Below are 72089 nucleotides of genomic sequence, written 5' to 3' on the forward strand. Positions count from 1 at the left end.
GACTGGGTGGACTCCTTTGTTCTTTGGTGGAGAGGCTGGAGGATCAGATGTGTCCCTAAAGTCAAGCATGGGATCTGGCAGACAAGGAAAAGGAATGAACCACATGGGACTACTGTTGGCTTCCAGGATCTTACACCCAGAAGGCTAAGATATCATCTGGAGCAACACACTACCCCTCCCCCGGTGCACAATTTAGAGGGTAGGAAGCAAGGGCCTGAGATGGCAAGGGCCTTGCGTTCTACTGCCCCATTAGGCTTCTCTTATGGGTAACCCTCAATCTGTAAATGGAAGTGTTCCCAGAGGAGGAGACAGAGGCAAAACTCTCCCCAGGCTCTGCACCCCGTCCGGGATCCACTTGAGGCAGTGTTTCCCTCTCCTCTCAGACCCTCACTCCCACCAAGAACCTCCCCTACTATGGTCTCAATGAGATTGTGGGTGGGGGTTGGGGGTGCCTGGTGGAGCCCCGGCAAGGCCAGGATGAAATCAGATGCTGAGCTCAGGGTAGAGCTATCTCTGGTGAGGGACCTAAGTGGGGCCAGCAGCCAGAGGCGTGACTGGGGAGCCCTCCCAAGTGCTGGAATTGGAGGGCAAAGCAAGGCCGAGGGCAGGGAAGCAAGCAGGGACCTTAGGAACAAGTCCTGACCCTCTGCCTTTCCTGGGAGCCATCCTAGCTGAGGGGGTACCCAGAGGCTGGGGCTGAATCATGGGTGCTCACCTGAGACCAAGAGTGAAGCCAGCACTGCAGAAGCAAGTTGAGTCAGAAACATGTGAGAGGCTGTGGTCTAAAAAGGGAAATCCGAAGGGTCACCAAAGTGAAGGGGCCAGAGGCAGCTATGGTAGCCGGGGTAGGGAGCCAGGAATCTGAGAACCAGAGAGGTGAGAACAAAAATAGTATGTCCAGAGTAAACAGGATTGGCCTAGAACAGGTGCTGCTGGTAGCTCACTACGGTGGGCCAGCTGGGCACGGTGGGAGCGTGGGCTGCTAAATTTAAAGGGCTGGAATGGACACCAGTGTCCAGGAGATCTTGAACCCATCTCAGCCTAGGAGCCTCTTATGATATTGATCTCAGCCTGGATCTGAGATGGTCTAGGCAATTTGCCCTGGCCCAGGAGCTGGTGGACTCGGATGAGGGTCTGAGGCAGAGGAAGGCAACCTGGAGATAAGGACTGATCTTGATACGTTGGGCCCTCAGCACCCTGGGGCCTGCATGCTTAGGCCTGCATGAGAATGTAGGGCTGCAAGAGAGTGTGATGAGTCACAAGTCCCAGACGTGGAGCAGATGCTGTGGCAGGCAGCTTGGGGCTGCTTGTCAGCAAATCTGACCATGCCTGGACCAGCTGCCGGGCTCAGGCCACTGGTCCCGTTCCTAGCACAGAAAGCCTAAGAACTTTCTCCTCTGTTAGCGTTCCCTCTTGGAAATGTCCTGAAGCCGCACAGAACCACGTTTGGGTGAGCAAGTGTATTCTCAGAGCTAGGCTTTACAAGTAGATTTTATGACGCATCCAGGCAGAAGGCGGAACGCCCCAGTCATTAACTCACTTCCCTTTGTGGGTGAATTCCGCAATGAGTTCATCTGAGCTGCGGAACGGGCTTCTCCAGTGCACACAGACCTGTCTGTCAGTGTGCATTTGGCTGCTCAGATAAATCCTTGGCACCTCACAGGGTGTCCCCGGTTCACCTCTGAGACCATGTGGTCTCTCTCGTAAGCAACTTCCCAGGCCGCTTTCTGGAACAGGCCAGGACACAGGGATGGTGTGCTGTGGATAAGGCTACGCCGTCTCAGGCCAGGCCCAGGCTCACATCTGGATGCTTAACCCTTAGCATACCATGGCAGCCAGATGGCTTAACCCATCCTCTGCTTGGGTCTGTCCCTTTGTTATTGTATTGTTGTTATTGTTTTTTAGTTCTTTCTTTTTAAAAACTGAAGTATAGTTGATTTCCCAGGTGGTTCAGTGATGAAGAATCTGCCTGCAATGCAGGAGACAAGGGTTACATGAGTTCAATCCTTAGGTCAGGAAGATTCCCCTGGAGAAGGAAACGGCAACCCACTCCAGTATTCTTGTTTGGGAAATCCTATGGACAGAGGAGGCTGGTGGGCTACAGTCCATGGGGTCACAAAAGAGTCGGACATGACCTAGTGACTAACCAGCAATGATGTAGTCAATTTACAATATTGTGTTAGTTTCAGGTGTACAACAAAATGATTTAGCTTACATATGTACAGATATATATTCAGATTCTTTTACATTATGTTATTACAAGATAATGCATACACTTCCCTGTGCTACAGAGTAAATCTTTGCTGTCCATCTATATCATATATAGTAGTGTGTATCTGTTAGTCTCGTACTTCTATTTTATCCCTCTTCCCCCACCCCTGTTTTCCCTTTGGTAACCATAAGTTTGTATTCTTTGTCTGTGAGTCTGCTTTTGTTTTGTAAATAAAAACATTTGTATTACTTTTTAGATTTCACATGTAGGTGATATATAATATTTGCCTTTCTCTGTCTGACACTTCACTCAATATTATACCCTCTAGGTCCATCCGTGTTGTTGCAAATGGCAATAATTCATGTCCTTTTAAATTCTAGCTGAAAGGCCACAGGTTTTAGGCTACTTCTGTTGTCTTAAAATAGGGCTCTGACCATGTCTCTGAAGGAGGGCCCCTGGAGCAAATGCGGTGGGCCAGCTGCCAAGGCTGGCAGAAGGAGAGGCAGAGCTGGAAATAAACGCAGGGTGTTTGCTTACAGATTCTTCTCCACCACATCATGGGTGAGTCAGATGACTTCTCACCCCAGATTCTGTTTTTACCCACTTTCTTACTCAGAGGCAGGGTGGGAGGATTGGATAAAGCTTAAAATATATCCCCCAATTATCTCCTTTTGTCTTTTGGTTTTAATGCAGAATCAGGATTCTTTCATTCTTTGATGCAGTCAGGAATTATTTTTGACTTTCTTACTGGCATTCTGTTTGAATTCATACTTGGTTGCAGAGAGAGCACTGTGGAGTGAGTCAGGAGGCTTCAGTCAAATGTCTGCTCTGAGTGCCCATCACTGGGATTTGGGGCAAGTCAGTCTGCCTCCCTGAGCTGCAGTTCCCTTGTTGGAAACATGAGGTGTCAGTTCCCCCAGGAAGCTGTGTGCATCCCTCAGGCAGGACCAGTTCCCCGTCTCTGTAGCCCTGGAGTCTGAACCCCACTCTTCACTCTTTACCTCCCAGCTTGTTATGACAGCAAGTTAGATCACTCCTGGAAGTGCTTGGAAAACTAAGATGCTACATTCCTGACAGCAATAATTATTACTTTACACCATGTTAAAAAAAAAAGAGAGAGAGTTTCTCTTCTCTTTAGTCCTCAGTATCTCAGGCAAATCACTTAACTTTGGTCTCTCGAGGCTGGACCAGCCTCTTCCCCTCCTTTATGATACTTTCGAATCATTTTTGTTTTAAGAGTGATCTATGAGTTCTTCTATTTGTATTGTGGTGAAATAGATGTAACATCAACCTACCATTCTTACCATTTTTAGCTGTAGAGTTCAGTGGCATTAAATATGTTCCTACTGTTGTGTCATCCTCTGCCTCCAGAACGTCTTTCACCTTCCCAAACTGAAACTCTGTTCTTGTTAAGCTGCTGCTGCTAAGTCGCTTCAGTCGTGTCCGACTCTGTGCGACCCCATAGATGGCAGCCCACCAGGCTCCCCCGTCCCTGGGATTCTCCAGGCAAGAACACTGGAGTGGGTTGCCATTTCCTTCTCCAATGCATGAAAGTGAAAAGTGAAAGTGAAGTCGCTCAGTTGTGTCCGACTCTTAGCGACCCCATGGACTGCAGCCCACCAGGCTCCTCCTTCCATGGGATTTTCCAGTTAAGAGTACTGGAGTGGGGTGCCATTGAAGCAACAGGTCCTATTTCCCCTCCCTAGCCCCTGGCAACCACCATTCAACTTTCTGTCTCGATGAGTCTGACTACTGTAGGGACTCACACAGTATTTGTCCTTTTGTGTCTGACTTCTTTCATTTAGCATAATGTCCTGCAGGTTCATCCACGTCTGTTTCTTTGTGTATAGAGAGATCAAATTTTAAGCAAGAGAAAAAAAAATTTTTTTCTCCCAGAAACCATTGTAAATTAGGGGGGAAAGGCTGAATGGACATATGCACTTATTTGTTTGTTTGTTTTGTAGCTGTGAAGTTACTTTCTTAAACAGGGAATAAAATACATTGTGTATGGGGGCTTCCCAGGTGGCTCAGTGGTAAAGAATCCACCTGCCAATGCAGGAAACTCAGGTTCAGTCCCTGGGGTGGGAACATGCCCTGGAGTAGGATATGGAAACCCACTCTAGTGTTCTTGCCTGGGAAATCCCATGGACAGAGGAGCATGGCGGGCTACAGTCCATGGGATGGCAAGAGAGTTGGATCCTACTGAGCAACTGAACACGCATCTATACCTGAGTCTCAACTAGGGTGGGGCTCAGTGAGAGGGCAACACTTGGTATGTGTTTCTGGGCAACGCCCTTCCTCCTGAGTGTTAATTTGTATTGGATGATTCATCTGGGAAGGGAAGAACTCCTGAGAAAGAACACTTAACCCATGCCCACTAAAGGATTTCAGGCATATGGTGTCACAGCTGATAGTTTGCAGGGTTCTGATTGAAGCCTTGTTTCAGAAAGGTTTCTCCCCTCCAGGGAGAATTCGCTGAAAGAGAAGAACACAGGCTGGCATGGTGAGCCAGATCCAACAGTGGGGCCTGAGCACCTGCGGGGAACGGCTTGGAGACTCCTGAGTACTCTGGGAGGTGCAGACATGTGAAAATTAGAAGGCCCATTTAACTAAACTCTGTAATGCTTTGGGACCTAAAGCAAACCTTCTGGGGGGAGTTATAGCAGCTTGAAGAGGGCCATTTTCTTCCTTATGGAAAACACAGAAGCACCTCATGGGCATCAGTGGTTCAGCAATCTGGGCTCAGAGATAGGGTCTCCATCCAGGTTGGCAGAGTCAGTGCAGTGACAGTAGTGGGCTAAATCTGTGACGACGGGATGGGGGCAGGAATCCTAGATGTCAGGTCTGGTGGAGGGCGCATTAGCAGCTGTCTTTTGCATGAACAGAGGCTGTAGCCTGGGAAGGCCAAGTTGTTTCATGTTTGTATGCCAGCCCCCTTAGAGACTCTGGAAAGTTCTGGAGAGAACTTTGTGCTGTGCTGTGCTTGTAGCTCAGTCATGTCCGACTTTTTGCGACACTATGGACTGTAGCCTGCCAGGCTCCTCTTCATGGGATTCTCCAGGCAAGAATACTGGAGTGGGTTGCCATGTCCCTTTCCAGGGGATCTTCCCAATCCAGGGATCGAACCCAGGTCTCCTACATTGCAGGCTGATTCTTTACCGGGTGAGTAAGACATTGCAATTCTTGACTGACTGGCTAGGGGTTTGGGCCACTGGGATTCAGATATTAACACAAGTGCAACCATAGCTGTACCTCCTGGCTGGTGAGACTTTGGGTTACATATGTTTTGATTTGTTAATAGCACAATGATGATGTGGTTTATTCCAACAGATTACGAATTTAACAATCTCATCTAATTTAAAATGTTTGTTTTAAATTATGGACAGATGAAAATATGGACGGACAATGCCTCTTAACTTTTGGCTCATTTATGAAACAGGGACTTTGAGAACAGATGAAATCATCATTATTATAAACTGATTTTGGAATTAGTTACATTTTCAGAAAACAAAAAGACACTGAGAAAGTAGGAGGCAAAAGAGTCTTGAAACCTATGGAATATAGATTTCTGTGTGGAAGTTTGTCAAATCTTTCTCTGCTTCTGAGTGGCTGTGCCATCAGCAGTTTCTGCTTCTTCCAAGGTCCCATTTATCATTTTCTTGGACTGCTGGGATCTGGAGGGTGTTTGCTCAGAAGTGACAAGGTTTTTTTTTTTTTTTTTTTTGAGCTAATATAGGTTAGTTTCCTTCAGGAATGTGTGGGGATTTCTTTATGTCATGTGAGTGGGTTTTTAACAACTCCTGATCCCAGAAGAAATCGAGAAATGGTTCTATTCAGTTCTACCCAAGCACAGGCACTGGAGGCCAGGATGTTTTAAATCCCCATCGTCCCCTCAGTGGGGTTTATAAGTGTCCTGAGCCACCAAAAATAGGATCTTTCTCATTAAATAGGTCTCTTGGGCTAAGAAAATACCAAGGCATGGGTGGGCATTGTCCCTGCTGGACCATGAAAGCCACACAAAGGCAACTCCTAGGGGGATGCCCTCCCTTGGGGACAATGAGTGCAGCAAAAGGGGCTGATTGGCATAGGCAACGAACGTTGGCTGAATTCTGGTCATTGGCTGAGCATGTGGCACATGTCGCTCGCCACTGACAGTGCTCACTTGGGCCCAGGTGATGTGACTCTTACCTTCAAGTGGCTCCTCCAGTCTTGGAGGCTCCACTGGCTTCCATTCTGGTGCTCCCCCGTACCCCAACAGCAACTCCAATTCCACCTCTTGGGGCTGGGTGGTCTAGGTCTTCATCTGTTCTCTTTTCAAGCTATTTTTTTCAACTGTCTGTTCCAGAAAATTTCAAGCATAAGGAAGAAGAACAGAACCATGACATTTGCATGTACGATATCTTGATTAAACTTTTGTTAACATTTTGCCATATTTACTTTAAATAGAAAGTTTTGGTGGCTGATAATGGCGCAGGGGCAGCGCACGTTCCAGGCGCAGAAGCCAGCGAAGAGCAAGGCGGCGGCGGCGGCGGCGGCGGCCTCGGCGCGGAACCGGGGCCCGAGGAAGGGCGGTCGTGTTATCGCACCCAAGAAGGCACGCATCGTGCAGCAGCAGCAGCTCAAGAAGAACCTGGAGGTTGGGATCCGGAAGAAGACTGAGCATGATGTGGTGATGAAAGCCAGCACCAGCCTGCCCAAAAAGCTGGCGCTTTTGAAGGCCAGCACCAAGAAGAAGGAGGCCTCCTCCTCCACCAAGATGCCTGCCTAAGGATGCGCCCCAGCAGTGACCACCACTGCAGCCCCCTCCTCTGTGCTCAGACCTGTGCAGGTAACCCCACGGGAAAGAGGAACTGTGCTCTCCAAAGACTTGAATTGCACCTCAAACTTGACTGGGCCCTGGCCCATGAGCCAGTGAGTAGCAGGTCAGAAGCACACTGACGGACTGGCTTCGTAGGTGCCGCGGTCTTCGCACAGGCCAAGGCCAGGGGGATCTTTTCACTGACTTCCTGTGTCCCCACTACCCCCTCCCACATCCTGTCTGGATAACTTGGAGCAAGACACTTGACTTTGTCATTCCTCCCATGGTCACATGCTCCTGTGAGCAGGCCGTGCTGGGGTCTCAGGCCAGGTGCCTGGACCGCCCAGCCAGCCCCAGTTTACACACAAGCCGCATTTCCAGGTAAAAAAAAAAAAAAAAAAAAGTTTTATATATGAAACACTTTAAGTGGTAAACTCTTCACTCCTAAATACCTCAGTATTCAATATGCATCTACTAAGTAGAATGTTATTCTTCTATATAATGATACCATTATCATACCTAAGAAAATAAATAATAATTTGCTAATATAATCTAATTTAAATTACATATTCAAATTCTCCCAATATGAATTTTTTAAATGGATACTTTAGAAACAGGATCTAATCAGAGTAAATGCATTGCATTACTTTTTGTTAAGGTTTTTAATCTTTTTCTAAAACAATCCCCTTACTTTTTTCTTTTATATTACATTGGTATTTGATTTGTCATGTAGAATGTCTCTGATTTGCCTAATCATTTCCTTGTGGTGTCATTAAACTTTTTTTTAATATACTTTTTTCCCTTATAAGCTGGAAATTAATTTTAAAGTCTTGATTACATTTGGTTAGCAATTTTAGTAGAAGGCTCACATTTTTTTCATTAACAGACAAACACCATGCCTTATTCCCTTAATAGTTTGCCCTTTGAATTTCAACAATTTCTCTTCTCTTTTTCTATCAAATAGCTTAGCTTTGGCAAAATGCTTTTTTTGTTATTTTTGTTCCTGCAGCTATGACTACCGAATGATTTCATCAACCCATTTTGGAGTCTTTCTTTTTGTATTTCAGTATAACAATCTTAATCTTCCCTGTGGGCAGTGAACAAGACTCTTGGGGAGAGATGGAGAACAAGGAAATGCAAATGAGAAAAGCATCCTGATGACAGTTTAAGGATGACTGTGCCATACCCTTAAGGACGCTGTGGAGGATGAAGCTTCTGGAGCAGGTGAGAAGTAAGAAGCAAGCAGAAGTCTTGCCCCCAAAGGTCTTGCTCCACAGAGCCGGAGGGGCACTCTGTATAGGATTCCAGGCTTCACTCTTGGATCTGTGTCATGTTGAAACATGGGACCTTTTTCAGCACCAGGTCCCAGGGATAAGGCTCCTCTAGTAGCCATTCACACTTTTTTCACAGCACCATCATCCTTAGCATTAAAAAAAATTATGTATTTATTTTGGCTGTGTTGGGTCTTTGCTGCTGCATGGGCTTCTCTCTAGCTGTGGTGCACAGGCTTCTTATGGCGAGGCCTCTCTTGTTGTGGAGCACAGGCTGCAAGGCACGTGGGCTTCAGCAGTTGTGCCTCCCAGCTTTGAGAGCACAGGCTCAATAATTGTGCAGGGGTTTAGTTTTGGGACTCTTCTCAGACCAAGGATCAAACTCTCTCCCTGGTTTGGCAGGTGGATTCTTTGCCACTGAGCTTCCAGGGAAGCCCCATCCTTAGCATTGTTTTTCCGTTGACTTTGATCTCAGAGATTCATGGAAGGATCAATTAACTGTGAAATTCATCTTGATTCTGAATAGAGTCTTATAAATAGTTTCTATCCTGATGTGACTTTTCCAATAGTTTTGTAAAATCAACAGGGAATAGACTATTTGTTTCCATTACAGAGAAAGAAGAATCTATCTTGAACTTTTCTTTTTCATTACAATAAATGTTTATTGAACCCTTACTGTAAACAGGAATTGTATTATACAAAGTTAGCTAGAGGTTACCTGTTGCTAATAGTGGGGAAGATGACACAATCAGATACCTTTCCTTTAAATGTCAGAGATAAGTACAAAGTGTCAAGGAGTCAAAAATGAAGGGCATATCTCAGCCTTCCTGGAGGAGCTGAGGCTGAGCTAAGCCTTGAAGGATGAGCAAAAGCCAGATCCAAGTGGTGAGAGGAGCCCTCTTGGCTTATTCGCTGTGGTATTTCTAGCACCTAGCACATGGTAGACATTCAATCCAGTGCATTTATAAAAGAATTCTCAGCAGAGGAAATGTTATAAGCACACACACACACACACAAAACATGGGAAACTATAAATAAATCAGAATTACCAGAAGATTAATCCTTACCCTTTATGGGGTCACAAACCCCTTTGAAAAACTAGTGTGAATCATGGATCTACTCTACAGTAAAATAAATAGACACTCAAAAATTTATGGATAATTTTAGAAGATACAGATATTAAGAATCTCGGTTGTAGAAAAAAGAAAAGGAACAAAAAAAGAATCTCTGTGGTAGGGAATTGGGAGCATTGAGATTTTTAACAACATGCATTTGTTTTATTTTGTTTTGTTTTAAACTAGGAAATTACATAACTGAAGATTTACTTTGGATGCATCATGAGGTGTTGGAGAATTCTATGGACAGAGGAGTCTGGCAGGCTCTAGTCCACAGGGTCTCAAAGTGTCGCACATGACTTGAGCGACTATCACTCACTCACTCATTCATCGTGAAACGTAGGGTAGGGCTTCCCAGGTGGCTCAGTGGTAAAGAATCCACCTGCAATGCAGGAGACAAGGGTCATGTGGGTTTGATCCCTGGGTCAGGAAGATCCCCTGGAGAAGGAAAGGGCAACCCACTGCAGTGTTCTTGCCAGGGAGATCCCATGGACAGAGGAGCCTGGCGGGTTACAGTCCATGGGGTTGTAAAGAGTCGGAGATGACTGAACACGCACCCACTACCACATCACGAGAGATTGGGTTAGGGAGCAAGGAATCTGAGACCCAGGGAGGTGAGATTAAAAAAATATGTCCAGGGTCACTTGGAGCAGTGCGTCTCAAGCTTTAATATGCATACGAAGCACTAGAGTGCAATGGACTGAATCTTAGAGTCCCCTTAAAATTCCTGTGTTGAAATCTTAACCCCTCAGATGATGCTATTAGGTGAACTTCAGAGTTGCTTAGGCCTTGAGTGTGAAGCTCTCATGAATGGCATTAGTGTTCCTTAGAAGAGGTTCTACAGAGCTCCCTAACCCCTTCTAGTGTGTCAGGATACAGCAAAAAGACAACTGTCTGCGAACCAGGAAGAAGGCTCCACCAGACAACAGATCTGCTAGGACCTCGATTTAGACTTCCCAGCCTCCAAATCTGTGATGATTTTCTGTTGTTTATAAGCCACTCAGTCTATGGCACTTTATTATAAACAGTCTGAATGGACTATGACACTATCATCTTTCTATTTAAAATTAAAAAAAATTTTTTTTCAAGTGGACCATTTTAAAAGTATTGAGTTTGTTACATCACTGCTTCTGTTTTCTGTTTTTGTTTTTTGAATGCAAGTTATGTGGGATCCTAGCTCCCTGATCAGGGATCAAACCTGTATCCCTGCATTGGAAGGTAAAGTCCTTAACCATTGGACTGCCAGGGAAGTCCCACTATGTACATTTTTAAAATGCAAATTCTGATTCAGTGGAGCTAGGATGGGACTTGAGATTCAGCACTTCTAACAACTTCCCAGGTGACATTGCTGCTGCTGGTCCAGAGACCAGCATGTAGGCGGAAGTGGCCTGTCCTCGGCTCTGCAAGCCAGGAGTAGTGTAGTCGGAACCTCTCATCAGCAGTTGTGAAATTCAGATGCTCTGAAAACCAAAAGCACTTTCGTAATTTCTTTGGAGGCAAACTTGAACTCACGTGAGACTATGTATAATCCTATTTTGTATGAATATTCATGTTTTCATTCTAAAAATATCAATGTGTTTGATTATGGGAAGCTGCTTTAGACTCTGTTGGGGGTGTGATATTATATGAGGTACATGACTGTACTAGAATATAAAAATTCCAAATTTCAGGGAATGTATTGGCACAGCCACTATGGAAAACAGGGTGGAGGTTCTTTAAAAAGCTAAAAATAGAATTGCCATATGATCCAGCAATCCCATTCCTGCGTATGTATCTGGAGAGAACTCTAATTTGAAAAGATACATGCACCCCAATGTTCATAGCAGTGCTATTCACAACAGCCAAGACACAGAAGCAAGTTAAATGTCCATTGACAGATGAATGGATAAAGAAGACATGGAATATATATACGGTGGAATACTACTCAGCCGTAAAAAGATGAGATAATGCCGTTTGTAGTAACATGAATGGACCTAGAGAGTATCATACTAAGTGAAGTGTCAGACAGAGAAAGACAAATATCATGTTAGCACCTATATGTAGAATCTAAAATGATATAAATGAACTTATTTATGAAATAGAAGCAGACTCATAGACATAGAAAACAAATTTATGGTTACTAAAGGGGAAAGGGGGGCAGGGATAAATTAGGAGTTTGGGATTAACAAATGCAAAATACTATATATAAAATAAACAACAACATCCTACTGTATAGCACAGGAAACTATATTCAACATGCTGTAACAAACCATAATGGAAAAGAATATGAAAAAGAATATATGTATGGATGTATAACTGATTTACTTTGCTATACACTGGAGGCTAACACTATACATAAACTATACTTCAATAAAAGCAAACCCCAGAAAGTTCCAAAAAGAAAAAAATATTCCAAATTCTGAAACATCTCTGACTTGGAGTTTGTGGCAATCTGAGGGATGCTTTCCCTACCCATTCACATAATCTTCCTTCTCCTGGGAATGGTTCTCCATTTCACAGAGCTGGGCCTAACCTGTCCTTCTTCTCCCAGCTCCCCCAACCAGTCACAGAGAATTTGATCAGGGTGGATACCTGACCCAGATTGGGCCAATTGGATTCGGTGTGTGGGAATTTAGAATTGGCACTCACCAGTGCTTGTCTCCTTTGGTTGCTGGCATTGAGGCAGGTGAGAGGTAGCCTTTTCCAGCTGCATGTCTGAGAAGCAGAAAAAGCTAACCTGTAGAGAGGAAAAAGTGAAGAAGGTGTGGGACAGGAATGAGGTCCGTGCTGCCTTGCAGCGTGAGAAAAAGGCGGGTAGCCTTGGGAATGTGAGATGCAGACGATGAGCAAGGGCGGCGGATTCGGTCCTCGGTGCTTTCTGGTTTCTGGTTCTAGTCCTAATTGCCCTTTCTGCCCTTGAGTTCTCTGACACCCCATTACCATCTTGTAGTAAATTCCTACTTGTGTTAATGCTACCTAAAGTGGGTTTCACTGAATTGCCTTAACTAAGACACTAACAGAATAATTTTTTAGTGCAGTAAAAAATTATTTTAGACTCTGAGAATGGACCTGCAAATCAAATTCCCAGGAGAAGTTTGATTAATTAATTTCCATACAGACTGATTGCCAATGGGACCAGAATCCTCCGACTTACAGGTCAGCCTGTTCTCTCCTGGTGGGAAAATCTACATGGAAAGCCACATTATAATGAGAAGGCAGCTTGATGAATGCAGACAGAGCCAGATAATTAGGGGATCTGAGCGGGCTGTTTGCACGCGAGGATGGTCGGAGGCACTTTCCCGGTAGGTCCAGGATGTGCTGAACCTGCCATGTGGTGTACATGAGTGTGTGTGCTAGGGCATGCTTGGAAAACAGACCAACTCACAGAAACCAGTTCACCCATAAGTCAGGTCAGCATATGAGCCATTAACCTAGAATGAGTATTTGTTAAAAAACATTTCATATGTGATGGAATGGTTTCCACAGCTTTCTGAGTATTTTCCCCCTAAGATGACTGGCAACTCTTTTATGTTGTACAGTTCTGTTCCATCTTTTTTCCTTTCCGTTTCCCTTTCTCTTCCCCTGCCTCCTTCCCTCCCTTCCTTTCTGCTTTTATCCCCATCTCTCCCTTCTTTCCTTTCTTTTCTACCCCTATTTAAGATCACCTCTATCCACTCCCTCCCACATCAACCTTGTCCCCATCATCTCCTAGAGCCTGAGACTGGAGATTGGGTCTTCAGGGGTGAGCTAGTGAAGACCAGGAATAATGTCCAATGGGGAAAATGGGTGGATGTTGAGAATGATGGGTGGGGATTTTGGAGGAGGAACTGAAGGTCAAGAATCAGACCCTCCAGGTGACTTGAAACACCAAGATCAAAGCAGCAGGTACAGGACCCGATAACAAGAAGTCAAGCCAGGAGTCGAGGATGGGACGAGACACTGAACTGAAGGGAGAACAGGCTGAAAGCAAGTGAGGAGATAATAACAGTTGTTCTGTATTTCCATTGCTCATGAACTATCTTAGAGTCCTCTGTTTCTTTAAAATCATATTACGTATCTTTTGGAAAATTTTGTGCAATGTTGACTTTGCATAAATCTGGAGTTGCTCAACTAAGGGAGTGTTTTACTTATGATTCATCGTCTTGGTCCCTTTTTAAAAACTTCTCCTGCATGCTGTTTGTTGCCTGTTTCTCAGACATTTGTGTACTAGATTTCAGTATTAAGGAAATTATCCCAAATTCAATGTTTATTGCTCTGTAGTGAGACATTTCTGTGTTGATAGGGGGAGTGGAAAGATGAGACAAATTCATCAGAAATGTATTAAGCTCTACTTCAGTTTCTGACATCTAAATGATGAAGTAATATTACTGGACTACAAATATTACCCCACACATTATTTTAAAAGCTTTACGAAAAAAACTGATTTTTAACCAAGACAGTTTGTTTTCACCATAAACACGGTATATACCTGTATCTGTTTCCTGTTGCTGCTGTAAGTTATTACCATCAGTTAGTGGCTTACTTTCACTTTTCACTTTCCTGCTTTGGAGAAGGAAATGGCAACCCACTCCAGTGTTCTTGCCTGGAGAATCCTAGGGATGGCGGAGCCTGGTGGGTTGCCATCTCTGGGATCGCACAGAGTCGGACATGACTGAAGTGACTTAGCAGCAGCAGTGGCTTAAGATAATGCATATTTATTATCTTATAGTTCTAGAGGTCAGAAGTCCTAAAATCAAGGTGTAAGAAACTTCCCTGGGGGTCCAGTGGTTAGGACTCCACGCTTCCACTTCATGGAGCATGGGTACGATCCCTGGTTGGGGAACTAAGATCCTGCATGTCACACAGCATGGCCAAAAAAAGAATAATACTTAGAAATAAGTTTAACAATGTGCAAAACATAAAAATAAAATATAATCAAGGTAGGACTGTGTTTCTCCTGGAGGCTCTCAGACAAAATCTATTTCCTACCTTTTCCAGCTTCCAGAGGTGGCCTGCATTCTTTGGCTCATAGTTCCTCCCTCTGTCTCCAATGTCAGCAGTGAAAAATCTTCAAATCTCTCTGGCCTCAGCTGCTGCTACTGTTATCATATCTTTCTTTCTCTAACACTCCCAACTTCCTCTTATGTGATTATATTGGACCAGATAATCCAAGATAATCTCTCTCTTGAGATCCTTAATTTAATCACATCTACATTGTCCTTTTTACTGGGTAAAGTAACATGTTCACTGGCTCTGTGGATAAGGATATGGATATCTTTGGGGAGTCTACAATAATACTCATTTATCCTATTTGGCCTACCATAATAATCACTCATAGGTATTAATAAAATACAGTCATAAAAATAGAAAGAAAAATATAAATCATGGTTCGACTACTGAAAGGTAGACATAATGAACATTTGTTCCATCTTTTTAAAATGAACAGTTTTACATAGTTATGATTATACAATGTATATGTATGTATACAATTTGGAACTGCTCTTTCACAAAATATTATATCATAGTACATTTTCCATGTTAGTGTACAGCCTGACCACATAGCTTTATTGACTACATGGTATTCCATTGAATGAATATACCATATTTCACTTAAGCCTTTTCTTTTTATCATTCATAGTGGCTCTTATTAAATGGCAGGAATTCAGTATTGCCAAATACTGCATATTTGATTTCATTTAAGAAAATTGGTTAGTGAATTAAGAGAATAGCATACTTTGCCCAATATTGAATTCAGTTCCCTAACAGAGATCACTTTTAATCAAGTACAAAGTCTCATACAAAACATGATGATTAGAATATCGGCAATTGTAGATCCTGGAGAAGAGTGATCTGGGAAAAATCAAGGGACAGTGGTAATTTAGCAGGACCTCACAATAAGCAGGAGGAGTCATGGGTCTCTTTCATTGAACAATACACACATTTTAGAGCTTTCCTTTTTTAAGATTGAATATTTCATGTTGATTAGGTTCCTCTAGCTAGAAAGCCAAAGTACTATTTTCATTTCCTTCTTCCTCTCCTTTACTTTCCTTCCTCCTCCAAAGAGGATGGATGAACACAAGTTCACCTCATGCTTATTAACCTCCCACATCTGGACACACCACCCCGTGTCCACACAAAGAGAAAACCCCCTGAATGATTCCTGAACAGCTTCACCAGTGTTCTAACAGCTACTCTGTGTCCCTCTAGACTTCACTGAGGACCTGCCAGTCAACCCACCATGTGACAACACAGAAGAGACTCAGTGTTTCTCCAAGGCAAGCTGTTTTTTTTTTTTTGGTATGAGATAGAAATATTGTTTCATTTCTCTTTCAGTAGAATTAAGTTGTGACTCTGATGGTTTTTGTTTCATTTAGAGACAGTTCCCTTTGTTGTGATAATGTAGATGAGAGTCTTATTACCAACTCATGATTCCTCAGTCCACAAGATACTAAAATTTTTAGCATCCATTACACTTTGTAGAGTACAGATTTCTCTCTCCTGCAGCAACATTTCTTCTAGGAAAAGAATTGTGGAATTTCCAGCCTAAATGGACTTGGAGTTCCATCCTCCAGGCACAGGTCTTGCCTTTCATCCTGAGTATGTGTGTGCTGATCTTGCTGGGTTCCCTGGACTCCACACTGCTCCTCATCAGGTTTTCTACTGTCACCAAATGAACCAAAGACTGTGCATCTATGTGATCTTACCCTCATAGCGTCTTCTCTTCTGTACTTGCAGGTGGCCCTTTCAGGATGTGAAAGTGGTATGTATTCTAGAATCATTCCCTTTGGAAGAAAAAACTTTGTAGATGAGAAAGTTGGGGCTTTCTCACTGGTTTTAGTGTAGAGGCCAAACTGATTCCAAATTCCTGCTGGGAATGAGTATAGGGGCCCTGGTGATAGAAAGTAATTTACAAGAGATCAATGTGGATGATTACTGTAGTTCCAGGAAGAAGCTGTATTATGGTTAATAGTGTAGGTTTGTGTCCATGGGACTGGGTGTGTTTTTATGTATAATGAATAGTGTGATTCTTTGTGTGTTTGAATTTTTGGGTTGTGTTTTCCAAAATATCTGTCACCCTAAACGTCACTGTTAGTGGTGTCAGCCCCAAAATATTTCCCATCACAATGTACCATGAATGTTTATGTGTATAAAAATAAAATTAATTTATTTGGAAATGACCCAGCTCTTCAGTACACTGTCGTCACTTAGTTTAGCACAGGATAGAAACTCGGGTAACCAAAACACCTGGAGAAACGATTGTAAGTTCAGTTCCGTTCAGTTGCTCAGTCGTGTCTGACTCTTTGGGACCCCGTGGCCTGCAGGACGCCGGGCTTCCGTGTCCATCACCAACTCCAGGGGCTTGCTCAAACTCATGTCCATCGAATCAGTGATGCCATCCAACCATCTTATCCTCTGTCGTCCCCTTCTCCTCACTGACTGGTGACTCGTTTCATACATGATATTATACATGTTTCAATGCCATTCTCCCAAATCTTCCCACCCTCTCCCTCTCCCACAGAATCCATAAGACTGATCTATACATCAGTGTCTCTTTTGCTGTCTCGTACACAGGGTTATTATTACCATCTTTCTAAATTCCATATATATGCATTAGTATACTGTATTGGTGTTTTTCTTTCTGGCTTAATTCACTCTGTATAATAGGCTCCAGTTAGCCTATGCCTTTTCTTATTGTTTTAATTTTAAGTTGTTTTTAATTTTTTAATATTATAAATATCTCTGTGACAAGTGTTTTTGCTTTAAAGATTTTTTGCTTATATTTTCCCTTAGGGATAGAGTCCAGACATGGACTTACTTTATCAAAGTCTTTTTACAGCAAATGTTTTTCCAAGAGTTTATATAAATTTTCAGAACCATCAAGATATATGTTAGTACCCATTTTACTACATTCTCACCAGCACCAAATAAAACAGCCATCACAAAAATAACTTTGCCAATCAGGTAGGTAGAATAGATAATTTCTTTTTGTTTTAATTTGCATTCATTTGTTTACAAGCGAAAGTGAACATTTTCTCATGGGATCATTTGCTAGTTATAGTTCTTTGATGAATTATTGATTCATGCCTTTTACATTTGGGAGTCAAAATAGTTTTTAACTTAATTTGTCTATCTAATAGCTATACATTTAAAAAGTTTATTTAGTATTTGTGATATTTGCTATAATATTTTATCTTGTCTCTCATTTATATCTTTTATGTCTAGAAGTTTAAAATGTGTACATTGTCTAATCTATCCATCTTTTCTCCCCTCTTTTTCTTTGCTACTTTAAAAATCCTCCTGTTCCTGCAGCAACATGGATGGACCCTAGAAATTACCAGACTAAGTGAAGTAAGTCAGACAGAGAAAGTCGAATATCATAGGCTATCACTTATATGTGGAATTTAAAAAGATACAAATGAACTTATTTACAAAATAGAAAGAGACTCACATACATAGAAAACAAACTTACGGTCATCAAAGGGGAAAGGTGGGGGAGGGTAAATTAGGAGTATAGGATTAACAGATACATACTACTAAATATAAAAGAGATAAAAAATAAGGACCTACTGTATAGCACAAAGAACTATACTCAATACTTTGTAACAACCTATAAGGGAAAAGAATCTGAAAAAGAATATTTAAATATGTGTAAACTGAATGTGCTATATAACAAACTGACATGATATTGTAAATCAAATATACTTCAATTAAAAAAAAAGAAAACTAGACTAGATTATTCTAAGAGACTGGCAAGGGCCAGTCAGGTCGACCTCTAATTTTTAAAATTAATTAATTAATTTTGCTCCTGCCTGGGCTTTTCTCTAGTCGAGGTGAGCTGGGGCTACTCTTAGTTGCAATGTGTGGGCTTCTCGTTGTGGTGGCTTCTCTTGTTGCAGAGCACTGGCTCCAGGCCTGCAGGCTTCAGTGATTGTGGACATGGGCTCAGTAGTTGCAGCTCCTGGGCTCTAGAGCACAGGCTCAATAGTTGTAGTACATGGGCTTAGTTGCTCTGCGGCATGTGGGATCCTTCTGATCAACTCTTGTCTCCTGCACTGACAGACAGATTCTTTACCACTGAGCCACCAAGGAAGCCCCAGGTCAACCTCTAATTTGAGCCTAAACGCCAATCTATAAATTGGTGGCCTGACTCTATACGTGAAGGAAGGAAAGTAAAATGTGTCCTGGGTTGAGCATCTGAAAACAGAGTCAAGCCTTCCTTTAAATATTGGGTTATTTTTTTGTAATTAAAAAAAAAATTCTATTGGAGTATTGTTTCTTTATGACGATATGTTAGTTTCTGCTGTACAGCAAAGTGAATCAGTTTCTATCTACACAAATCCCCTCTTTTTTTAGTAAATATTGTTATTTTTATATCAGTGAATTAAAATATACTTTTATTATGTTTAAAATCCTCCTGTCCCAATGGTTAACTGTGTAGTACATTTAATATTCTTCTTGTTTTTCTTATGGTTTTTAAAAGTGTTTCCTTAATCCATCTGGAATTTATGTTGGCATGAAATCTATGGAGAGGATCTCACTACTTGCTAAATGTTACCCACAGGAGGGGCCTGATTTGCACTTTCTGAGCTCTTTGCACTGAGCCATCTACCTTTTCTCTGTTCACTGAAAAGAAAGGAGAGTGGTAACGGAATTGGTGTGAAATTCTACATTGGTTTTCCTAGTGATAGGGAATAACCTCCCTGTTTTCTGAATGTGTTGAATTTTCTTCAAATATTCTCACCTTCTGATTAGTATTTAAGCTTAAAAATGAGACAAGAAGCTTTAGATAAACTATCTGAAATATATTGAAAGTACTCAAAAATGGGAAAATAGAAAAAAAAAGTCAGTCTTTTAAAAAAGCACTGGAAACCATTCTATCAGACATGAAATATTGTAAATTTAAATTCTAGATGAGTTAGTTTAGGTAATTTAACCAAGAACTGACACTCTTTCCTCTGGACAATAATTAGACCAGCACCATCCACTGGAAATAAAATGTGGGCCATGTGTGGAGTTTAAAGTTTTCTAGCCCAACAATATTAGAAAAGTAAAATGTAGCAGGTGAAATTAATCTAAATAATGTATTTTATTTAACCCAATATATCTGAAATGTCATTTCAACACATAGTCTATGTTAAAATTCTTGAGACAGCTTATGTTCTTTTTTCCCCATACTAAGTCTTTGAAGTCCAGTGAATATGTTTCACTTACAGCACATCTCATGAATGTGGATTAACCTCATTCCAGATACTCAATAGCTGTGGGACTAGTAGCTGTCTTATTGGATAGAGCAGCTCTGGACACAGTGACACATTTTGGCTACTGGACTTTTTCCCTACACTCCATGCTGAACAATCTTTAAAAAATGTCTTTTCTCAGGGCTGAATATAGCTGATTAGCTTTTGGTATCATTGGATTATCAGCTGCTCTGGAGGCTAGGTGGTAAAGCATCTGTCTGCCAATGCAGGAGACACTGGTTCTATCCCTGAGTTGGGAAGATCCCTTGAAGAAAGAAATGGCAATCCACTCCAGTGTTCTTGCCCGGAAAATCCTGTGGACAGAGGAGCTTGGTGAGCTACAGTCCATTGGGTTGGAAAAGAGCCAGATACGACGTAGTGACTAAACAACAATCCTTTGATTACACCCACTTGTTTAACTCTTCTCACATACAGATGACCAATAAGAACATGAAAAGATATTCATCATTGTTAACTATTAGAGAAATACAAATCAAAACTATGATGAGGTACCACCTCACACCAATCAGAACAGTCATCATGATAAAGTCTACGAATAACATGCTGGAGAATGTGTGGAGGAAAGAGAATCCTTCTATACTGTTGCTGCTGCTGCTGCTGCTAAGTCACTTCAGTCGTGTCCAACTCTGTGCGACCCCATAGATGGCAGCCCACCAGGCTCCCCCATCCCTGGGATTCTCCAGGCAAGAACACTGGAGTGGGTTGCCACTTCCTTCTCCAATGCGTGAAAGTGAAAAGCGAACTCGAAGTCTCTCAGTCGTGTCCGACTCTTAGCGACCCCATGGACTGCAGCCCACCAGGCTCTTCCGTCCATGGGATTTTCCGGGCAAGAGTACTGGAGTGGGGTGCCATTGCCTTCTCCACCTGTACTGTAGATGGAAATGTAAACTGATGTAGCAACTATGGAAAACAGTACAGAGGTGCCTCAAAAATTTAAAAATAGAGTTGCCATATGATTGAGCAATTCCACTCCTGGGCATATATCTGGAAAAAAAAAACATAATCCAAAAAGATATGTACACTCCTATGTTCTTGGAAGCACTATTTACAATAGCCAAGACTTGGAAACAGCCTAAATGTCCAGATTGACAAATGAATGTTAAAGAGCTGCAGATGGTGACTGTGGCCATGAAATTAAAAGACGCTTGCTCCTTGGAAGAAAAGCTGTGACAAACCTAGATAGCATATTAAAAAGCAGAGACATTACTTTGCCAACAAAGGTCTGTAGAGTCAAAAATATGGTTTTTCCTGTAGTCATGTATGGTTGTGAAATTTGGACCATAAAGAAGACTGAGCACCTAAGAATTGATGCTTTTTGAATTGTGGTGTTGGAGAAGATTCTTGAGAGTCCCTTGGACAGCAAGGAGATCAAACCAGTCAATCCTAAAGGAAATAAATCCTGAATATTCATTGGAAGGACTGATGCTGAAGCTGAAGCTCCAATACTTCGGCCACTTGAAGTGGAGAGCCAACTCATTAGAGAAGACCCTGATGCTGGGTTGAAGGCAGGAGGAGAAGGGGGCAAAAGAGGATGAGATGGTTGGATGGCATCACCGACTCAATGGACCTGAGTTTGAGCAAGCTCTAGGAGATGGTGAAGGGAAGGGAAGCCTGGTATGCTGCAGTCCATGGGGTTGCAAATTGTTAGACATGACCGAGCGACTGAACAACAACAATATATATGTGTGTATATATATTCACACACAACAGAATACCACTTAGCCATAAAAAGTATGAAATAATGCCCTTTGTAGCAACATGGATGGACGTAGAGATTATCATACTAAGTGAAGTAAGTCAGAGAGAAAGACAAATACCATATGATATCAGGCAATTCAGGCTGATAGAGATCCAATCTTGTGTCTAGAATCACCTCATCTGGTAGAAGCAGACCTAGGAAATCATGCTCTGGCTCTTGAAGCTTCCACCTCACTAGATACAAGGCACTTTGGGTCACATTTAATTTCCCAAAACAAACCACAAGAACACATCCAAGTTCCAAGGGGATAGAGAAGTACAAACCCATCATACACCGAGCAGGAGAACCGGGTTATCTGTGAGCTTCCCTAATGCCTGGCACATCTTGGAGAAAAGGAGCCACGACCAGTACATACTATTATTCTAATGTCACAGATAAAAAAAACCCCTGAGAGTTAAAGAAATAGCTCATGGTCACTAGCAAGTAAGTGGTGGTGCTGAGGTTGTGGTTTAGGTTCTTATGACTTAAAACACATGCTCTTTGTACCACATTAGTCTCCTAGGATCACCTGCAACATTTCCAAAAAGAATCCCAGGTTTTGGGGCATATCTCTCCTTGGAGTCATACCTGGAGCTGTTTTCATGCTCCTTGCTATCTGAATTGGAACATCAAACATGTCCCTGCTCCGAGTCCTTCATAGGCTTTCCTGCTTCACTTCTGACAAACTCTGCTCAGAGTCAGTTCTGTGCATCCACAGTTCTGCCAAAGTGCCCACTGTGGTGTCTTTTTCCTAAGGCATGCGCTTTGGCCCATCATTTGTATATATAGCAGTATCACTGCTTTATGGATGTTTTCTTGCAAATATCCTCTGGTCATATTTCAATTCAAAAGAAATTTGAAGAACATTGTTTTGCATGACCTTGGAGGTCTTGATAATTTACAAATAGCTTGTCTGTCTATTTTGTTTCTTGACAATAATGTTCTAGGGGAAGGAAACTAAAATTTCTTGGGAACTCATTGGGTGTCAGGAACTGTTCTAAGCATTTTCATAAACTTTTATTCTCATTTATTCTTCATAACAACATTCTGAGAAAGGGGTTATTATTCAGAAGTATAACTCCTGAATCAAAACTAAACTCTAATCAAAGAAGATGATTAATGTAAAAAAGAAAAAAACATTTGGTCTCGGATATCTGAATAGGAATAATAACACTTTCTTTATCCCTTAATTACTCTCATGGGGAGTTTTTCACCCTTTGCAGTATATTTATAATTTCTAAAGGGTGTGTTTGACCATCCCTGTAGAATTGGAAATGAATATTTGGAAATTGATTGAGAGTGTGTCATTTAGGACTCTCTTGGTTGCAAATAAAAAAAACTCAACTTATCCTTGCTTAAGCAATAAAAAGGGAATTTATTGGCTTATGCAACTAATAAGTTCAAGGATAGACAGATCTTTGGGTATAGTTTGATCCAGAGGCTTAATACTAGAACCAAATCTCACTCTATTTATTGGTACTGGTTGTCCCTATACTGGGTTTATCTTCAGACTCTAAGCAGTGGAAAAGAAGGTTTTGAGCAGCCTTTTGTCCTGCATTTAAGTTCAGTAGAAAATCCCATGGACGGAGGACCCTGGTAGGCTGCAGTCCATGGGGTTGCTAGGGTCGGACACGACTGAGCGACTTCACTTTCACTTTTCACTTTCATGCATTGGAGAAGGAAATGGCAACCCACTCCAGTGTTCTTGCCTGGAGAATCCCAGGGACGGGAGGCCTGGTGGGCTGCCGTCTATGGGGTCGCACAGAGTCAGACACGACTGAAGTGACACAGCAGCAGCAGCAGCAGAAAAGAGTATGTGTTTCTCTCTCAGAAGTCCCTCAAAAGGTTTGTTGCATTTCACTGACTGTGTTTAGGTCAAAGTTTATCCTGTAAGCAATTAGTATGGGCCAGGGACTGTGATGCTATAATTGATCAGGCCCGAGTTCATGCCCATCCCTGGAATTAGGGATTAGTCACCTTGCCCTTTGTACAGGGACTTCATGAGCATGAGGGTGGGTTCCAGAGAGGAAAATAGGGGCACAGAAAAGAAAGTTATACGCATGCTGCATAGTGAAAACAACTGATGCCCAGGACAAACAGTACTTTAAAATCATCCACTCCCTTTTTGACCCCTTAGAATAGTCTACAGTATAAAAAGCGTTTTGTGTTACATTGAGCTTAACTCACAAGTTTACTTCAAGGATAAAGACAAGTGTCCTTTAGAAGATAAACATTTATCCAATAATCACTATGAAACATGGAAACTATATTTTCTTTCAGCTGTCAGAAAGCTTAAAGCTTTATTAGTATTCAATGACAGAGACTTTCTTTTTCCAAATTCTTACTACAATTGTTTATCTTATCAATTTTATTTTTAATCCAACACCTTTCTCTTATACCATGCTAGGATGATTCAGTGCTGAAAGCACATACAAATCAAGTTCTCAACGCAGCAAATATCTTCTAATTCTTTCAACATTTTGTCTGCTTCTATCAAACTTAAAAAAGAAAAAGTAGTTTGGTATCCACTCTAAGTCCAGTTAACCCTTTGTCTGATTCTTTACACTTGAGTAGGACCCATCTTCCATTAGGGGCATTGTAGTCCAGAGGGATCAGGCCTGGGCTTGTCCTGAAGATCCCAGATGAGCCCTCAAGATGATACCTTATGGTGTACGATATCAGATTTGTGATCTCCAAAGATTTAGCTTCGGGACCAGAGATCAGGCTTGATCACTTCAGACCTTCGGTGAAGCAGAGTTTTATTAAAGTATAAAAAAGGACAGAGAAAGCTTCTGACATAGACATCAGCAGGGGGACCGAGAGTGCCCCCTATCTCATATTTTTAAAAAATAACTTCTCTCTTTACTTTAAAAATACATTCTTGCAGAAAAATTGAAGAATATAGGGAAAAAACCTGGATAATAATTTTTCTTTTTTTCCTTGTGTTTATGACATAAAGTTCTTTCATGTGCAAAATTGGGATAATACCATGCATACTATGTAAAAATTTTAATTTAGCAATATATTGTATTTTGTCGTATTTTTAGATGTTATTGTACATAATTTTTGGAGAAGGAAATGGTGATCCACTTTAGTATTCTTGCCTGGAAAATTCCATGGATAGAGGAGCTTGGTTGTCTACAGTGCATGGACTCACAAAGAGTTGGGCACAAGTTAGCATACATATATGATTTTAAATGATTGCTTAGTATTCCCCAATAGATGTATCACAATTTACTTACAAATGTGTCCCAGCATTTTTTCCATATTACATAAATATCAGTTCAGTTCAGTTCAGTGGCTCGGTTGTGTCCGACTCTGCGACCCCATGGACTGCAGCCTGCCAGGCTTCCCGACTCCCGGAACTTGCTCAAATTCATGTCCATCGAGTTGGTGATGCCATCCAACCATCTCATCCTCTGTCGTCCCCTTCTCCTGGCTTCAGTCTTTCCCAGTATCAGGGTCTTTTCCAGTAAGTCAGTTCTTTGCATCAGGTGGCCAAAGCATTGGAGCTTCAGCTTCATCATAAATATAGCAAAGGACACCTGCTGTGTACAGCTGCAGTTAATTCCTTAGGATAAATTTTAGAAGTGGATGTGTTCCCCAGGAAAGCTGTACCACCACATACATTTTCATAAGCAATTTTTTTCATAGCCGGCAGAAAAGTAAAAGAAATATCAGTATTTTGTTGCTACTTTGTACAAGAACCCTATTCTGTGCAGTTGTATACATTTAGTAATTTCCTGGGAAAGGTCTCCTGATTGACAGTTGAGTTGTCCTTGAAAAGTCATTTGGCAGTTTTGATTTTCCATCTGCTTTCTCATTCAGTGGGCAAAGGGCATGTTTTCCTTAGATGACTATTCCTTTCCTGATTTGGAATCATATGAGGCCATTAATGCTTTATGACCAACATTTAGAGGGAGCAACCTACAAAGACTGGGAAAATTCTCAGGATGCAAGTCGGAGCAGACTTCCTGGAGGCGGCAAGTCTTGAGTGGGGAACTGAATTTCGGTAGAATCAAGTAAGCCAAAGAGGAGTAGATTGTATCACTTTGTGGGGACAAAGGCCATCTGGAGCACTTTGCCATAAATCAGCATAATATAAAACCACAGGTACACAAAAGGAATAAAATGCAAAACTTAAGCTATTTTCCCATTAGTGAACATAATGCTTTTTTGACCAACAGTTTACCCTCCTAAGAGGCCTCTTTTCGGAGTGTGGCCAGTATCAGCAATGTACCTTCTATGGGCTAGGCTGACCTACATTCTTTTTATTAAGGAATGAGATGACTATTTTAGGACATCAAGAACTGGAGACTAGAGAAAGGAATATTCTTTGTTTACTTTATTCTCTATGAAAAGCATTGCCGAGCAGCATTCAGATGTGACCTGTGTTGGTTTGCATCTTTTTACCCAGAATGGGGTTGTTCCGGCAGTTTTTGTATTCTAGGACTTCCCTGGCTGGAATGGCCCACCTGGTCTTAGGGAGTGAAGACAGAAGTCATTTGCCGGCAGCTCTTGCCCGAGTCCTCTGAACACTATCAGGCTATTACGTGATGGTACTATTTACCACCCCTGGGGAACAAACTGGAGTGTTCCTCTGTTTGATGTAGGCAGCCTCAGAGGGGAGGCTTTCTCTACCTTTAAGAAGAATATTTAAAGGAGAAGTGAATATAATTTTTGGACACAGAGAAATTATTGCAGCAATCTTGTACCCATTTCAAGTTCCACTGGTTACAAGAAGCATAGTCTTCTGAAAGTATGCCCACTGACTTGGTGTGATGGTTTCCCATGAGAAGGAAGACATTATCATTAACTACATGAGGAGTGTTAGCAGGTGTTGGGTCCATCAAGCAGAACTTGTTCAGGACCTTCCAGCCCTCTTATGTCAGGTTAAGCTGGTAACTGAAGAAACACCAACTACTTTCACTTGAATTGGGAGCGCTCCAAAAATATTGCTCCTGGTGAGTCATGCAAGGGTGTAGTCAAAGAGCAATTCCAGACAGGTGGGAAGGAGAGGCTTTCGGTCACTGTGCGGTTTGAGGTTCCCCTGGGATAAATAGCTAGCCTGGGATCAACAGCAGTGGCACTTGGCCTTGCCCTCAGGACTCTGTGGGATCTGGGTCTCAAGAGTCAACAAGGTCCAGTTCTAAAGTTCCCCGTAAAGATGGCTCCTGGAGGGAAAAGTGGACACTCGTGGGCTGCAGACTGAGCAGTCTCCAAAATAAGTCCGTGTTTGTCTTTGAGGTCCTCTTGCTAAGGAGAGGACTGCTGTGCTCTTTATTCCTGCCACAGCACCTGGCCCACAGTAGTTACCAACATCTGCTGGAGGGATGAATGGATGCATGAGTGAGGCTAGGCTAGGGGCAGTCCTAGCCATCCTGCTTGTCTGGTCTTCACGCATATGTGTGCAGCGCTTTCCTTCAGCAATGAAGGATGAGGTGACAGAGGCTGCTATAGAGTACAGAGGCTATGAGCGTAGGATTTGGGTCCTAATCCTAACTCTGTCCCTGGTTTGCTATGTGACCTCAGACTAGTTACTTGATTGTTGACTTCCATTTCCTCACATAGAAAATTGATATAATAAAGTATTCCTCATTTGGCTCAGGAGAGTAAAATAAGATAATGCCCATCAAACAGTCAGCTAAGTCCCTGGTACACAAGAAGTGCTCAGTGGGCCCATCTGGAATTCTCTGCATTTGCAGATGCAATGCTTATAGACCTGGAGAGTTAGCCTGGCGGGTGGGGGAGATGGCACACGTCACTGTTTCTAGAGGGGATGACATGGTGGGTTCTGGACCCTGTGGTGTCAGCCAGTCTAGAGCAGGGCACTCAGGATTATCATCATGTGTGTAGACCACAAATCATGAGTGAAAGGCTCTGAGGCCATATGTATGGGGATGAGGCCAGGGTTAGACTTGATGGAGTCACACCGAGCCAGAAGCAGATCTGCTTGATTCCCTGGATAAGAGTTATAACTGATTTCATAGGAGATGAAGAGCAAAAGGGAGCTATAGCTGGATTTAGCTCGGGCCTCAGCTTTGGGCTTCCCTGATAGCTCAGTTGGTAAAGAGTCCACCTGCAATGCAGGAGACCCTGGTTTTATTCCTGGGTCGGGAAGATCCCCTGGAGAAAGGATAGGCTACCCACTCCAGTATTCTTGGGCTTCCCTGGTGGCTCAGCTGGTAAAGAAGCCGCCCGCAATGCAGGAGACTTGGATTCAATCCCTGAGTTGGGAAGATCCCCTAGAGAAGGGAAAGGCTACCCACTCCAGTGGAGAATTCCATGGACTGTATAGTCCCTGGGGTCACAAAGAGTCGGTCATGACTGAACAACTTTCACTTTCAGCTTTGATGGGGCTTCCTCATGAATCGAGACATGTGTCTGCTCATGGATGGCCCCTCCCTGTCCAGCATTTTTATAGGGCCATGATGACTGTTAAACTTGATTCCAGCAAGATGCACCACTGGGTAAATTTTATTGTGAGATCTCCACGCCAGGAACTTCTACAATCTGTCACTTGAGAGAGCCCCAGAACACTGATATAAGAGCCAAGCTCTGCCCTGTCAGGGTGATGTTTGTGTCTGTGAAATTTTAATTGCTTAGGCGTGAGTGATGGTGCTGTGAGTGATTGCTGAGTTACGCCATTGGTAATCAGTCATTCACTCAACAAACACCATTTTCCTTCCTTGCTTTCCTCCTCGGTGAAACTGTAGCAATGAAAGACCACTTATTTGGACTCACAATATGCCAGGAGCATGGCATGATTCTATGCAGACTTTTTCCTCCTGCTTGCGTCCATACACAGAAGTGACTCTACGTATGAATCCCAGGAGGGTTGGTGACTCTTTACTATTCCCAGACCTACCTTTTAAAGCAGTGAGGTTACTCAAAACTCCAGCATAGAGGCTGGATTTAAATGCCAAGCAGGAACACTTGAGAGAAGATGTGTATTATAGCAAGTGTTTAGCATCTTTGTGCATGAACGATTCTATCAGAAAATGGAATAATTAAAACCACCCACTGTAGCTTAGAGGAGCTCCACCCACTTAGTGGAGCTCATGCAAATAAATACACTCTGAGATCAAATCCCAATGTCCCTGTGTATGGGGTACAAGTCTCTTGGAGTTTCTCTTTCTCCAAGGAGTCAGAATGACATGGTGAATGCTGAGTTTTGAATTAGAGATTGGGATATTGGGGTTCAAAATTCTGGCTCTGTCACCTACCTGCCAAGGGACTCTGTGAGGAGTACTGTTTCCTTGTCTGTAGAATAAGGGGCAGTCCCTAGGATGACTCTAAGTTCTAACATTCTAGGAAATGGAGTTAGTTTGCAGAGTCTTAGGAAAAGGAGTACATCAAGACTGTATATTGTCACCCTGCTTATTTAACTTATATACAGAGTACATCATGAGAAACGCTGGGCTGGAAGAAGCACAAGCTGGAATCAAGATTGCCGGGAGAAATGTCAATAACCTCAGATATGCAGATGACACCACCCTTATGGCAGAAAGTGAAGAGGAACTAAAAAGCCTCTTGATGAAAGTGAAAGAGAAGAGTGAAAAAGTTGGCTTAAAGCTCAACATTCAGAAAACTAAGATCATGGCATCTGGTCCCATCACTTCATGGGAAATAGATGGGGAAACAGTGGAAACAGTGTCAGACTTTATTTTTTGGGGTTCCAAAATCACTGCAGATGGTGATTGCAGCCATAAAATTAAAAGACACTTACTCCTTGGAAGGAAAGTTATGACCAACCTAGATAGCATATTCAAAAGCAGAGACATGACTTTGCCAACAAAGGTCCATCTAGTCAAGGCTATGGTTTTTCCAGTGGTCATGTTTGGATGTTGACTGTCCAACCAGTCCATTCTAAAGGAGATCAGTCCTGTGTGTTCTTTGGAAGGAATGATGCTAAAGCTGAAACTCCAGTACTTTGGCCACCTCATGTGAAGAGTTGACTCATTGGAAAAGACTCTGATGCTGGGAGGGATTGGGGGCAGGAGAAGGGGATGACAGAGGATGAGATGGCTGGATGGCATCACTGACTCGATGGACGTGAGTCTGAGTGAACTCCGGGAGTTGGTAATGGACAGGGAGCCCTGGCATGCTGGGATTCATGGGGTCGCAAAGAGTCAGACACGACTGAGTGACTGAACTGAACTGAACTGCACAGTCTTTTAAAAATATGGAAACAATGTAACAACTGTTCAAATTAGAGTATTTTTGGTAACTCTGGGGGTGGTGGTCACAGACATTTGGCACTGGATAGTAAAATCTCACTTTTACTTCACTTTCATGCATTGGAGAAGGAAATGGCAACCCACTCCAGTGTTCTTGCCTGGAGAATCCCAGGGATGGGGGAGCCTGGTGGGTTGCCATCTATGGGGTCGCACAGAGTCGGACGCGACTAAAGCGACTTATAAGCAGCAGCAGCAGCAGTAAAATCTCAGAACTCAACTCAAGTGCAAAGTCCCTAAAACCACTCAGTTGTCAGGAGTTTTTAATGTGAAATTCTTTGATGGACAATTTCATGATATTGGTAGATAATGACTTTGATTAAACTAATGCTCTTTGGAATTTGTTTGCAAACTCTAGTCTTATTGTTATTTTTCATTACTATTAGTAGGAGAAAAGAATAGTGTCAACTATGCATTCAGTATTTACTGAATGCTGGTGATATACTAAGCACTTTGTATACTGTGTTAACCATTACCTCACTCAGTTCAGTTCAGTCGCTCAGTTGTATCCGACTCTTTGCGATCCCATGAATCGCAGCCAATACCTCTATTATTGCCCCCATTTTACAGATGAAAAAACTACAGCTCAGAGAGGTTTTAGAAGATTTTTCAAGGTCCTATCATTAGTAAATAGATATACTAAGGATTTGAATCTGGCTCATTCTGACTTCAAATTCACACTGTTTTTTTCTGGCTAGAAAGCTAGAGTTTTGTAACACATATGAACAGCATCATTATAATCCACACACATTTGCAAACTGTCAGCTGTGGGCAGAAGGCAGGGGAGGAGAAATCAGATTTAGTCCTTGCCTTTATAGTCGTCAAATTTAGAAGATGGAGCGTGTCTGTAAATGATACAACAGTATAAAGCAATAAGTGGTGTTGATTGTTAAAAGTGGAAGGGCTCAGAGGTAGGAAAAATCCCTGAGGGTTCTGAAAAAGCTTTATTGACAAACGGGGACTTCATTTGGATCCTAAAGAATGAAAAGATTTGGAGAAGGCAGGGAGAAGAAGAAAAATAATGGAGGCAGGGGGAAGGGTAAGAGCAAAGCCCTAGAGATGGGAGTGTGCTTGGTGTGTTCTAAGAACACTTGGAGGCATGGTTGCCTGACAGTAGCATAAGCTTTGGGGAGCAAGAAGGAAGCTGGGTCACCAGCTAAGGACTCAGTCTCCTCTGTGAAGAGAGTTCCCTTAAGCAGGTGCACATGTACTGGCTATGTCTTCTTTGTAAAACAAGAAATGAATAACTTCTACAGAGATAATAAATTGTTTCTTCTACACAAAAATGCTGACTCAGATAGTTTAAGAAACTCTGCTAATAAACAAGCAGCCACTTAGAGGATATTTGTAAATCTCATCAAAGACTCACATGTGCTTGGCCATACTAATGAAGAAAATTAATAAGCTGTCTTCCATACTGCTCATGTTAAATGGTTACACATTTATGAACAAGAATTGGAAGCAAACAGAATGACTGAAAAAGCTGTGTTAGGATGGTGGCTTTATGAGTGATTTTCTTTTCCTCTTTAAACTTGACTTTAAAATTACTGCTAAATGCTAATTGCTTTTTTTTTTTTTTAATGAGCTCAGTCATGTTAGGATCCTAAGGAAATTTCTGAATTGAAAATTACGTTTTTTGCAAATTTTAGTGGCCAGAAATTTAGATTTTAAAAGTTCATTAAATGGTCTGGAAGGATTAATATTGTTAAAATGGGCATACCACCCAAAGCAATATACAGATTTAATGCTACCCCTATCAAAATATCCATGACAATTTTCACAGAACTCAAACCAATAAATAATCCTAAAATTTGTATGGACCCACAGAAGACCCTGAATAGCCAAAAAAATCTTGAGAAAAAAGAACAAAGCTGGACATATCACACACTCCCTGACTTCAGATTATGCTAACAAAACTACAGTCATCAAAACATTATGGTACGGGCACAAAAAAGACACAGAGATCAACGGGACAGAACAGAGAGCCCATAGAGAAATCTACACGCTTAGGGTCAATTAATCTTTGACAAAAGAGGAGAGATTATACAAAGGAGAAAAGACTGTCTCTTAAATAAGTGGTGCTGGGAAATCTAGACAGCTATATGTAATGGAGTGAAATGAGAACATTTTCTCACACCATATACAAAAATAAATTCAAAATGAATTAAAGATGTAAACATAAGAATGGACATCATAAAATTCCTGTAAGACAATATGGGGCAGAACACTCTCTGACATAAATTGTAGCAACAACTCTTTTGGATCTGTTTCCTAAGGCAAAGGAAGCAAAAATAAAAATAAACAAGTGTGACTTGATTAAACTTAAAAGCTTTAGCACAGCAGAGCAAATCATCAACAAAATAAAGACAACCTACTGCTTGGGAGAAAACATTTGCAAATAAAGTAACTGATAAGGAGTTAATTTCCAAAATATAGAAACAGTTTATACAACTCAATATCAAAAAACCAAACAACCCAATTTAAAAATGAGCAGAAGACCTGATAGACATTTTTTGAAAGAAGATATACAGATGGCCAATAGCCACATGAAAAGATGCTCAATGCCACTAATCCCCAGAGAAATATAACTCAAAACCAGAATTAGATATCACTTCACATTGGTCAGAAGGAGCTATCATGAAAAAAGTATACAAATACCAAGTGTTAGCAAGGTTGTAGAGAAAAAGGAACATTTGTATACTGTTGGTGGAAATGTAAATTGCTACAGCCACTACAGAAAACATTACGGAAAACATATGAACTGTCGTATGATCCAGCAATTCACTGCTGGGTATTTATCTGAAGAAAACAAAAATACTAATTTGAAAAGACACATGCACCCTAATGTTCATAGCAGCATGATATACAGCAGCAAAAATGCGAAAGCAACCTAAGTGTCCATCAACAGATGAACGAATAAAGATGTGCTGTACATATACAATGGAATACTACTCAGCCATAAAAAGAAATTCTGCCCATAGGGGATTATGCTGAAAGACATACTGGATGTTATCACTTACATGTGGAGTCTAAAAAACAGAGAATGAATATAACATAACAAAAACAGACTCACAGAAAATAAACTGGTGGCTATCAATAGGGAGGGGAAGAGGAGAGGGGTTAGGTAAGGGTAGGGGATTAAAAGGTGCAAACTACTGTATATACAATAAATAAGCTACCAGGATATATTGTACTACTCAGGGAAAACAATCACTATTTTATAATAACTTTAAATAGAGTATAATTTACAAAAATACGAAACCACTGTGTTGTACACCTGAAACTAATATAATATTGTAAATCAACTATACTTAAATTTTTAAAAGTGCTTGCTACATTTATAGGTACTTAGTAAACAAATGTTGTTGGAGTTTGAATAGCTTGGGAAAAAATTCATTACAGAAAAAATTTGCAAGAAATCAAAGGAGATTGGACACAGCATTTGTTGGTCTGCGTTGCCCTTGTGTTCTTTGGCTGCCAGGGGAGCTCCTATTCACCTTTCAAACACCCAGCTGGCTTCACCTTCTCTGTGAAGCCTTCGTACCCACTCTGTCCACTTATACCCCAACCCCCCTCACCTCTCTATTTGTCCTTAGTGTTTTATATCAGAAGGGAGCAGTACTTTGGGGTCAGTTAGGCAGCTTTGCTATTTGTTGGCTGTGCAGTTAAGTTATCTAACTGAGCCTCAGTTTCCTCATCTGCAAAATGGAGATGAAACCTTTTGTGCAGATGAGGATTGAAATAAGATACCATAAAATGCTTTTGCCAATTTACAGCATTTGGTCATTGCTCATAACGTGCTCAATGTTTCCTTTCCTAATTATCCATTTTTATGAGTTCATTTATCACATTGTATTTGCCGTTTAGTTGTTTTTCTCTCTCACCAGCCCATATAGGGCAGGGACAACCGTTCTGCTTATCTCTGGCACCCAGTACCTGGCACACACTGGGCTCTAAATTAAATGTTTACTGAAGACGGGAATGGAGGGAGCTGCCTGGAGATCTGGGGTAGGGGCTCCTTGAGCTCTCCTCTTCCCCTGCAGCCCTAGCTTTATGCTTACTGGCTAAGCCCCAGAGGACCCCACTATCACCCATGAGCCTGTTTGGAGTCTTCTGACAGCTTCTGCCCTGGAAACAAAGGCTTCTGCAGGCATCTGGTGAGGGCAGAACAGTCCTGAACTCCCTGCAGCTCCTGGCCTTCTCGGATGGCCCAGCCCCTGTGGAGCCAGTTAGGCCCTATAGGCCCGGGGAGGGCCTAAGGCTGTGGCTCAAAGTACTGGAGTTGACGGCAGAGCTTGTAGGGTGGCTGCACTCCATATGGAGGCCCCTTGGCTTCTCAGTTGGGTGGCCTCCAAGCAGGGACCGGCCCCTTTGGCTCTGCTCCAGGATTTCTGCAGTTTGTCTGAAGGCAGCAGAGGGGGCCAGTGGAGGCGCCCGGGCCTACACTGGCAGGACCTGAGGCCCAGCCTGAGGAATAAGATCCTCCTACCACTGCAGGGAGCTGGGGAGACAGAGCTGCTGGGCAGGTCGGGGAGAACAGTCCCCAGCAACCTGAGGAGGCAGCCCTCAGGAGGGAGGTGGGGCAGGATTTGGCGGGAGAAGCCTTTAATGAGGACTCAGAGGAGAAAGAAGCCTAAGGGATACAAGCGGGGAGGCTGGCGGGAAGGGCCCAGAGGCCCCTAGGCCTTGAGGCTCTGATGCAGAGAGGAGGGAACCAGGGCAGCCAACTGACCTCCTTCCGGGAGTTGGGGAGAGGCCAGAGAGGAAGTGATGCTGGGTTCCGGGAGGGAGAGCGACAGTGAAGGCTGGGGAGAAGAAGAAGAAGGGAAGAAGTGGGGAGAAGAGAGGAGAGAGAGAAAGGCAGAGAGACAGAGACAGAGAGAGAAACAGAAAGACAGGGAAACAGAGAGAGACCAGCAGACACACACATGCACGCACGCACGCACAGCACACACAAATCAACAGAAAGAGAGCTAGCTGCAGAGAGGGAGTGAGGTGGGGAAGGGAGAGAAGGAAAGAGGCAGGAAAACCTAGAGAGAAGTCGGAGGAGGATAAAGGGGGAAGGGAGAGGGAAGAATGCTGGGAGGGGAGCAGAAAGGCAGGTGGGGTGAAGAGACCGAGCCAGAGCGGGAGGGGAGGCAGCTGCGAGGCAGAGGCTTGGCAGGCAGCCCTGAGGAGGAGGAGGAGGAGACTTTGAGGAGGCCTGTCTGCAGTTGAGACAGAGAGCACTCCCTCTCTGCTAAGTCACTTTAGTCGTGTCCGACTCTGTGCGACCCCATAGACAGCAGCCCACCAGGCTCCCCCGTCCCTGGGATTCTCCAGGCAAGAACACTAGAGTGGGTTGCCATTGCCTTCTCCAATGCATGAAAGAAAAAAGTGAAAGTGAAGTCGCTCAGTCGTGCCTGACCCTCAGTGACCCCATGGACTGCAGCTTACCAGGCTTCTCGGTCCATGGGATTTTCCAGGCAAGAGTACTGGAGTGGGGGGCCATTGCCTTCTCTGCTCCCTCTCTGGTATCGCCAAATAAAAAGGCTCAGCAGTCCAGGAAGTCATGTTCCTTGGTTTGCGGAGTCACTTGGTCAACAACAGGGCGGATTATGCCCTGATTGCTGAGTACTTCCTGGAGGTGGCAGTGGGAGCGGGCAGATTCATTGCCTGGGTGCTGGCTGAGGGTCACAGATGGAAGGAGGCGGTGTTTGTTTATTCTTTTATTTGCTCGACAAACATTTACTGAGCAACTGTGCTGGGCACTGCCCCAGGCTCTAGGGCTTCAGAGACACAGCCTCAGCCACATCTTGTGAGCAGTCTAGTGGGGGATACAGATGAAGCACAAGCCCCAGCAGTACAACCAGGGTCCAGTTACTTAACTGCTCTGTGCCTCAGTTTCCTCATCTGGAAAATGGGGTTTATTAGGAGACCTATTCTATAGGGTTGTTTTGAGGATTGAATGAAATCATCTATGTAAAGAACTAACTTGGTGCCTGGCACAAGATTATACTCTGAAATCTGAAAGGGTTTACCTATCAGTATATATATATATTTTAAAATTTTATTTATTTATTTCATTTTTGGCTGTGCTGAGTCTTCATTGCCGCCCTTGGGCTTTCTCTAGTTGTGCTGGGTTGGGGGCTTTTCTCTGGTTGCAGTGTGGAGGCTTCTCATTGCAGTGGTTTCCTTTGTTACGGAGCTTGGGTTCTAGGCACGCAGACTTCAGTAGTTGTGGCTCACTGGCTTAGTTGCCCCACGGCATGTGAAATCTTCCTGGACTAGGGATCAAACTTGTGTCCCCTGCATTGGTAGGCAGATTCTTAATCACTGGACCATAGGGAAGTCCCCTTATCTGTGTTTTTGAGCTGTTGGGTCTTGAAAGAGAAGACAGTCAAGGGGGAGCAGAAGGGGAGGAACCTCCCAGGCAGAAGCCACAGAATCCATAAGAAGGAAGGGTGACCAGGATGTGACCCGGATGGCTGTGGGGCTAACGAGAGTGGTGGGAAAGTGACTCACCTGCAGTAGCGTTATCCTGGGGGAGGGGCTCGCTAAATATTCAGTCTTGGGCCCCTCTTTAAGCCTACTGGGTCTGGGTCTTCGGGGCAGGGCTTGGAAATCTATGTTTTAGCTTGCTCCCCACCTCCCTGCATCCTCGGCTAGTTCTGGTGCATCCCTTCCCTCCACACTAGCCCAAGGCCCTGTCCTAGTTCAGGGGTAATTGTGTGATTTACAATAAACAGCTTTCTAGTGGATCCAGCCCTGTTGGAGTCTCACCTGTAATCTGATCCTCCTTTAAAAGAAGTCTTCTGTGGGAGAAGGTGAGGGTGGATGATTTGGGAGAATGGCATTGAAACATGTATATTATCATATGTGAAACAGATTGCCAGTCCAGGTTCGATGCATGAGACAGGGTGCTCACGGCTGGTGCACTGGGATGACCCTGAGCGATGGGATGGGGAGAGAGGTGGGAGGGGGGTTCAGGATGGGGAACACATGTACACCCGTGGTGGATTCATGTCAATGTATGGCAAAAACTACTACAATATTGTAAAGTAATTAGCCTCCAATTAAAAAAAAAAAAAAAAAAAAGGTCTTCTTAGTGAAGCCTTCCCTGACTGCTCAGGGCAGAATTAATGGCTCACTTCTGTTTCCACTGCACCTTGAACAGCCCTGTGTTATAACTTATGAAACTATCAGAGTTGTTGCTCTATGTGTCTATGTCTCTCCCTAAGCCTGCCTCTGACAAAAAGTTGAGGCCTTGAGGACAGAGGAACGGCCCCATTTATCTTCTGTCCCCTGGCCTGACACAGCAGAGGGTCTCATGAAGACTCGTTCTGCAGGTGGGTGTCTGGCTCTCTGGAGGGTATCATTGAGGAAGAGTTCCCTTACATCCTCTTCTAGGGAGTCTCTGAGTTTTTCTTCCCTGTTTTCTTTTGTTCATTGGGCCTCACTTGGCAGCAAGACGGTTTCCTGTAGAGAAACTTCTGGCAGAGTACACGGCAGATTTTAGGCAGTTACAAGTCAAGCTGACCTTGACTGCATCTCAAGGACCTCGTGAGGTACTGTGTCCTGGAGAGAATCCTAAGTTTGTAGCCACATTTTTGAGCACGTTGTGTTTTAGAAGAAGGCAGTTGTAGCTAAGCTCCTTTTTTGGCTTGTAGGTGAGGAATCTGGGGCCTGCTGCAACTGGCAAGAGTGGGGACCAGGGACACACTGCTTGATAGTGATGCTGAGGAGTGGGGACAGGGGACCTGCCCCCGAATCCCATTTGCCTGTCCCAAGGTCCTAGTCTCTGAAATCTCAGCTGCCTCATTTTACGTTTTTCCAGCTATGAAACATGCTTAGACTTGCAGTTTCAGGGCTCCCATCCAAGAGAGGTCCTCAGTGGGCATCAGCTGTGTGTGATGGTTCCCATGAGGACGCATTTAGAAAGAATGATGCTCGTAGCGGGAGTATGGCCTGGTCTTGTGTTGAGAGTCTCCTCACATATTATTATTTCATTCTCATAGCAGCCCTATTCAGTAGGTCATAGTCTTCCCTCTTCCCATTTCACAGATGAGGAACGTGAGATACAGAAAAGTTAAGAAACATGCCCAGGATCACACAGCTAAGTAAGTAGCAGAGCTGGGTTTTGAAACCCTGCCCGTGTCATTCCCGAAATGGGGCACTTAGCCACACACCTGCCGAGCGGTCGAATGCCTTTTCGTTCCACTTCATTGCACTAACATGTTAGTGACTGTCACTGAAGAGAACAGTGGCTAAAACCTCAAATTAGCGTGGAAAATACTGATGATCAGAGAGCCATGTAAAAGAAAGGGATGCTTCATGGAGAGGGTGTTGTGGTTGTAACTGTCAGAAAATATTTAAGAGTAAGAACAAATAAAAATAATCCCATTAACATGATTGTGGGTTCAGTTTTTTTTTTTTTAACTTTCACCACATATCCTCAGGTCATTGTTTCGTAGTCTTTACAAAAAGATCACCTAAAGAACAGAAGCCTGGGAACCCCCTGCTAGTCCAGTGGACAGGCCTTCACGCTCTTACTGCTGAGGACCCAAGTTCATTAAGATCCCCAAGGCCCTGTGGCCCGGCCAAAAAAGAAGAAACAGAAGCCCCTGGCTTGGGGTGTCATACCAAGTATGGCCACATGGTGTCCCTCCAGCTCAGTCTAAACCTTTCAGACTTCAGACGCAGTTTCCACCTGGCTGAGAGGCAAGGGCTAGTTGGAGCTGAGAGGACTCTAAGCCATTAAGCCAGCTTCCAGCTGCTGGAGCAGGAAAGGCACTATGGCCTGAAGGGCAGAGGTGACAGAAGGCCAGGGGATGGCAGTTTGTTTGCTTCTGAGTATCTCAATGTACAGTTCTGATATTGACAGTTCATTAGCATTGTCTGAAGAAAGGGAACAGGAAGGTTTTAGATTTGCGTGCTAGAAGGGCTGTTTCCTGGGTCTTGTAATTGGAGGGAAGGCAGGAGGGGGTTGGAGTGGGGCCTGAGAAACAGGTGGGCCCAGGGTTTTTGTAGGAAGGTGAAGAGATGGCAGTGTGGTTGGAAGGAAGGGTCGAATTTGTTTCGAAGCTGTGTTTGCACAGCAAGCTCACTGTCACACATCAGTAGGAAAAAAATGTTGTCTAAAGAAAACCCTTACCCCAATATTTTATTTTTGTTTACCTGCCAGTTGGTTGCAAACTCTGGCTTTTCACCCATTAAAACTGGCCAACTGTTATTTTAACATGATGGCAGACATTCAACCTTTTAAGTAGCCTTCGGATTTTTTGTAGGGCAGTTGGGTGGAGGTGTATTACACTCAGACTGGTGTGTATTACTGTCACCTGGAGGGCTTGTTGAAACAGATTGTTGGGCCCCTCGGCCCAGAGTTTCCAATTTAGTAGATCTGGGGTGGGGCTTGAGAATGCAGTTTCTAAAAAATTCTCAGATGATGCTGATGTTGCTGGTCCGAGACCACCCTTGGAGAACCACCACCAGAAGTAAAACCACCACCAAAGAATGACTTTCCTCACATGGTCTGTCACTGTACTCTCTCATTTTAAAAGTCAAAGTCCAAAGAGCTTAATTTTTTCCCACGGAGTGCCTACCTTAAGCGTCGGTGGGTTGTGACCTTTGCTCAGCCTTCGGGGCTGATTTTTTTTCAGTGAGTCCCAGAGCAAATGTCTGGCAAGGCTAAGTTGGATTGGTGGGAGGTTGTTAGGGGCAACAGCAGCCTCCTGCTGATTGGGCCATCAGTATCACGTGTGTTGCCTAGGTTTTGGTGGCTTGGCTACCTTAGGTCCTAGCAAGTCTAGTCCAAGCCAGGTGTTCCAACATCCCCAGATTCTGATCCTGCAATCGGAGCAGTAAATTCCCTTCTGCTTAATTCAGCCAGAGTCCTTTCTGTTGCTTGGAGTCCCTTCTGTTGCTTGCAGCCAAGATCTCTGACTCAACCTCTCCTTTGTACTGTCACTCACTATACCAGCATGGACGGAGCTGAGTGAACCAGGTCACACTCAAGTTAGCTACAGAGCTGAGAACTGGAGTCCCAGATTTCTCTCTCCCTTTGGAGGGCTCTTCCCTCCACACCCACAGCCCCACCTCTGATCCACAAAACAGCCCTGCTTAGACAGGCATTTGCGATGTGAATATGTTAAACCTTTCTGAAATATGGTAGGGCCTCCAAATATAATATGTAAATAAAACCAAGCAGTAGGCACTCAAAGTTTGCAGCCTTAAAATGCTACAATTCCATGACTAATGTTTCTCTTAAATAAAAAAGACCCACCCCTTTTAGTAATTGCAGGCAGTTTATAAAATTCACACTCAGCTTTTTAAGTGTGTCCGTTTATCAACTGTTTTAAGATTTCAGAATTTGTTGCTATGGATAGTCATTTACTATAAAGACATTGGGACTTCTCTGGTGGCTCAGCGGTAAAGAATCTGCCTGCTGTGCAGGAGCTGCAGGTTTGATCCCTGGGTAGGGAGGATCCTCTGGAGGAGGGCATGGCAAGCCATTCCAGTATTCTTGCCTGGAGAATCCCTTGGACAGAGGAGTCTGGGGGGCTACAGTCCATGGGGTCGCAAAGAGTTAGACATGACTGAAGCAACTTAGCACACACACACACACACACACACACACACACACAGATGTTGGAGGCTGGGGAGCAGAGGCCACCTTGGAAAATGCTCTTATGTTCAAGTCGCTTCCCTGGATAGCACCCTGCAATCCCTAGGAAGAGGGCTGTGGAGGAAGGGAGACAGCTCAACAGCAGCACTGATCAAGACAAATGGATGGGGAACCTGTGAAAAGATTCCAGCCCCTGGGGAAAGCTGGGATGGGCTGATGGCAAAGACAAAGGTTTTAGTTAGGCATCTTCATTTAAGAAGAAAAGGCTGTTAATCTCTCCTTGCTTCTCTGCTCTCTTCCTAGCAGAGTTAGCAAAGTTATCTAGGGGGAAGCCAGTTGAGTGGTTCTGAGTTTATCAGGACAGTCATGAGGGTCTGCCTTATACCAACGGATGTTCTTTCGTCAGACCACAGTGAGGCCAGGCCATGCCTCTGAGCTGTCTGAGCTCTGTAAGGGGGACGCACACCCTTCAGCATCTTGTGTTTTCAATGAGTGAGGTGGGTGGTGGAGGGGGTGTGGGCAATCTTCCTGAGACATCCCCAGCCTCCCAGGGAGAGGAGGGGCAGCCATCAGTCACCCAGGGTAGCAGCCAGACTGTTTTTAAAAATATATTATTATTATTTTAAAGGCTAAATAATATTCCATTTTAATATACATATATATTTATGTATACATATATACACACATATATTTTTGTATACATATACATATATATTCCATGTTTATATATATCACATTTTAAAAATTAATTAATTTAAATTGGAGGCTAATTACTTTACAATATTTTAGTGGTTTTTGCCATACATTGACATGAATCAGCCATGGGTATACATGTGTTCCCCATCCTGAACCCCCCTCCCACCTCCCTTCCCATCCCATCCCTCAGGGTCATTCCAGTGCTCTGGCCCTGAACACCCTGTCTCATGCATCAGACCTGGACTGGTGATCTAGTTCACATATGGTAATATACATATGCATCACATTTTTAAAAAACCTTTTTTGTATTGGGGTATAGCCAATTAACAAACAATGTGATAGTTTCAGGTGAACCGCAAAGGAACTCAGACGTACATATACATGTATCATTTTCCCCTAAACCTCCCTCCAATCCAGGCTGCCACATAACATTAAGCAGAGTTCCATGTGCTATAAGGTAGATCCTTTTGGGTATTCATTTTACATATAGCAGTGTGTACATGTCCATCGCAAACTCCCTAACCATTGCTTCCCCTCATTCTTCCCCTTGGCAACCATAATAAATTTGTTTTCTGAGGGTCTCTGTTTTGTAAGTAAATTCATTTGTATTATTCAGCAGCCAGACTGTTAATTAGTTGGGGACATGTTTCGTGAGGCAGTAAGAGAGCACCTTTTCCAGAGCTACTAGTATGAGGATGAGCAGGCTCCTCTGAGCTGGAAAAAGAGGCCTCTGTTTGCTGTTTCATTTCTAGACACAAAGCAGTGCCTTCGGGGGCTCCAAGTGCTGTTGGTGCATGGAATCTGCCAGGTTGAGGGATTTCAAGACTGACTCTGGGTTCTGTCCTGCAGACCGTGTTCCCTTTATTCTCATTTTCTATAAGGGCTATGGGATATGTATCTATTAGGGCTTATTGTATGTCAGGTACCATGTCCACCCTTATGTTACTTACATGCATTATCTCACTTAGTCTTCCCAGCGGTTCTGGGAAGCAGATACTATTACTTTCCCATTTTACAGATGAAGATATAGCAACTTAGTCTGGTTAAATAATTTGCTCAGTATTATTTGCCCAGTAAAGGCTGAGCCCCGATCTTGTTCTCTGATGACACTGCCTTTTCACCAACAGATGGGGTAAGGGGAAGACGGGTGGGGCAGAGGAGAGCAGGGGACCCGTGCACACTGTGTCATATGCACAGTGTAGTCTATCTGCCCTCCAGCCCTGTGGGGTCCAGCCTGCTTGACCCAGGTGAGGAATGGCAGTGGGGGCGGGGTTGTAGTTGCTACTCAGGGGCCTGATGGTTCACCTGCCAGGGGGAACCCTGAGTCTCCAGAGCCCCCCAAGTCAAATACTGTCTCACCCATCACATGGCTTGTCCTTGGTCACTGAATTCCCACTTCTCTCACTTCCTGTCTGTCCTCCCGACCCTCTCATTCAGTCAACGTCTTCCCCATCAGATCCTTTGCAGGGTATGGGCTTCCAGGCTGGGCCGGGAGTCCTGCCCTAGCATGACTGAGCCGCGTGATTGGGTCCTGATTCTCTGCCTAGTCCTCTCGGGGTTGGGGCACATAATTCCTTGGAGAGTTTGGACTCATCCTCTCACCCCCCAGCCCCCAGCAGGGCCCTGCTGAACTGGCTCATGGCTGACTGCTCGATATGCTGTGGCCTGTGGCTGTGGTTCTTGGATGGCCCTGCTGACCCTCAAGGGCCCCTAACTGTGTGTTGTTCCCATCTCTGTCCTGCTGGGCTATAGATTCTTTCCCTTCCTTCTGTAGGGGAAGCTATTTAGCTTCTATGCAGTTGCCAGACTGAAGCCAAGAGGACACTGGTTGCTGAGTGATTCCACCTCTTCTGTAATTCAGACACTGTGCTGCATTTGGCTCTCACCCACCACGATTTCTCATGCGTATGTATGTTAGTGGTGTCTGCGTGGGTGTCCAGATATTCTGTGTGAATACAAAGCACGGGCTCCTGGGAGGAGAAGAGCAGGAGCTTCGTTATGATCTCAATTCAGAATCTGCATCCTGAGATACGCGCTGTCCCCAGGGAGGTGCTTCAGGCTCTCTAACGAGCCTTCCTGTAGATCTCAAGCGACACTTGCTGAATGGCTGTGTATTAATTGGGGATTCAGATGTGGAGTTGATGTGGGCCAGATGTACCCCCTTTATAGTCACCATCAGACACCAGGAGTCTCTTTAGACTTTACAGATGACGAAATCTGGGCTCTGAGGGGAGGGGGCTTATGTAACCAGGGCCTGACTGCAGCTTCCATAGGATTCCCTGGGTTGCGAAGCTGTCAGTCAGGGTGAGCACAGGACGATTTAACAGAGAAATTCCCAATCCCACAGCCACCGGTGAGTCAGCATGTTATTATATATTCTAGAAGGACCAGAAGACAGGGTATCCCCTTGCTTTGCCTTCCAGATTCACTGAGGGTGACTAGCTTGGGAATGACATGCTTATCTTTTCTGGGAAAGATGTGCAGTTGCTCCTTAGTTATTGCCACAAGCCCCGGAGGGGGAAGGAATAAAGGGGCAGCTACGGGTAGAACTGTGTCATCCTAAATGGTACGTTGAAGTCCACAGTGCTCTGGTACTTGGGAATGTGACCTTATTTGGAGATAGAGTCTTTGCAGATGTAATCAAGTTCAGATGAGATCATTAGGGTGGGCTCTCATCCAACGTGACTGGTGTCCTTATGACAAAAGGAGAATCCTGTGTGGAGCCAGAGTCTCAGGGAGAACACCACATGATGCCAGAGGCGGAGACTGCGGTGATGTGCTTGCAAGCCAAGTCATGCCAACGATGGCTGAGCACCACCAGAAGCTGGAAGAGGCGAGGAAGGATTCTGTCCAGAGTCTCAGAGGAAGTGTATCCCTACAGACATCTTCATTTTGGACTTCAAGCCTCCAGAGCTGTGACAGAATAATTTTCTGTTGTTTTAAGCCACCCTGTTTGTGATCCTTTGTTACAGCCTCTCTTGGGAACCAGCACAGGGTCCAAGATAATGAATCCCTGCTCTGCATGTCCCTGACACTGAGGCTTAGGGCCCTCATCAGTGGGGGCAGCCCGTCGTGGCTTTGATGCCATTAAAGAGGAAGGCTGTGTGTGGGGGCTGGGAGAAGAGGTGGTGAGATTGGCCTGTGTGAATGTCCTCCTTCCCTCCTCTTCTCTTTCCTTTCCTTTCTCCATCTCCCTCCCAATCTAAGTTCCAACCCTTGGAGCCTGAGCTCTTAGGATGGAAATGATGAAACTCAAGGTGGCTGATAGATTCACACTGTTTGCCTCCCAGGGGAAAAGTTTGTTGACCCAGCTGCATCTCCATGTAGTGGGCTGTTTGGGTCTCGAGTTAGGTGGGTGGGAGTGACAGTGGGGACTTCCAGTTTCTCTGAGGCTTCAGGGGGTTGAGCCCTGGCTATTAACTTGAGCTCTGCTCTTCTAGAACCAGCTCTTGGCCTTCTGGCCACCCTTTGCTTAGACCTTCTGTCATGAACACTGCATTATTCCCCAACCTCCACAACGCCCCTCACTCCTTGTGTGAACTTTGTGGTTTATGAAATATCACAGCTAGTGTTTCAACTTTTATTTTACTCTTTCTTCATTGTTAGGCTCCAGGACCCTTTCCTCAAGGAAGCCTTTCCTCATGCAGGGTCTAACTCCCTGTCACTTACTCGTATGTCTGTGGTTTACATGAGTGTTATTGTACTGAGATAATCTATTTCTGCATCTCCCCCTCACTGAGGGCCTCTGGAGGCAGCTGTTCAGACTGATTTATTTCTGTATCCTCAGTCCCTCATTTAAAATAGGTGCTCAGTAAATAGTTGATAACTGAGATATTACAGACCATAACTCTGTGATTCTGTTTAATATCTTTGGCAAATTTGTAGAGATTTTCCAATACTTAGAACCTAGGAAGAAAGGCCAGCATTTTTCTGGAACTCTCAGCTTTCAAAGGGTTTAGGAACTAAAGGGGCTGGCTTAGGAGGATTGGGTCTGACTTTCCAATATTTAGAGATCAAGATTATTTTAAACGTGTATGGAGGAGAATAACAATTCTCAGTTTTCATAATAACTGGGATGGATTTTGGATGATATTTCATCTTATGCATTAGCTCAAAGATGTTGGTTCTTTAGTACAACAAGGAAAATTAGAAATTGGTCCAGCCTTCCAAGGGCTGACCAGCTGTGGCCTTCTGTTTCCATTTAAGTATGGTTGCAGTCATTACTTAGTGATGGTTTCCTGCCCCTGCCTGGCCCAGGCTCGGGGGCACTCTGAGTGTGCTCCCCTTCACTCAGGTCTGAGCTGAGCTCCTGAACAATGGCCTGACTACATTCACACTGGTTATGGAGAAACTGGGGACATACCATCCAGGTATGAGCAGGGGCTGCAGACTGTGGCTTGGGTAGATGGCTTTCCTTAGGGCTCCTTTCGTGAGGGCTCTCTTCCTGCTCTTGGAGGCCTCTGGCTCTGAGATGCTGTGGCCCCAGAGATGCTCCCTGGGTCCTTTCTCCTCACCCTACTGCTTCAGCAAGTTGACGGGACTGCTGATGATCTCCAGGAAGATAATCACAACATTCTTTTTTCTCTTGCCCCCTTTTATGTTCCCTGAATCTATTTCTGCATTTCTAAGAGTCTAGTAGTGATTCTATTCTGGAAGTCAGGCCAGTATGGCCCCATGTTAGCCTGGCTCCTTCTACCTGGGCTCCAGATCCCAGTGGCACCTACCCCTTGCCTGCTGCAGTTCAGACATGCTCTCCCTGGCCTAGTCTGTTCAGTAAGCCCTCCTTTTAACAGCCCCCTTGTCTGCTTCACTAATAGGCTCCAACTGCTGACAGCAGTCACCAATCTTGGGTCTCAGCTGTGGGACTTGATTCATCCTCTCCAAACACATGCTTTTTGAGGGGGCAGACAATATTGTAGTTGTTGAAGAGCCATGTCGCATATGCTTACAAAATGTCCTCTAATTCCACATAGGAAATGGGCTCCATAAAACCTTTGTTCATTGAATGTGCTAGGGACCACAACCAAAAGACTTAGAATTAACCAGAATTGGACAATCCAATTCTTTGATTAAAAAATGCAGGGAAGGGACTTCCTGGCAGTCCCATGGTTAAGACTGTGCTTCCAATGTAGGGGGCTTGGTTTTGATCCCTGGCTGGGGAGCTAAGAGCTGGTTGTTTGGGCAGTCAGGGTGGCTCTAAAATGGGCAATGTTGTAATTTGAATAAACTGCTTGTCTGGAAATGAACACTGTCTGTGCAGAGACATAATAGGGGGGCATTACGAGCCTGTCTATGCTCTCCTTGGCCTGCCATTTTGGGAACCTATTGCAAAGGAGGAGGAGGCCCAGGGGTGGCGGTTTGACAGTTCCTGCAACTTTAAGGTTTAATTTTGCAAGACCCTCTGGTTATTTCTGGAGAAGGAAATGGCACCCCACTCCAGTACTCTTGCCTGGAAAATCCCATGGACGGAGGAGCCTGTTAGGCTACAGTCCATGGGGTCGCGAAGAGTCAGACATGACTGAGCAACTTCACTTTTACTTTTCACTTTCATGCATTGGAGAAGGAAATGGCAACCCACTCCAGTGTTCTTGCCTGGAGAATCCCAGGGACAGAGGAGCCTGGTGGGCTGCCATCTATGGGGTCACACAGAGTCAGACATGACTGAAGTGACTTGTCAGCAGCAGCAGCAGCAGCAGCAGCTGGTTATTTCCTCCAGGAATTCATATGCCATAAGGGCACATGCTACCAGGTGATTCAGTGCCTGAATTATGGTTATTGAATTAGATTATTCTTAGATGTTTTAACTGAGAGAGAACACTTGGGACATGATCCCGTATGGTGGTACCCCAATTTTTTTGCATGTTAGAATAACAATGGGAATGAAAAAAATTCCTATGACCATGCTGTACCCAGACCAGTTAAATCAGCATCTCTCAGGGTGAAACCCTCTCTGGTATTAGTACTTTTAAAAGCTTCCCAGGTGATTGAGAGGCACTGGTCTAGTCACTCTTGTCCCATCAAAATCCTGTGTTAAAATAATTGAATTGCTACTAAACATACATGAAATGATAATTCAGAAATAAATATAACTATGTTAAGTACAACATAGAGACTCTCATGCTAGGTTTCAATTGCTAGCGATGATTGCTCTCTGTAATTATGGTTTTCTTTATTATTCTTTAAGGAAGAAACTTGATCTTTCTCTCCCTCTTGGTGTTAAAATGTCCTAGGCCATTTATGAAAAATGGATCAAGTGCTTAAAGTTGGGAGGCAAGTTCTGCCTTTGTAGCAGAGGTCGAATTTGGAAAAGCACTCTTGGGATTTAAAGAAAATAGGAGTTGAAAGAAATGGAAAAGATGATAACAGGTGTGGGAACTGAGACACTAATAAGCAGATCAGAGACTGTTATGAAAATTACATGAAAAATGATTGACTAATTTTTAAAAATGCTGAAATTAAAGATTAACTGTCTTTGGGTCATGCAGTTCTTGGATGAAGTGAAGTGAAGTGAAACTTGCTTAGTCTTGTCCAGCTGTTTGGACCCCATGGACTATACAGTCCATGAAATTGTTTAGGCCAGAATACTGGAGTGGGTAGCCTTTCCCTTTTCCAGAGAATCTTCCCAACCCCAGCTGAGCCACAAGGGAAGCCCAATTCTTGAATAGTTTTACAGAATTGAAGTAAATAAAGCTAATCAATAAAACTGATCAACACCTAAGTGCTGGCAATCAAACTGGACAGAGATTGGTCTGGACATTAAAAGCCTTCAATGAATGACTAGCTGCTGCTGCTGCTAACTCGCTTCAGTCATGTCCAACTCTGTGCGACCCCAGAGACGGCAGCCCACCAGGCTCCCCCGTTCCTGGGATTCTCCAGACAAGAACAATGGAGTGGGTTGCCATCTCCTTCTCCAATGCATGAAAGTAAAAAGTGAAAGTGAAGTCACTCAGTCGTGTCCGACTCCCAGCGACCCCGTGGACAGCAGCCCACCAGGCTCCTCCATCCATGGGATTTGCCAGGCAAGAGTAATGAATGACTAGAGCTGCTCTCATTTATGTGAAGGGAGCCACATCCTGGATTTACATGCCTATTACTTAAAAAAATTATTTTTATTTTAAGAAAGCAATATGACTATATAGTTTAAAAAGGCAAAGAATACTATACAGATTTTAAAGAAAAACAACCACTTTTGCCTGCTCCCAGAAACTCAGGCCTGATTTCTGCTTCCCAGAGACACATTTAACTCTAGCTGTTTCTACAGGCACGTATATCCTTATTTTTAAATAACAGGCTTATTCTGTCATGTCTTTGTCACGCTTTCAACTTTAGACATTCCCTATTAACATCCCACAATGGAGATGAAGTAATCTTCCAGTTCTCGTACTCCTTTTCTCCCTCCCACCCAAACTTCTCTCCAAAGAGTTACCACACCATAATTCTTAGATCAACATTCAGTATTTACCAGCTTATGACCACATAATTATACCACAGGTACCCACTCCAGTGTTCTTGCCTGGAGAATCCCAGGGACAGGGGAGCCTGGTGGGCTGCCGTCTATGGGGTCGCACAGAGTCGGACACCACGGAAGCGACTTAGCAGCAGCAGCAGTCAATAGGTAATCTATGAGTACTTTCAAGGCATTTAGTTTTCCTTGGAGTTAATAATTTGTCTTATTTTTTCAGTTTCCAGGGATTTTTTGGTGAACATTTTCCCCTTTTGCCCCATCTCTTCCACAGAGCTATAAAGCTCTTCAGAGTAAGGTCAAGCAAGCACACTAGGGAATCTAGCAGTTTCCTTTCTTTCCCTTGGTACATCTTCTGTCCTCTTGACGTGGTTTGGACTAGTTGTTGTCTAGCTTCAGGACCAGCTGAATCTTTATTGAATTCCTCTTTCTCATTACCACGCTGGGTTTTTATTTCTAGAACTCATATTTTCCTCTATCTTGTTTTACTCTTGTTTTGCTGGAGTATATCTCCCAGTTTCTTTTTCAGAAAGGGTGCAGATAGCTAAATTCTTTGAGACCTTGTGTGTCTGCAAAGGTCTGAAGAAGAGCAGAGGTGGCAAGGGGGAAGCTGAGCAGGGCCAGGGCACCAGGCACCAGGCAAGGTGGAGGCCCAGAACCATCCCAAGGAGGCAGAGAGGCAGAGAGGGATGGAACTGTGCTGAGGATCCAAGTCCCCTACTGAGCGCGCCATTGGAATTCACTTACAAAACACAAACTGAAAGATCAAATTATTAAGAATTTCAAGGTCAGAGCATTAAACCAGACACATAGTGAGGCCCCATATGACTGCACAAGTAAAAAACACATCTGTGACACCAGCCCTGGTGAGAAGAAAAAGATTGGCTTGTGTATTATATCATGTTCTCCAACTGACCTTATCCATCCAAAAGAAAATGGAAGAGAACTCTACATATTAAAATAAATTTCAGATGGATCAAGTATTTAAATGTAAAATATGGACAAAATAATACAAGAGCAAAATTTAAGAGAGTGCATTTATGGCTTGGTGGCTTGGGAGATCTTTAAACCAAGACAATAAATGTAGATAGTATAATGGAAAGATAGTCATATCTACTTGACAAATGATAGACTGGGAAAAAGTTGCAACCTATAAAACAGATAAAGGATTAATGTTCAAAATATTTTAACACCTTTGCTGCTGCTGCTGCTAAGTCGCTTCAGTCGTGTCCGATTCTGTGCAACCCCATAGACCGCAGCCCACCAGGCTCCCCCGTCCCCAGGATTCTCCAGGCAAGAACACTGGAGTGGGTTGCCATTCCCCTCTCCAATGCATGAAAGTGAAAAGTGAAAGTGAAGTCGCTCAGTCGTGTCCGACTCTTAGCGACCCCATGGACTGCAGCCCACCAGGCTCCTCCATCCATGGGATTCTCCAGGCAAGAGCACTGAAGTGGGGTGCCATTGCCTTCTCTGTTAAACATCTCTACAAACTGATAAAGAAAAACATCCCAGTTGGAAAATAAACAAAGGATATGAATAGTCAATTCATCCAAGAGGAAATCCAGATACAATGTGAAAGATGTTAGGGAAGTGCAAATCAGCAGGACAATGAGATAAGACCTCTCACACACCCTGCTGGGAAAAATTAAATAGGGGTAATAATTCATAGAGGTTTTTGCTGGGGAAAGGACTTTCTCGTATTACTCGTAGAAATACTTGTTAAAGGCACTTACTGAAGGTGGGTGGGAAACATGCTCATGATGCAGCAGTTTCATTTCTAGGGGTTCATCCTGCAGAAATTAAAAGACCAAGAAATAAGGTTTTGTCTGCAATTGTATTTATTGCAACAAAAGTGAAGAGGTGGTAAAGAGGTGAGTCTGAACTCTGAGTAGAATGTAGATGATTGTATAGTGGAGAAACCTTCAGTGAAAGCTTACTCATTTGATCTGGGCTTTGGCTGTTGCTCTGATTTCTGGCACTTGGTTTCCAGGGTCACTAGAGTCATACTATAATTCAATTTCAAGGATGTAGGAGTCCCAGAAGCAAATAAGCTGAAAAACTAAGGATAATTTTAGAGGAATCTAACTAATGTTAGACTTCTTCTCTGAAATAATAAATCTGAGAAGTCAATTGTACAAATGCCTATAGAAATAGAGATCTCTTAACTAATGCTATAAATTGAATGTTTGTGCATCCCCTATATGCAGAGTACATCATGAGAAACGCTGGGCTGGAAGAAGCACAAGCTGGAATCAAGATTGCTGGGATAAATATCAATAACCTCAGATATGCAGATGACATCACCCTTATGGCAGAAAGTGAAGAGGACCTCAAAAGCCTCTTAATGAAAGTGAAAGAGGAGAGTGAAAAAGTTGGCTTAAAGCTCAACATTCAGAAAATGAAGATCATGGCATCCGGTCCCATCACTTCATGTGAAATAGATGGGGAAACAGTGGAAACAGTGTCAGACTTTATTTTTTTGGACTCCAGGATCACTTCAGATGGTGATTGCAGCCATGAAATTAAAAGACGCTTACTCCTTGGAAGGAAAGTTATGACCTAGATAGCGTATTGAAAAGCAGAGACATTACTTTGCCAACAAAGGTCCGTCTAGTCAAGGCTATGGTTTTTCCAGTGGTCATGTTCGGATGTGAGAGTTGGACTGTGAAGAAAGCTGAGCACTGAAGAATTGATGCTTTTGAATTGTGGTGTTGGGGAAGACTCTTGAGAGTCCTTTGGATTGCGAGGAGATCCAACCAGTCCATTCTACAGGAGTCCTGGGTGTTCTTTGGAAGGAATGATGCTAAAGCTGAAACTCCAGTACTTTGGCCACCTCATGCAAAGAGTTGACTCATTGGAAAAGACTCTGATGCTGGGAGGGATTGGGAGCAGGAGGAAAAGGGGACGACAGAGGATGAGATGGCCGGATGGCATCACAGATTTGACGGACGTGAGTTTGAGTGAACTCCGGGAGTTGGTGATGGACAGGGAGGCCTGGCGTGCTGCGATTCATGGGGTCGCAAGAGAGTCAGACACGACTGAGTGACTGAACTAACTAACTAACCCCCAATTCATATACTGAGATCTAATGCCCAATGTGGTGGTATTATTTGGAGGTGGGGCCTTTGGATGGTACTTAGGTCATGAGAATGAAGCTCTCAGGAATGAGATTAGTGCCCTTAAATCCCTGGTGGCTCAGATGATAAAGAATCTTCCTGCAATGCAGGAGACCTGGGTTTGATCCCTGGGTTGGGAAGATCCCCTGGAGAAGGAAATGGCAACCCACTCCAGTATTCTTGCCTGGGAAATCCCATGGACAGAGGAACTTGGTGGGTTACAGTCCATGGGGTCACAAAGAGTTGGACACAACTTAGCAAGTAACAATTTCAAGGAGACTCCAGAAAGTTCCCTCCTGCCGTGCACCATGTGAGGTTATGTGAACAAAGAAGTAAGCCCTCACCAGACATGGAATCTTGGACTCCCAGCCTCTAGAACTGTGAGAAATAAAGTTTCTGTTGTTTATAAGCCACCTAGTCTATGGTATTTTGTTGCAGCAGCCCGAATGAACCAAGACACCTAGCCACGTTGTCATCAATCGATGACAACATTCTCTCATCTCCAAAGGCTAAGAAAGGTATCGCCCAAGTACTTTTTCTACAAAATGACTCAATTTCGCCTCCAAATTATGTGAAAATGAATCAAAGGAAAAATGTAAGAATGGGAATTTAGGATTGGAAAGATGCTGCAGAAAGCACAAAAACCAGTTAAAGAAATGTAAAGCTAATAAAAGCTTCAAACCACTAACGAGAGAGGGTTTGATACAGGTATGTGTAAATAATTGCTACCACGGTGACAAAGTGGACTGTAAAAACCTACAACTTTAAATATTTACTTACTTTTTTATTTGCAACAGCATTTTCAGGTGGTAAAAGAAAGTAATCTCATTGTAATTAATTTTAAAATGCAGAAAAAATTATAAAGAATATTTATATCCCATCATCCAGAGGGAATGCGGTTGATGGTTTTGTGAGTTTTTCTTTCTCTGTGTGTCTATCTGTGTTTAGAAAATGGAATTTTATTACCTATTCAGTGTAATATTCTATTTGATTTACTTTATATTATACTACAAATATTTGCTCAGTTCATTAAGTATTCTTTGAAAAGTTGATTTTAAGGGCCTTTATGACATTTTATTGTAAGCAGTACTGTAAGCTATTTAACCATTTCTCATCGGACAACATTTAGTTGTTTCTAGTTTTCAGGAATAGTTAAGTAAAATTCTGCTACAAAGTGCCTTATTAATTATTCTTAACTGCAGAGCTAATGATTCTTTTCCATAATTTCTGAGAAGTGGATTTACTGGGACAAGAGATGTAGACTGTTTTTAAGCCTCTTGATGCCTGTTGCCAAATAATTTTTCAGAAAGTTAGTTCTAATTCATACTTCTACTGCCAGTGCCTGACAATGCTAATCTCTGTGTACCCTTTAGTGCTGGAGTAAGAAATGAAAGCTTTGCCGATTCGATAGGTAAAAGGTACCATTTCTTTAAAAGTTCTGTATAATCTTTCTTTTAAAATTAATATTGTAGATAATTTGGAAAACACTGAAAAATGTGGGGAAGAAATAAGGATAATTACACGTATATTACTTTTGAAAATAGAGCTTTTGAATACATTTTTGATTGAGTCCTCCAGATGAGTTCATGACGCATCGCCTTTAGTGTTGCCCAGCTTCGCAGTTATTCTTGATGCAGATCAAAAAGGTTATATGAGTTGCCTACATCACACAGCCGCTGAGAGGTGGTGCTGAGCACTAAATCAGGTCTTTTGATAGTTAATCTCATGCTTTCCCCAGGGGAAGTGCACCTAATATATTCCTGGTCACTCAGAGCATTGCCAGTCCCAGGAGACTTAATGCAGAGTCCAGAAGTGCTGGAAAGAGAAACTGGAACCAGGCTTCCCGGACAGCACAGCGGTAAAGAATCTGTCTGCCAGGGCAGGAGATGCAAAGACATGAGTTTGATCCCTGAGTCAGGAAGTTCCCTTGGAGTAGCAACCCACTCCAGTATTTCTTGCCGGGAAAATTCTGTGGATGGAGGAGCCTGGAGGGCTACAGTCCATGAGGCTGCAAAGAAATGGACATGATTGAGTGATTAAGCACACACACAGGAATCAGGAGCCTTGGGTCCGGGACTCCGCTTGCCCATGGATTTGATGTGTGTCAAGGAAATCACGGCTCCTTTCTTTCTTTTTAAAAAATTAACTTCTGACCCTCTTTTACAGGAGACAGAGGAAGGCTTTCCTTGTCTTCTTTTGAAAAAATTAATTTATTTTGTATTTTTTGGCCGCACTGTGTGGCATGGCGGAATCTTAATTCTCCAACCAGAGACTGAACTCGTACCCCACGCGTTGGAAGGAAGTGGAGACTGAACTTGTACCCCATGCGTTGGAAGGAAGTGGAGTTTTTACCACTGGACCACAAGGGAAGTCCCAGGCTCCTTTCTAAATCTCAGTTTCACAGTTTTATAAATAAAGATTTTCACTGGATGGTCTCACCGGTTGTGCCTCTAAGGGTCAAGGCCTGGGCTCTAAAGAGGTTGGCCAGAGAGATGGGCATAGATGCTAGGGAGCAGTTGGCTGCTGGGTCTTTGATATTTGGTGTAGCTTGATCCACGTCTGCTTTGGAACCCTGGTGGCAGGGTCTTCATTCTGCCTTCAGCAGGGAGAGGCTGCTTCCTGGACCACCTACGTACAAGGGAACCAAGCACTGGGAATGACAGAGAAAACTCCTATTAGTGACCCTTAGGAGAGGTTGGGGAGGGCCACCATCAGTCTGTGCAGGGACCCTGGCAGTCCTGCTAACTGATGTTTCGTTCTGGGATCCTCTCAACTTTGCTTCCAAAATATGAAAATTTGGAAGGACATGAGCTGGATCACAAGAGATTGGCCCTGGTGGGAACATATGCTTCCTCTGGATTCATAAAACTCTTCTGATTTATTGATGTAACAGAAGACCCAGAATGGGGAGATGAAGCCTGGGCCTTCCAAAGGTGCCTGTTTGGGAAGATCCTAAAATCTGCAGGAGGTAGCCTCTCACACTTTCCAGATCACATTGGCAATGAATCTGTTGTTACCCTCACTTGTGGCTTTCCCCTCTTCTTCCTACAAATGCATGGCTTAGATTCTCTGACCTCCTTTAAATTTCTGCTTTCTCGACCCCAGGTGCGGGCTGGCTCTGGCTCCAGCCCTGCCTCCTCTTCACAACCTGACAAGTTCTCTCTGCTTGGTTCGGACTTTCCTTTTCTCTTGCCCGCTAGACTCTTTGCTTTAGGACGGATCCGCTGGGTTAGAGACACAAGCTGAGAATGGTACACTGGTAACACCCTCCTTCCACTCTGGGTCTTGGGAATCTGGATTTCATTTTATTAGTTTCCCCCTTGTGTTCATACCTTTAATTTTAGCAAAGAGTTTGTGACTTAGGCTTTCCTGGTGGCTCAGACGGTAAAGAATCTGCCTGCAATGGAGGGCACTCGGGTTCAATCCCTGGGTCAGGAAGATTCCCTGGAGAAGGGCATGGCAACCCACTCCAGTATTCTTGCCTGGAGAATCCCATGGACAGAGGAGCCTGGTGGGCTACAGCCCACAGAATCACCAAGAGTCGGACACGACTGAGCGACCAACACCTTCACTCTCATTTGTGATCTGTATCCACATAGGACAGTCTTGGCAATGAAACGAACACTTAGGATAGTCTTAGATATTACATTTGGGGTTTTGGTTAGATCTGGCCATATACAAAGACAAGATATAGCAGCTGTTAGGGGTTGGTATGTTATAAAGATGCATAAAGTTAGGGATCCAGGAATTCCCATGTCCTAGCACTTGAAATTCCCAAGGGAACCCATATGCATAAGGCAGTAGTCTGCAAACATTTATCCAACAAATATTTATTGATCACCTATTACATGTCAAGCACTGTGTTGGCATATAGTAGTGAACAAAATATTGACAACAATTCTTGCTCTTATGGACCTTGTGTCATGGAGGGAGGGGGATGGGACACAAGGGGTAGGGGACAGCCAGGGGACCAAGCAGGAGGGTGAGGGGCCAGCCAAGTATAGACTGTCTGCAGTTCACAATCTCATGGGTATCCAGGCTGGCTGGCTCTGCGGCAGTATCGTTTGGAAAACTGGCTGCTGTTTCTTCATCTTAGATTATTTATAATCATAGCGGCCAACAGTGAATATGTACTAAATGCCAGGCCCTGTATGTTACCACTCCCATTTTACAGATGAAGAAACTGAGGGGCATCAACGTTAAATAATATTCCTAATGTCACATAGCTAGAGTGTCCATCTGACTCTAAAGATGTGCTTGAAACACATCCATGACTGCCTCTACCCATCTCTGAAAAGGCAAGCTCAGCCCTGGGAGGAATGACATTGGGCCTACACAGGAAAGTGGAGGCAAAACCAAGTAAAGGGGGTAGCATGGAACTGGCTTACATATCACTCCCGGTCTTACTTTAACTTACTCATTTCTGTACCAAGGCTACCAATAATGACTGCTTATAAAGCAATTAGAAGAACCCTCTTACAGAAGCTGCTGAGGGCAGCAGCCGGTTGCTAGGTGTTGCTAGGGCAGTTTAGCTGGGAGTCTGGTAGTGAAGTAATTAAGCAGGGAATTTAAATTACCTCAGCTGATGTTCCATGGAATAGGCAGTTGGCCTGCATGAAGGGAGGTGCCTAGGTTCCATCTTTCCTGCTGAAGACAAAACAGGAAATCTTTTAAAGATGTGTAGAAACACACTGTTGTCCAGGTGGTAAGCTCCTCTTTGTCCCCTGCCGACTAGCTGGGCTGGCCAGGGTGAGACAGGGTGTTCAAAGGTGTGTGTGGGCAGATACGAACAATAGCAGAAGATGACAGGAGCCTAGGGATGGGCTGGGGGTTAGTGGAGGAGCCATGACTAGGGCTGATAGAAACTGCAGAAGAATGAGGAAAATAGCAGGGGAAATTCCCCCAAACTAACCACCCACTTTGGATATGAGGAATCACCAGCATTTATGAGATGGAATGAAGTTACAGCAGAAGGCTAGGAGTGGATTCTAAGCTGTGATAACAACCCTTCCACTCCTGATCTTAACAGCAATATTTACTAAGCAAAGTGTCAGACCCTTTGCTAAGAGGTTATATAGATTTAATATAATCTTATTAAAGATAGGTAGTATTATGTTCTCATTTTATAGAGGAACCCAAGGATTACTGATCTTCTCCAAAATCAATCAGGTAGTCAAGAGTGGATTCTGGAATCAAACCCATTTCTGTCTAGCTCTGAAACAAAGACCATTAGCCTCTACTAGTTTTTAGTTACTCTATTTATGGGGATTTCTATATCCAGCTTGCTTTGACAGCACTGAAGGATCTCTGACACCATCTGTCCTGGCTGGGCTTGGCTCAGGACTTGCCATGGACTGGAGTCTGCAGGTGTGAGCACCAGTGTGGCCAGCTACAGGTTTCTGGGGGAAGACCAGTATACAGGGAGTTAGTTAGGGGCCAAAGTATACACACCACTGATGAAAAAGGCTGAAGAACACAGTGAGTTCTGTGAGAGGTGAGACAAGGCTTGGAGGATTCACAGAAGAAGGAGGAAGGGAGAGATTAGGGGCCCATGGCACGCCCTTGACATTTCCCTTTGTTCTCTCTTTTTCATTCTCCAGCAGTCTCTGTAGTTCCCAATGATTGGGCTTGACTAGTTTATAGAAGATCTGATCAAGCTTCTGATCCCCTCATGTTCACTCTGCAATGTCTTTAGGGTCTTGCTATGAAGGCTGTAGTCACTCTGGTCTTTGAATATTTGGGAGAAAATTTTTTCCGTAAATATGGTGATGACAGTCAAGAGAAGTCACAGTGTGTATTAGTTTGCTATTGCTACATGGAAGATCGCTCCCAAATTTAGCATCTTAAAGCAACAAACATTTAATATATCACATAGTTTTTTTGAGTCAGGAATTCAGGAGCAGCTTAGCAGTGTGGTTCTGGCTCAGGGTCTCTCATGGGGTTATAGTCGTGATGTCAGCTAGGGTTGTGGTCTCATCTGAAGGCTTTTCTGGGGCTGGGGATCCACTTCCAGACGTTTTGCTCCCATGAATATTGGCAGGAGGCCTTGGTTTCTCTCTATAGGATGGCATGCATCTTATATAGGACTGCCTCTCATAATGGCAACTGGTTTTCCCCAGAGCGAGGGTTTGGAGAGAAGAAGAGGGCAATGTGCTTTTTGATCTAGTCTTAGAAGTTCCATACCATCACTTCTGCCATATTCTGTTCATTTGGAAGCTAATCATTAAGTTCAAGGGGAGGAGAATTAATCTGAGTGGAGGAGTAGCAAAAAATCTAGGAAACATAGTTTTGAAAACTACCACACAGTGTAAACAAAGACCTGGGTGAAAACAATTATTTGGCCAACTGCAGAAACAGGGAGTGGGCAAAGATTCTGTAGAGATGGCTGCTGGTGCCAGGCAACATACTTGTATTCTGCACACATGGGAGAGAGGGCTTGTGTGCTAGTCTCTGATGACTGCTACCATCCAGATGACAGTGATTCATTCCATTTTCTCTTTGTCTGAAGAGAAATCTCATTCTATGCAAGCCAAGCTGTTATGGATCTTTCTATCTATTCACCCATTCATATGGGACCCAGGGCGTGATAACAGCTATTCAGACTGTGGAATGTTAATTAGATGGAAAAAAGTACACATCAGCTATCTCCATTTCAACTGAGAAATCTGGCCAAGGTACATAATTTGCTTCAATGTCATCTGTGTCAGGGTTTTGAAAGAGTGGCAATATATCACTGTGTGAGACAAAAGGCGGGGGATAAAAGGAGAAGGAACTATTCATGGCAACATGGGTTTCAGGATATTAATAAGTGCAAATATTTGCTTCTCTATGGAAGCATTAAGCTCCCTTCTTATTCTTGGTTCTCATGCCCTAAGTTATTTGCTTTCTGCTACTGACATTGAAGAAGAATATTAGCTCATCTTTTGGCTCTGAAATGTAGCTTTTACAACAGGCAAATGCAACAAATAATCTCAGTGTTGACTAGTCCCCCCTCTGTCTTGGCTGTGATTCGGGGAGTCTGTAATGAAAGGAGTGAGTGATAGTCAAGTGTGATATTAAACAGACTGTAGAGGGAAACTGCCTAAGCATCTTCACTTTGAACCTACCTCTCTCCCTCTTTTCCTCTCTTCCTCCATGGTAGAGTAGCTACCCTGATGAGTAGGCAAGTGCCTGGTGACTCTTCCTTACATGAGGAGTCATTGGTTTCGCCTTTGAGCACCTTGATCCTAAGGCAATCTCAGTCACAAAAAGCTCAGACACTTCTGTGGATGAGGACATTGCCAAGAAAGTCAAAATGGCTTGCCAATTAGAGGAGGCGATGCGGGCTCCCTGTGAATGGACAGGCTGTTGAGAATTTCTGGTGACTTACAGTGGGCAAAACATGCTCAAGGAGGGCATGTTTCATAGAACCAAACACTAGGCTATATAGATTCCTCTCTATTTATCAGGGAATGTGTTGAACTTTAACAACATCCCTTTTCTAGTTCACAAATAGTCCACAAACAGGAGAACAGACACCTATTTCCCCATCCCACACTGTTCTCTCATGCATCCCATTAATACAGCAAATATGAGTTTATGTTGTGAGCAAGCATTCGTTTGGGAGGAAACTGAGCCTTGGGTGGCGAGATGTCTCATTTTAGACACACCACAGGAGCTTCCACTGCAGCTCAGAGGAACTGACCTGCCTCTGCTTCTTTTACCCCCTGGCATCACTGGATCAGAACCCACCCTCTCCCTCCCAGGGGAGTTGGGGGCCTCTGTGTAAACTTGGTGAGAGAGGGAGTCATTAGCCACGCTACTTCCATCTAATTTCTAAAGCCAAATCATCAGAAGTAATGGATGTGAAATAGCTTTTGCACAGTGGGACCTTGGTCAATATTTGTTGAATAAATGAACGAATAAACTTTAAGGTGGTGCAAAAGTGCAGCAGTCTGATTATAGCTATTTATTTCATTGTCAAAGCATGAAAGGGCTCAGGTTCTTTCAGAGATCACCTTCCTGTTCTCTTCAGTTGCCACTCCAAATCCAGGGAAAACTTTATTTTTAAGTTTTAATTTTTGTTAGGATTATACCTGCACACACATTCAATGGCTGCTATAGCGTTTGTTAAGGCAAAGAACAGCCCCTAGTCACCTCCTCCATTTTCCCCTCCACAGAGGCGACTGTGTTCATCTTTTCTAGATGTCTGTTGGTCATTATCACCTTATATCCAACAATCTATGTGTATGGCTGTTTCTTGATTTGGGAGAGGGTTGGTTTTTGTTGTTCTTCAGTTGTGAGGTTGTGTTCAACTCTTTGCAGCCCCATGCAGTGCAGTGCCCCAGGCTTCCTTGTCTTTCATTATCCCCCATGGTTTGCTCAAAGTTATGTCCCTTGAGTTGATGATGTCATACAACTATCTTATCCTCTGTCACCCCCTCTCCTTCTGTCCTCAGTCTTTCCCAGCATCAGGGTCTTTTCCAATGAGTTGGCTCTTCTCATCAGGTGGACAAAATATTGGAGCTTCAGTTACAGCATCAGTACTTCCAATGAATATTTGGGGTTGATTTTCTTTAGGATTGACTGGTTTGATCTCCTTGCTGTCCAAGGGACTCTCCAGCACCACAGTTCGAAAGCATCTATTGATTTCTCACTCTAAAAAAAAAAAAAATGAAGATTTAGCTCCCTTTCTTTCTCTTGTGCCTCCAAACATATGCACCTTTCCATCTTCCCATGCTCCTAAACTCTTCAAAGGTTGTCCATATTCCTCTTCATTCACATCAGATATTCCATCAATTCATCTTCCTGAAGGCTCTTCCGTGGCCTCGGAACTGCTGGTGCAGGCTGCCCTGCCTGGCAGTGCACAGCTGTCATCCGGAGACCTCTCAGCAGCATCCATAGGAATTCCTTTGGCCTCTCTCTTGGGTCGGGTCTCCTGTTTCTGATATTATATTCTTTCAGTTTTGGGGTTTATACTCAAATTTGGGTGGAGACATTGTCAGCAGAGTCCTGAGAAATGGGGTATGGGATATAAATTTTTTGAGACCTTACCCAGCTTTATTATTTTCCCTCAGCATTTTGAAGGCATTATTCTACTGCCTTCTAGCTGCTGGAATTATTTTGAGAAGTCTGAAATCTCTAACTCCTAATTCTACATATGCAAACTGGTTCTTTATTCTGTGCCTCCCCTGCAATCTCCCTGAAAGTTGTAGCCTCTTCTCTTTGTTCCTTGCATTTTGAAATTTCACATTAATGAGCCTTTGTTTTGGGCATTTGTATCCATTTTTTTTCTGGGCACTCAGTGTTCGTTTCGATCTGGAGACCCAGCCCACAGATTTGGGTCTCTTGGTCTCTGTCCTTCATGTTGGGAACCTTCCTGAGCTTCCCGGTAAGCCCCTGATATCCACTCATGCTTAGGAGGAGGGGAACTAAAGTCCCTGTAGGTGGTGCTTGTTAACTGGGAACTTTCTGTAGGGTAACCCAGCTGTGCCATTTGTTGGGGGAAAACCTCAATGTCTATTTAAAAGTCCTTCCTCTTGAATCACCCAGATTCCTCTTATAGACTCTTCCACTCTCCAGACTGGAGGGCAAAGTCCTGCTTGCTGAATTCTGGGAGCCCAGGGCAGGAAGCGAGATGGGAGCCTGAACATTCTGTGTGTTCACTTCAGTCAATACAGTGTCTTGGCCTTCAGATGATTCTGTTGTCTCTTACCCAGATACCCTTTGCTTTGTCCTCTGCAGACAATAAGGCTCCAGTTTTCTCCAGACTGGGGCAGGGCAGCCACCTGGGGGGCTTAGAGTTGGGGAAGGAATCAAGGTTTCTGTTTCTTTTTTTTTTTAACTGATTAAAAAACTAATTAACTTATTTTTGGCTGTGCTGGGTCTTCATTGCTGCGTGCAGGCTTTCTCCAGTTGTGACAAGTGAGGGCTACTCTCTAGATGCAATTCTCTAGTTGTGCTGCATGGCTTCTCATTGTGGTGGCTTCTCTTGCTGCAGAGCACAGGGTCTAGGTTGCATGGGCTTCAGTAGTTGCTCAAGGGCTCTAGACACAGGCTCAGTAGTTGTGGTGTAAGGGCGTAGGTTCCCTGTGACATGTGGGATCCTCCCAGACCAGGGATTGAATGTCCCCACATTGGTAGGCAGACTCTTAACCACTGGACCACCAGGGAAGTCCTCTAACTGCTTCCAAAGTAATCTCAAGCGATCCAACTTGCTTTACTTCCTCCCTCCATATCCCAGATGCACCAGTGTCTGTGCCTCTTATTATTGTGCTAACTCTTAGTTTTCTCCACTGTCAATTTAGGGTTTAGCTCCCTCAGATCTGCCAAGTCAGTGACCACTTACCATTTCTCCACAGCTTGCTCTTGTGGTCTCTTGTCTATTTTTCACATTTCCATGGTTCTTGTTTTTCACAAGGCTTCTGCTCCTCGGCTGTAGACCATGCTCACCCATGGCTCCCTTCCCTGTTTTCACTGACCCTGTTCTCCAGGGTCGCAACAGTGAGGTCTCGGTCAGGCCACAGCACACCAAACTCCTCTGCACAGAAAATTGCTCTCAGTCACAACGGGAGTGATCAAGAGTGAGTTTGAGTGTAAAAGTCAGGGAAAAAACAACAAAAAACAACCCAGAGACAACAGAGGAAGAAAGATGACTTCTGCTGGGGATTGAGAGAGGCCATCTCAGAGGAGGTGGCATCTGAACCAGGTGTTGAGCAGATCATTCACACTTTAGGTCAAATGAATTCAAATCCACATGTTCTGTGAATTCACATGAGCAGGTGCTGGGTTAGGGTAGGAAGTTACTGCAGTCTAGGGGTTTAAATAGAGTGTTCCAGACAACATTTGGATTTGAGTTCTGGATCCTCAGGTACTGACTGTAATTTGCATGGATTTTATAATTCTCACCTTCCCAATTTGTATAATGGATTTAATAGTAGTACCTTCTTCCGGAGCTGTTGTGAAGATTAATTAAATAATCAAGGCATCAAAGCATGGTCTGTATAGACAATGGCTTGGCACACAGATGGTTCCAGAAACCCTGGATTTGAGTCCTGGCTCTGCTACTAGCACCTGTGTGGATGTGGGTAATTTACTGAAGTTTTCTGTGCTTCAGTCTAATACTCTGTCCACTGGTGGTAATGTCTTGTGGGGATTAAAAGACGTATATGTATAAAGAACTTCACATAGAGTCTGGGACACAGATACCAGTCATAGCTGTTAAGAGGAATATAGAACATTAGGAGCACAACTCCTGAACCAGACAGCTAGGGGTGAATCCCAAGTCTGCCTTTCACAGCTCGGTGCCCTTGGTTAAGTCCCTTAACCTTCCTTTGCCACAGATTCCTCAACTACAAAATAGACATAATAATAGCACTTACTATGTAGGGCTGTTGTGGAAATGAGTTCAGATCAGATCAGTCGCTCAGTCGTGTCCGACTCTTTGTGACCCCATGAATCACAGCACTCCAGGCCTCCCTGTCCATCACCAACTCCCGGAGTTCACTCAGACTCACATCCATCGAGTCAGTGATGCCATCCAGCCATCTCATCCTCTGTCGTCCCCTTCTCCTCTTGCCCCCAGTCCCTCCCAGCATCAGAGTCCTTTCCAATGAATCAACTCTTCACATGAGGTGGCCAAAGTACTGGAGTTTCAGCTTTAGCATCATTCCTTCCAAAGAAATCCCAGGGCTGATCTCCTTCAGAATGGACTGGCTGCATCTCCTTGCAGTCCAAGGGATGCTCAAGAGTCTTCTCCAACACCACAGTTCAAAAGCATCAGTTCTTCGGTGTTCAGCCTTCTTCACAGTCCAACTCTCACATCCATACATGACCACAGGAAAAACCATAGCCTTGACTAGACGGACTTTTGTTGGCAAAGTAATGTCTCTGCTTTTGAATATACTATCTAGGTTGGTCATAACTTTCCTTCCAAGGAGTAAGCATCTTTTAATTTCCTGGCTGCAGTCACCATCTGCAGTGATTTTGGAGCCCAGAAAAATAAAGTCTGACACTGTTTCCACTGTTTCCCCATCTATTTCCCATGAAGTGATGGGACCAGATGCCATGATCTTCGTTTTCTGAATGCTGAGCTTTAAGCCAATTTTTTCACTCTCCTCTTTCACTTTCATCAAGAGGCTTTTGAGTTCCTCTTCACTTTCTGCCATAAGGGTGGTGTCATCTGCATATCTGAGGTTATTGATATTTCTCCCAGCAATCTTGATGCCAGCTTGTGTTTCTTCCAGTCTAGCATTTCTCATGATGTACTCTGAATATAAGTTAAATAAGCAGGGTGACAATATACAGCCTTAACATATTCCTTTTCCTATTTGGAACCAGTCTGTTGTTCCATGTCCAGTTCTAACTGTTGCTTCCTGACCTGCATACACATTTCTCAAGAGGCAGATCAGGTGGTCTGATATTCCCATCTCTTGAAGAATTTTCCACAGTTTATTGTGATCCACACAGTCAAAGGCTTTGGCATAGTCAATAAAGCAGAAATAGATGTTTCTCTGGAACTCTCTTTCTTTTTTGATGATCCAGCAGATGTTGGCAATTTGATCTCTGGTTCCTCTGACTTTTCTAAAACCAGCTTGAACATCAGGAAGTTCACGGTTCACATATTGCTGAAGCCTGGCTTGGAGAATTTTGAGCATTACTTTACTAGCATGTGAGATGAGTGCAATTGTGCGGTAGTTGGAGCATTCTTTGGCATTGTCTTTCTTTGGGACTGGAATGAAAACTGACCTTTTCCAGTCCTGTGGCCACTGCTGAGTTTTCCAAATTTTCTGGCATACTGAGTGCAGCACTTTCACAGCATCATCTTTCAGGATTTGGAATAGCTCAACTGGAATTCTATCACCTCCACTAGCTTTGTTTGTAGTGATTCTTTCTAAGGCCCACTTCACATTCCAGGATGTCTGGCTCTAGGTCAGTGATCACACCATCGTGATTATCTTGGTCATGAAGATCTTTTTTGTACAGTTCTTCTGTGTATTCTTGCCATCTCTTTTTAATATCTTCTGCTTCTGTTAGATCCATACCATTTCTGTCCTTTATCGAGCCCATCTTTGCATGAAATATTCCTTTGGTATCTCTGATTTTCTTGAAGAGATCTCTAGTTTTTCCCATTCTGTTGTTTTCCTCTATTTCTTTGCATTGATCGCTGAGGAAGGCTTTCTTATCTCTTCTTGCTATTCTTTGGAACTCTGCATTCAGATGCTTATATGTTTCCTTTTCTCCTTTGCTTTTTGCTTCTCTTCTTTTCACAGCTATTTGTAAGGCCTCCCCAGATAGCCATTTTGCTTTTTTGCATTTCTTTTCCATGGGGATGGTCTTGATCCCTGTCTCCTGTACAATGTCACGAACCTCAGTCCATAGTTCATCAGGCACTCTATCTATCAGATCTAGGCCCTTAAATCTATTTCTCACTTCCACTGTGTAATCATAAGGGATTTGATTTAGGTCATACCTGAATGGTCTAGTGGTTTTCCCTACTTTCTTCAATTTAAGTCTGAATTTGGCAATAAGGAGTTCATGGTCTGAGCCACAGTCAGCTCCTGGTCTTGTTTTGGTTGACTGTATAGAGCTTCTCCATCTTTGGCTGCAATGAATATAATCAATCTGATTTCAGTGTTGCCCATCTGGTGGTGTCCATGTGTAGAGTCTTCTCTTGTGTTGTTGGAAGAGGGTGTTTGCTATGACTAGTGCATTCTCTTGGAAGAACTCTATTAGCCTTTGCCCTGCTTCATTCTGTATTCCAAGGCCAAATTTGCCTGTTACTCCAGGTGTTTCTTGACTTCCTACTTTTGCATTCCAGTCCCCTATAATGAAAAGGACATCTTTTTTGGGTGTTAGTTCTAAAAGGTCTTGTAGGTCTTCATAGAACCATTCAACTTCAGCTTCTTCAGCGTTACTTGTTGGAGCATAGACTTGGATTACTGTGATATTGAATGGTTTGCCTTGGAAACGAACAGAGATCATTCTGTCGTTTTTGAGATTGCATCCAAGTACTGCAGTTTGGACTCTTTTGTTGACCATGATGGCTACTCAATTTCTTCTGAGGGATTCCTGCCCGCTGTAGTAGATATAATGGTCATCTAAGTTAAATTCACCCATTCCAGTCCCTTTTAGTTTGCTGATTCCTAGAATGTTGACATCCACTCTTGCCATCTCTTGTTTGACCACTTCCAATTTGCCTTGATTCATGGACCTGACATTCCAGGTTCCTATGCAATATTGCTCTTTACAGCATCGGATCTTGCTTCTATCACCAGTCACATCCACAGCTGGGTATTGTTTTTGCTTTGGCTCCATCCCTTCATTCTTTCTGGAGTTATTTCTTCACTGATCTCCAGTAGCATATTGGGCACCTACTGACCTGGGGAGTTCCTCTTTCAGTATCCTATCATTTTGCCTTTTCATACTGTTCATGGGGTTCTCAAGGCAAGAATACTGAAGTGGTTTGCCATTCCCTTCTCCAGTGGACCACATTCTGTCAGATCTCTCCACCATGACCCTCCCATCTTGGGTTGCCCCTTGGGCATGGCTTAGTTTCATTGAGTTAGATAAGGTTGTGGTCCTAGTGTGATTAGATCGACTAGTTTTCTGTGAGTATGGTTTCAGTGTGTTTGCCCTCTGATGCCCTCTTGCAACACCTACCGTCTTACTTGGGTTTCTCTTACCTTGGGCATGTGGTATCTCTTCACAGCTGCTCCAGCAAAGCGCAGCTGCTGCTCCTTACCTTGGATGAGGAATATCTCCTCACCACCGCCCTTCCTGACCTTCAACATGGGATAACTCCTCTGGGCCCTCCTGCGCCCTCACGGAAATGAGTTAGTACATGTAAAACAGTTAATACCTGTAAGTGTTGGCTTATTACTATTGTACTCATTCAGCTGCTTTTCATCCATTTGCTTCTGCCTTGGGACATTCCATCAATGGAGGGTCCTCTCCCCGGTATGGCTCACATATAGCTAGGATGTCCTGGAGACATAGATTGAATCTGGGCCTGCCTGGCTTCGAAGTCCAAGCGCCTTAGCTTGTCACTGGCCACTCCATCCACTTGTGGGAAAGTGAGGAGGAAGAGTGACTTCCCAGGCCGTGATGGAGGGGGTGGCAGGTCAGCAGGTGTGGTTGCTCATCTACTCTTCTTGCAAGAGTCAGGGGGAGACCTCGGAGGCACCTATTTTATCAGAAGCGGAGGCTGCTGGACCTTCCTGAGGTGATGGGGAAAGAAGCAGCTCTTCCGTGGCTGTCACCTGGCAGGCCCTGGCTGTGACAAGAGTGGAGCTCAGAGTTCAGACTGATGGCAGCGAGGACAGGTGGCTATAGTCACTGGGTAATTCTATAATGACAAATTATAGCTGCCTCCCTTGTCTTCAGTGTCAAACATTTCTGCAGCAGTGATTTTCTAGGAGAGGTGGTGGTTGTTATCCAGCTAAGACTATAGAAATGCCCAGTGTTGGGGATGGGAAGCCTGGCTGGAGGGGGGTGGGGTTTCTGCCCTGCTGGCCTCTGGGTAGTCAGCCCTGATGTTGTATGCAGAGAGACTGTCCTCCTGTTGTAACATGATCATTGTTATTTCTACAGAAGTGTCATGTTGAGATGGCCTTGGAGAATTGCAATTTATTATTTGGCTCCAACCTCTACTATTCATTAATTTGACCAAGGGACATTATAAGACATAAACATCAGTGGAAAGTCCAGTCTTTCTTAGTTTGCAAAATGTTTAGCATTCAAAGTGAAGAATAATTTTGGAAATTCATTTTCTGGCCTCTTACCTGAGCCCTAAGTTTCAGATTGGGGCAAGAAAACTCCAAAAGGTCTGCTTTGGCCTCCAGGATGTCACATCTCTGGTGTTCCCCCAAATCTAATTCCCACTGAAAGAAATGCTGGAAAATAGGTTGAAATCTTCCTTGTCCTAGGGCTTCTAGGGGCTGCAAAGGAGGAAAATAAAGTCACAGGTAGAAAGAACATCATTGTCATTGAACCTTTCTGAGCTGAGCATCCATTTCCCCATTTGCAATATGAAGTAATTGTGAGGATTTATGAATTAATGTGGGCTTCCCAGGTGGTGCTAGTGGTAAAGAACCCATCTACCAATGCAGGAGACATAAGAGATGTGGGTTCGATCCCTGGGTTGGGAAGATCTCCAGAAGGAGGGAATAGCAACCGACTCCAGTACTCTTGCCTGGAGGATCCCATGGACAGAGGGGCCTGGCAGGCTGTGGTTCATAGGGTCGCAAAGAGTCGGACACAACTGAAGTGACTTAGCATGCATGCGTGAATTAATGCATGCGTAGTACCTAGAACAGTGCTTGGCACAGGACATGGGCTACCTGTGTTAGCTACGAAGAGTATGTGTTTCAGACCTCTCAGAGTTTGAGCCCTTTCCAGCCTAAGAGATGCCATGAAGATCAAGATGCAAACCTCTCCAAAGGACCAAATCTTTCTCTCTGTATTTTATCTTTCCTGGGAAGATCTCCCTTCAGTCTGTATCCTGGCCTCTCCCTTCCCCAGTCTGGCTCAGCTGCTCCCAGCCGGGACTTTCTGCCACCAGGGTCACACCTATCTGGTCGTGGAGCTGGTTCTGACTCAGCTTGGCCATTCACCCTACACAGCGCGAGGCACTAGGCCAGGTGCTGGCGACAGGGAAAAGGGATGGGGCCCTTACCCTCAGGGGCTCACCGTCTGCTGGGGGGCTAGGCCTGGATGCAGATCTCAGCGATGCATTTCGACAACTCTGAGGTGGATGGAGGGACAGAGTGCCAGGGTAGAGCCTAGCAGTGGCCCTGAGGTAGCAAGGGCCAGCTGTCCCCTGGGTGGCAGGGGGACATGTTCCACTGTGGAGTGACCTGGAGACTAGTCCTCACGAGGAAATGGTGGAGTGAGGTGCACTACTTGTGACCAGGGATTTTTAAGAAGCAAATCTGCCTCTTCCAGCTCCTTTCACCCCTCCAATCTGTTGAATGCAGAAGACTCTGAGATCCTAGGGGTTATGGAGCCAGAAGATTCACCCCTAAATTTCTATGTGAGGAAAAGTTGCTTGTTAACCAGGGACACCTACACTAAACTAACCTGGGGCTGAGAAATAAACTTTGATTGGGTTAAGTCACTTACAGTTAGAAATTTATGTTATCTAGGATTATTCTAATGTCCGCAGATGTCAAATCCAACTGCTGGCTTCAGGGGAGGATTCCAGGAAGAAATGAGACCAGGGTCCTCAGTGCTAGCTGGGTTCAGCTGTGGCGGTGGTGGCAGTGTTGAGATGAAAGGTTGGTGGAGGGAGGTGGAGGAAGCCTCAGGGATACTTCAGGCAGAGAGAATAGAACAAAAGGAACACAGTGTGTGTGTGTGTGTGTATGCACGCGTGTGTGCGTGGTGTGGATGACAACAGGCCATTGAATGTTGCTGGCTATAAACAGCGAGGATGAGGGCAGTAAATGAAGTTACAGGATTTTGTTGAGGACCACGTAGGGCCTTGTGTTCCAAAGAGTTAGTGACTCCTAGAGACAATAGGAGCAATAGGACCAGACTTGTGATTTATAAAGATCACTTTGCTGCAAGTGTGACGAGTGAGTTGGGGGACATGAGACCAGAGATAAGGAGACCATAGAGAAGTTAGGAGGGGATTTGCTGCAACAGTCCAGAAGGGGATGGTGGCAGTGTGCCTGGTCGGGTGGTGGAAGGGGTGAGAAGACTTGGTAATTGGTTGGGCTGATGGTGGGGGAGAAGGAAGCCCTAGCGACAAAGCCTGGGTTTGTAAAGCCATCATCCATAGTTTTTACTCATACTTACTCATACTAGGGAGGGGAAATTGGGATAACATTTTCTGTGATATGCAAGCTCCCCTCTGCTTTTTTTCTTTTAAAGTTAACTCTATAGCACTTACTAGGGGCCAGGCACTTTTCTAAGCCCTTTATACATATTAACTCGTTACTCTTAATAAGAACTCCATGGGAGGTACAATGATTAGACCCATTTTACAGATGAGGAAACAGGCACCAAAGGTTAAGAGACTTCCTGGGTTTGGACCCAGGAATTCTGGCTCCCAGTTCATGCTCTTAGCTACTGTGCTATTTTGTCTTGCATGTAGTACAGGGTTTTAGTTAGAGTGTTTCTCTGAAACCAAGGGCCGATGGAGGACTTCTCGGATGCTGAGGCCAGCTTGGACTAGGTATGAGTGTTCAGTGACCCCAGTCTGGACACTGAGATCTGGTTTCCTGGGTCTCCCACGCAGGGCTCTGCTCTGTAGAACCCAGACTTTGCCCCTGACTCCAGACTTGCTCTTCCTTAGCACCCTTATCACCTTCCTTTGTCCTTCCGTTGCTGAGACTCGGCGAGAGCTGCAGCTGGATCCTTATTGGTTATAACACTCTTGGACCCCTGTAGCCCAAAACACCAGGACAACTGCCCAGGCCACACAGCAAGTAACTAGTTCAATTTGGATTCAAACTCAAGTCTTTCTGGTTCAAAAACCACACCCTTTTACCACTCTCTGTGGATTCCCTGTTATCTCCAGAAGTCCACACTTCATCCTCAGGACTCTGTCGAGCCTGGAGCAGTCCGCCTGCTCCTCCTGGGCACTGCAGAGTGCCCTCCCTGAGGGCTGTACTCCTGACCAGGCACCATGTCCCCCTGCCCCGCCCCCCCCCCACACCGTCCCATTCTCCTGGTGCCAGGTAGAAAGGAAGAGAGCCCAGACTGTCTGTCTAGGTGAGCCTTGCTGGCTGAGTTGCAGCTCATAGACTTTGGCTAATTTGTTAATAATTCCTTAAGAGCACAGAACAATCCTAACAAGATGCAAAAATCAATGGCTGAGAAAAAGACAAAGCAACCTTCTGAGCAGAATGTGAGTGAGGTGAGTGGCTTTTAAAGGGCCTTGACAAACTATTTGGTGTGCAGCCTAGAAAGTGGAGAATAAATGACTTTCTTACATTGATCATATATTTTTTTCCAAGTTGGAAAGAGGAGAGAGATAATGGGCTAGGGTGAGGGACCTGGTTCGCGTTGCAATGTCAAGATAATGATGGTTCAGTTAGAAGTCTGTGATTTTTTACTTTCAAGAGGCACTCAGAGCAATGGGGGCTGAAATGGGTTTCCAAGTGATGGAGGGTGTAATAAAGGTCAATTAGCAGTAAAGACATCGGCTGGCAAAAAAGCATCAACAACCCAGAACATGGCCAGGGCCTTCCTTCCTACCTCCTCTGTGCCCAGCAATGGGGAGATAGGCTGTGCGAGAGGGAGGGTGAGAGGTGTGCGAGAGGGATGGAATCAGGCAGGAGAAGGCCTGGGCACACGGCCTGTGTGAAAGCCACACTGCAAGCCTGGGTCTAGGCTGCCAAGTTCAGTGCCAAGACACGTGGCAGCCATTCCTGAGACAGTGTCATGGCTTGCATCTGGCAAAACAGGCTGGGCTGGCATCCCAGCCCTGATGTTCCTTCCCATCAGGGGCCCAACTAAGTCAAGAGAGGCTGCTGGGGCTGGGAGCCTTGGGGCCTCAAAGCAAATTTACAGAACAGAGAGAACTTACAGTGGTTTCTCAGGCCCTCTGTGATCTTCCTGGCCACACCTCCCCTCTCTCTGTTGTGACTTCCTCACTGCAAGGCACACATGCCAGCCCCTTGCTATTTCCCTAACACAGTGGGCACCCTCTCTGCTCAGAGCCTTGGCTCTGTTTCCTTTGTCCTGATTGCTCCTCATCCAGATATTTCTATGGCTTGAAATAGCTGACCTCCTTCAAGTCTTCAGCACTCAAATACACATCCTCAATGCAGCCTATACTAATCTTTGTTTTGGGGGGGATATGGACATGACTAAGCGACTTCACTTTCACTTTTCACTTTCATGTATTGGAGAAGGAAATGGCAACCCACTCCAGTATTCTTGCCTGGAGAATCCCAGGGACGGTGCAGCCTGTTGGGCTGCCGTCTATGGGGTCGCACAGAGTCGGACACGACTGAAGTGACTTGGCAGCAGCAGCAGCAGCATGATAACTTTTTGTTTAATTTTTTAAGGAATTTTCAAACTGTTTTCCATAGTGACTGCACTGTTTCACAATACCACCAGCAGTGTACGACAATTTTAACCTCTCCACATCCTCCCCAACACTTGCTATTTTCTGTAGTAATGATAGTAGTCATCCTGATGGTCATAAAACGGTGTCTCTTTGTGATTCCTAATGACTAATGATGTTGACCATCTTACTGTGCTTCTTGGTCACAGGTATGTCTCTTTTGGAGCAATGTCTATTTTGGCTGCAGGAAGAGGAGGCTCTGTTCCCTCTCGGTGCAGGGAATAGAGCAAGTGTCCTGTTGTCTGTCTTCACTCTGCAGCTGGGCACTGGGCAGCTGGGCCTGCAGAGGCACTGGCCAAGGGGCTACGATTTGAGCTGATGTCTTCAGGGCTGCAGCTGAAAGGGACTACTAGGTGCCATGAGGTCTTCAGGATGAGCTAAGTCATGGTTCACATGGGAAAAGTAAGGCTCTGATGTCACAGTCCTTGTACAAAAAGTAGTATCTCCAAGGCTGGAATCGGGGTGGGGGTGGTGAAAGGGTTGAGGTCCGAGTGGAGGCAGGTTGATGGTGAGTAAAGGCAGTGGTGTCCACACAGCAATTATGGGCAGGTGGGGAATGGTGTGTGCA

At 44.1% G+C, this 72089-nt stretch overlaps 1 protein-coding gene and 1 long non-coding RNA gene across 3 annotated transcripts; one reads left to right on the forward strand and one right to left on the reverse strand.

Annotated features, from left to right (window-relative positions):
* Window positions 1-5850: 5850 nt before the first annotated feature.
* LOC102280028 (leydig cell tumor 10 kDa protein homolog) lies at window positions 5851-7385 on the forward strand. The gene has a single exon (XM_005897965.3). It carries the CDS (start codon window positions 6678-6680, stop codon window positions 6978-6980), a length of 303 nt encoding a protein of 100 aa, XP_005898027.1. The 5' UTR covers window positions 5851-6677; the 3' UTR covers window positions 6981-7385.
* A 2089-nt stretch (window positions 7386-9474) lies between these two features.
* LOC138990954 (uncharacterized) lies at window positions 9475-39248 on the reverse strand. 2 transcript variants are annotated; one of them, XR_011466980.1, is made up of 3 exons: window positions 39170-39248; window positions 12025-12112; window positions 9475-9778 (listed from the first exon to the last, which is right to left on the reverse strand). It is a non-coding gene; the product is annotated as an uncharacterized lncRNA (long non-coding RNA). The 2 variants fall into 2 exon arrangements; XR_011466979.1 differs by lacking the exon at window positions 39170-39248 and adding an exon at window positions 35025-35224.
* Window positions 39249-72089: the final 32841 nt, after the last annotated feature.

The sequence above is a fragment of the Bos mutus genome, chromosome 15 (assembly GCF_027580195.1).
Source record: "Bos mutus isolate GX-2022 chromosome 15, NWIPB_WYAK_1.1, whole genome shotgun sequence".
NCBI classification, from domain to species: domain Eukaryota; kingdom Metazoa; phylum Chordata; class Mammalia; order Artiodactyla; family Bovidae; genus Bos; species Bos mutus.

Excerpts from the sequence above, each read along its gene's own strand:
- LOC102280028 (XM_005897965.3), top strand. The coding sequence starts at position 6,678 with ATGGCGCAGGGGCAGCGCACGTTCCAGGCGCAGAAGCCAGCGAAGAGC.